At 42.8% G+C, this 72089-nt stretch overlaps 2 protein-coding genes across 2 annotated transcripts in view; one reads left to right on the forward strand and one right to left on the reverse strand.

Annotated features, from left to right (window-relative positions):
• Positions 1-1026: 1026 nt before the first annotated feature.
• On the forward strand, positions 1027-38841 carry LOC109310671 (hepatocyte nuclear factor 4-beta-like). Its single transcript, XM_019535961.1, has 10 exons — positions 1027-1226; positions 9782-9953; positions 12101-12195; positions 25630-25736; positions 26996-27151; positions 28669-28756; positions 30848-31000; positions 34068-34304; positions 35559-35672; positions 37637-38841. The coding sequence occupies exons 1-10, from the start codon at positions 1112-1114 to the stop codon at positions 37771-37773; spliced, it is 1374 nt and encodes a 457-aa protein (XP_019391506.1). The 5' UTR covers positions 1027-1111; the 3' UTR covers positions 37774-38841.
• A 1761-nt stretch (positions 38842-40602) lies between these two features.
• The window catches only part of ZDHHC7 (zinc finger DHHC-type containing 7), a 34742-nt gene continuing 3255 nt past the window's right edge, over positions 40603-72089 (reverse strand). Inside the window, exons 2-8 of the mRNA XM_019535962.1 lie at positions 64818-64899; positions 57365-57687; positions 53674-53798; positions 49113-49209; positions 47380-47461; positions 45275-45405; positions 40603-42914 (exon numbers count right to left, since the gene is read on the reverse strand). Of these exons, the coding sequence (XP_019391507.1) occupies positions 42738-42914; positions 45275-45405; positions 47380-47461; positions 49113-49209; positions 53674-53798; positions 57365-57670 (918 nt within the window). The 5' untranslated portion in view covers positions 57671-57687; positions 64818-64899 and the 3' untranslated portion in view covers positions 40603-42737. The remainder of the gene's footprint in view (positions 42915-45274; positions 45406-47379; positions 47462-49112; positions 49210-53673; positions 53799-57364; positions 57688-64817; positions 64900-72089) is intronic.

The raw sequence follows: 72089 nt of genomic DNA on the forward strand, positions 1-72089 counted from the left end.
CATGAGGCCTGATACAATGGGTGTGCTCTGGGAAAGCCAAAAACCTTGTGTCCCACCAGTGAGAAGGGTAGAAATTTCATAGATTTCATAGACATTAGGGCTGGAAGGGACCTCAGAAGATCATCGAGTCCAGCCCCCCGCCCGAAGGGTAGGAAGTCAGCTGGGGTCATAGGATCCCAGGAAGATAAGCATCCAGTTTGCTCTTGAAGGTGTTCAATGTAGGTGCTTAAACCGCCTCTGATGGCAAACTGTCCCAGACCTTGGGGGCTCGGACAGTAAAGAAATGGCTACTGCCAGGGCTTAGGTATCAGCCTGCTCAGTGGGGTCAGGATTTGGGAGCTCACGAGCTTGTCTAGAAACAGAAATATAGGCCCCTAGGTGACTATATTGTAGAAACATTAGACATCAAGGTGCCTCCAGGGTTATTTGACAAGAGGGCAGGAGTTTGGAAATCTAGATTTCAGACCTTTTAAATGCAAGTTGAGGCATCTTTTCCTATTCTTTTCTTTCAGTGCTCACCTGTCTCTGAAGGCTGGACCCAGTGCTCACTGATCAAAGAAGTGGGAGTCTTTCCAGGAGGTAACTGGGCTTGGTGTTAACGTGTAAGTATTTTCCTTCCATGATACTTTCTGTCCCTGTGGACAACCGATTCATGTTCAGTGGCTCAGATGATATCCCCTGATGTTTTTACAAGGGCCAACGGCACACAGCAGAGACGTAACGTGAAGGTGACAGGAGCACTGCATGCAAAGACACAGTGCTGGAGGAACTGTTCGGTGCATGAATGCCTCGCTGCTGTGCTTTTCAAAATGTTTACACTAGGATACTCATAAACCTCGCTGTATTGAACCAAAGATGCAGTCCAAGGTGTGTTAACCCAGGCCTTATCTGCAACATATCATCATGATCTGATGCATGGGGGAGAGAGAGAAAGGTAAAGCCTCTCCTTCTCTCCAGCCTTCTCTTAAAGTGGGGCGGGGATTGCTTGGGTGCTAGGTAATGATTTGTCATTTCAAGGGCTTGGGGTTGTCTCTCTCGCTGCAGATGAAACCTTGGCCGTGATTGACAGCAAGGCTGTTTCGGCCTGTTCTATTGCCGTTGACAAGTAATAATGAAGCTGTGTCAGTCCCTAATGGACATGGATATGCCCGACTATGTCGAGTCCCTGGACTCCTCTTACACCATGCTGGAGTTTGAAAACCTGAGAGTGCTTCCCAATAACACGGGTGAGATCTCTGTTCACTTCCTCCTAAATAACCGCTGTTACCCTTGGGAAAAAAAGTTGGACTCTTAGAAAAGATAGATAGGACACAAGGGGCAAAGGGTGGACGGTGTAATATTTAAGCAGATGAACTGTCAGTCTTCGTTGTGCCTGTTGTTACGGTTAGGCTGAAGATGCAAGCTCCACGTAATGGCTGAACTGCATGGTACCTTTCTAAATGCTCTACTGTGCAAGCCACGATACAAAGGATGGGCCGTTCCTGCCCTGGAGAACACGCAGTCTCTTTTGGGCTATTTGTTGGGCTCCGTAATATGTCTTCTGCTTGCTTTCTTAAAAGCAATTCAACTACTTCATAAAAAGCTGCTGTGTTCTGTCTATGTGACTTAGACACAAATGTGTCATGACTTTTGAGGGGGGGAAAAAAGACATAGTTTGAGTCATTTCATTCTTAAAAAGCTATTGCCTACATCGTTCTTCACACAATAAACCATGTGTTGGACGGAACATACTCAAACATATTTACATGATGTAGCAATACTAAACCTTGGGCTCGACCAGTAGCATTGCTGCTTATTTTTCACCTATTGAGCTTAACTGAACGTCTTTTCAAGACACAAAGAAGAGGATTGTTCTGTGTGTTTTTTCACCAAAAAGTCTGTGCCCTGTTCCAGGAAAGCAATTTAGTGTGACATTTGGGAGTGCGGCACTCAGAATTTTGTTTTCAGGCATTTTAATAGTAGCCCGTCTTTCCAACACACGAATCAGTCATTGCCTCAAATGCAAGGCAAGGCAGCTGTCGTAAATGATGTAGCGTAGGGCTAACATCACAAATAAATTGGATTAAAATGAAAACGTTGGAAACTGCCCGCTTGGATAGTCTAAGCAATATTTATTCTGAGCTGTCAAAAGTGTGTTTTTTTCTGTTTAAGATTGATTTCTCACTGCCTCACTCACTTACACTTGCTCATGAGTGTCCTGGACTATCAGTTCTTCAAAATATCTTTTGCTGCCATGTTCTGCCATTATGCAAAGTTTATGCACCGCAGGGAGGCTTAAACATCAGACCAATGGAAATTCAGAAATGTAGCCTGGCCTCGAGAGGAGTTGTATGACTAGCCCTTGGAAGAGGATTTTCAAACATCTGGGTTTTAATTTGCCACGCATCCTATGGTTTGTCACATCTATTTGAATAACGAGGTAGACCTTTTTGGTTTTTTTGTAAACCAGGCTGCAGATTTCCCCCAAATCCGATAACTTCAACAGAACTGTTCCAATTTTTGCGTGACCTCACATAGTAGAAATGACAGGCTCAGGTTTGGTTTTTTTTTAAGTTTGTAGAGTTTATCTAGGTTAGCATTGGGCTATTTGTTTTATCTTTAATAAGTAACTGGCTCTCTCAGGAGCCAGTCATTTTGACATTACCTTGTTTGTCTTGGGTAAGTCTCTTCTACAATTTGTAAAACGAGCTCTTAAAAAGAGACAAGAAAATGCCATGCATGGAAATGTATCACAAGCCATCAGAATTCAAGCCACTCAGTTCTCCCAGACGAGGCCACAGGTTTAGCCATAGTTTTACAAAGTTGGGAAATGGAGAAAGCGGAAAAAACCCCCCCCCAAAACTTCTTTATTTCCCAACTTTTGATGGCATTTCTGGAGACATAGGATCCTAAATACACTGCAAAGAGATTTAGTTTGAACCTATTCTCTATGTTTCCCCATTAAAAAAACAGGTCAACGTTGTCCTATATTGGAGTGGGGGCACTATCAGGACCTCAGTATGTATCCAACTCCGTTACGGCCTAGCTCTGGGATTTCAAACATCTGATTCTGAGCTTAAAAGAGTCTCATCATCCTTGCCCTGGTAGACCTCCACTGACTTTAGAGGGAAGAGGACAAACCATACAATTTAGGAGTAACTCCACTAATTTGTATATTATTTCCTGTAGTTGAATGACTGCAAATTTAAAATGGATCATTTATAGTTAACCTATGGCATTTATTAGCACAAGATAGTTTTAAACCAATAGTTTTTTTTCCAAGTATTAGACAGTAAAGCATATTTAAAAATAATAATGTAGTTACCTTCATCTAAAAATAAAGCTAAGGGCTCTCCTATCTCATCAAATGATCATGCGCTGAAGACAAAAACCTAGTGCCTTCCTGGAGTATAGTAATGCATTATATTCAGGTGGAGGACACACACTTATTAGTCACTCTAAGAGAGAGGGAATACCAGGCTAGCTTGAACATTAATCTCATCAGTGGGCCTTTGATGGAAGCCGTTAGTCTAATTGTTTCCTTAAGGTTTCAAATCATTATTGTTTTATCAGTATTATTATGGCAGCTGTTGATAATAGAAGATCAGTGCAGCTATCAGGTTTGCTGAGTTTAACTGTGGAATTTAATGTGTGCCAAATCCTCTAGTAATGTAAAATTTGCAAAGAACATGAGACCTGGCTTTCTCCCCGAAATAGCTACTTATGTTAATTAATTTACGAAAGATGTATTGCAGTCAAGCAGCGAGTTAACCAGAGCTTGTTAACAAATCAGTGCATAGTATGTACCATGAGAAAACACAAAGAAAACTGAAAACATTTTTTTTTGGTTTGAAATTTCATGTGATTTTTATGAAAAGTCGGGTTTTTTGAAAAATTGGAACATTTTCAAAACACTTATTAACTTTTGTGGGACAAAATCCCATATGCTTCCTTTTCCTTTTCTTCCTTACAGAAAATATGGGGGGACAGAGAGGTAAAAAAATAGTGAAAGCTTTCCCCCCAGCAAAATAAAATAAAATGTGGGTTAAAAAAATGGGATCAACGTAATCAAAACGTTCTATGTATCATTGTGTGAAACACCATTTCTCCCAGACTGGTTTTCATCACTCATTTGACCAACTTAAAGGTTAACCCTTCTTTCTTTGCTATTATGATTAAACCACCCATATTGCTTTGGCAATCGTTTTTAATTTCTTAATAGTCTGTGCATGAATAATGGGCTAATGCGGTTTAGGTAACTCAGAGAACAGTCCAAAAAGCAAAGCAAGAAATCCATTTTGACAGTGGAAGTGGGCACTTAAAACTTTGTTGCATTTAGATGAAAATAATGGTAAATAAGGAATAATTGCTGTTAATCTTCTTCACCAAAGGAGTGTTCTGGTGACAAAACTGTTCCCTCTTGGGACAATCTTATTTATTTTACCATGGATAGAATTACATCTTCATTCTTACATCATGTTAATACTGGTGTCATCACCCATTGCATCAGAGTTATTCCTTTGCCAGCGAGAGCGTAAACAATATTCGCTTTAATAGCGTTATTCCTTTCTTCACTCTTCTGTTCAACCACCAACGTGACTCTTAAGAGTTCATCATGACCCTTTTTCAAACGTCACTCTTGGGCCAGATGCAAGTTGACCCTGGTTTAGTCATAATTAAGGCCAAAGCAGTAAGAGATGTTTTGCCAGTTAAGAGTGTGAATGTCTGAATATGCCACAAGTTATAAATTTGCTTGCAGGACACTTCACCCTTTCTGGCTGGAGACTGTGGAGTTTGAGAACAGTTAGCTAAGTCGTTCTTTGTTTTGGAGCAAAAGACGCAGGTTTTGGAACACAGACAGCTGATGTATCATGCGATTGAATTGCATAGGACCAGACTTTCAAGATGGGGCCCACTCCACCCACATTTTGGCAGCTGTAGATGTGTATAGTTCTTGTGTTGTGTCAAGCTGAGATTCGTAAGTGCAACCCACAAAGCAGGCACCTGGATGCAGTGTGGTGCGGTACAGAATTGGCAACCAGAAGGCATGCACCCAGGACTGACTTTTGGCATTTAGTTTTGGATGCATAAATTCAAAGGCAAGAATTGAAAATGCGAGTTGCTGCGTCTGCAGAAATCTCTGTCACGAGTAGGGTGCAGATGAAACATTTTATCATCCCCTTAGAGCAGTTATGCCCAATCTTTTGGCCTCATGGGCCAGATGAGTAGTGCAGGGCTGGTCCCAGCCCCTGTGCTGTCTATGCCCAGCTCTGCACTCCCAGATTAGGCCCCGTGTAGTGGGATCACACCCTGGGGCTCTGCACTGCTCCCACCCGACCCTGTGTGCTGGGATAGGGCCCTGCCCCACCGCTGCCCAGCCCCCAACTCTGGGGTCAGGATCTGCATGCCAGGATCAGGCCCTGGGGTCCTGCACCACCTTTGCCCAACCCCACACACTGGGATCAGACCCTGTGCCATCCTGTGTGGCTGAAGGGCCACACTCTCTGGCTTACAGGGCTCTACGTAGGTCTGGAAATTCGGCAGCAGGGGAGCAGCAATTAAGGCTCCCACCATAAATTTTAGGACCTATGGAGAGCCCCATGGGCCAGATGACACAGCACTGGGGGCTGCGTCTGGAGGTAGAGCCCCTGTCTTAGAGCATCCGTCTCATTGCCAGAAGTGGATTTGACCCATCAAAATTAAATATGAATTGGATTTTGCATCCCAATCTATAAAGTGGGATTCAGATCTGGGGTTTGATTATGGAGCTTGTTTCTACCTATTGAATGTCTTACAGTAAATCCAGGACCTCATGCAAGGTCAGAGCCCTGTTCCTGTAGGCACTGTCCAGACTGATAAATATCTATGGTTTAAAGGAGAGGGTGGCGAAGTTCTTTGCAAGTCAATAGTCAAGCTGCAGATTGGCCCCAGGTATCAAAAGTCTTAACTACAAGACCACCCTTAATCTCATTTCTTATCAGTTCATTCACGTCTTCCTTGCACATGTTAGGACATCATCTTGTATCAAGTCTATAGTATGCACTAAAGACCACACTGATCTAGAACTGAACTTCCCCAGGGTTTGACAGGATGGTTTATATAATTTTGTAGCCTAGAGGCTAGCTGTAAATGCCCAGATTGCACACTGATGAAGCAGCTCTGCTGAAACTCATGCAAGTCGTGGATTCAGACATCAGAGATTTCTGGCAGACAATTTTGGCAATGATTCTCTCTTTTAGTGATACTCCCAGCGCAGAGACAGATGCCTGCACTGCAATGACCACTCTGCTCAGAAGCTGTCTAGGACTGAGATGACCTTTAGAGATTGCTTCTAATTATTGATTTTTCTTTAAAAAAGTTTCCATCAGGTGTTTCCTTCTACCAGAAATCCTGTAGATGTGTCACTGGAAAACTTTCTGAAACATTTCATTGAAAGATAATCCTTTTGCATTATGAAGCTGGGCAATTCTATCCATTACACATCATTGTGCTCCTGTGTTGGAAAAAGTAGGCGTCCTTCCAGAGACTGTGTTTCCCTTTCTCTCTCAACAGAGGCCCTTCCAAAAAAAAAACCCCTAGCCAAAACATCACAAAGTGTTGTGCGAGGCTTGAAATTCAATTCCAGATCCAAAATTTGCATCTGAATTGTTACGATTTACGTGCTCCTTTGTCTCACTCTTCCTCTGTTGGAGTCTGCCATTAATTTGGGAAAGGAGTACAAAATAGTGATGGACCTGGCAGTATACAGCTGGTCAGCCAATGTGGCTACGTCAAACTACTATCGACTCGTGAAAAGGAAACATCATCGTGGACTCTGGACTGAACTTTGCCGTGGTCGTCGCTCCTCAGGTCTACTCTAATTTATAGCCGTACAACTTCCCTGACCTCAGAGGTGTTTACATGGTTTTGTAGGTGTAATTGTGAGAAAGAAATTAGCCCCTTAACTTGAAAGCAATAATATCATATCATTCATAAGGTGCACTGAGGTTATTCACCCACAAGGAGTGATGTCAGGGGCATCATGGGAGACAAAGTCTGGCCAGAAACAGGGGTCATGGAGGAGAATGGGGACATGAGGGCCCCAGAGTTACAGGTTTCTCCAGGCATTGCAAAAATTCAGGCAGGCCGTGGAGTCAAAGTTGGTACGAAACAAAGCAACGCGTTTCATTTGGATTTTTTTGACTGGAAAATTCTACCGATGCCAAACTTTTCTCCCAGCCAATTTTGATTTTCTTGAAGCCTCTTCCTCTGGTGAGAAAAGGTTTTATTCAACTTGATTGTCCAGAATGTGGGTGCTGATAGTTACAGTACGAGAGCAGGGCTCTGTTACACTTGCTTGCATAGAGTAGTGTCTGACTGGACTGTTAGCACCACTAAAAATGGATTCACTTTGCCTGGCGTGAGCGCACGTGTTACGTCAAAAAAAGGACACGTCAACGTGAGACGCGTACTGTGCATTGGCCTAATAACGCTGCACTCAATAGCTTGTCATGGCAAAAACGCTGCTAATAGCCTACTGCGTAATGTTATTAGGCTCATGCACATTAAATGTTACTAAAAAAAGGGGTGCTGGTGCTACTGCGCAGTAACTTTAGGTACTGTGCATTTAGTTAGCGCTTTATTAAGGAAGCACTAAACTAAATGCTCAGTATCTAAGGTGCTCGTGGGCCTTACTCAAGAAAAGTCCTACCAAGTGAGGGTCAGACTATGAGCACTTTATTCACATTAGTGACAAGTGTAACCCTCATTGACCTCACTCACCAGAATGGTTTTATTAAGTGCTCTCAAGCTGGATCTAGGCTTTCATAGTCTAGTCTTGTGTTGGATGGATGGCCTGAGGACGAACTGGGTTTCTTTTGAATAACGAAAAACCCCCTGCATCTTTGAATTCTGTGCTGGCCATCTGGGCCCAGCTGCACTGGACTGAATGGGGTTGCCTGGGTGTAAAGAAGAACTGGCCCCCTTTCATCTCTATGTTTATTGTGCAATTGAAAAAAACATTGGAATCAAATGAACCCTGAGGAGCGGTTTATTATAGCCAGTCTGACCACTTGCTTGTTCAGAAAAGACTTGGATGAAGCCAGAAGACATTCAAATATCGAGCTGATACGGACAAAATACAGCACTCTGGAGATACCCTTTCCGTTTCAGTCAATTCAGTTTTGCTGTCACCACTGGAAGGCTAGCAAGATCAATGTGAGCTTCAGTGATCTGCCACATAAGAGTCTTATCTGCTAAGACATCGAGCATTTTTTCCCAGGGCTGAGCACACAACGTTCAGTAACCTTAATGAGATCTGGGGACCATCTCCACGTTGGGAGGTGGAGAGTAGTAATTCCTGCCCGTATTGTCTACAAAATACTCACATGCCATTTTGTTATCTTGTTGTTCTTATTCCTCAGTATGGCCTACTTCCCTCCCCCCCATCCATCTGTTAGAGGTTTTCATTTAGTTTACAAGGTTTGTCAGTCAGTGCAGCAGTGATAAGCTTATTATGTTTGTACAGCACCGTGCAGAATGGAACTGTGCCCTTTTTGCCCGCTGGGCACCAAGGCAATATAAATGTTAAATAAAGTTAGTCTGATCTACCGACGACTGAAGTCACTGGGAGTTGGTTCAGGGCCAGTGGCAGTGGTTAGATACCTATGTCAGCCATCACAGTGATGTGTCTTAGGATGTTTCTTAGACATTATTCTTCCCACATGTTAAATGTGCAGGAGCAGCTGCATGTTAAGGCAGGAAAAGATGAGCTACACCTGCATGGGATAGATCACACTTACACCTCTTCAAGTGAGGAATCTTTTTGACTGGTGCTCATCATGAGGTTAAATCAATTTGGTCCACGGGGCCAATATGAGCAATTTGTGCTCCTCCAGTATCCCAGGATGCACTGCTTCCAGCCTCTCCCCCCCCCCCAGAGGAAAATTTATCCTCCCAAACTCTGGATGAGACCCGGAGAGGCAGGCAGCCCTAGGAGAACTAGAGAGAGCTGGGAAGAGCTGAAGAGCCGCAGGGTAAGCTGGGCAGCTGCCAGCCCCAACCCTGCTGACCAGCCCCCCCACCTCTCCAGTGTCCCCCAGTTGCCCAGCTCCTTGGCTTTCCCTTGCTCTCCTTCTATCCAGGGCAGTACAGAGAATACAGAGAGCAGGGGACATGTCCAGTAACACTCACAGCACGTTCTAACTTTAATATCACCTAACATTTAGCACACCCACATTGCAATGTGTAACAACACCCTCACATACAGGTGTGGGCTCCCTGCATGTAGGAAGAAATTTAGAAGCCATTTTCAACCAAATGGTCCTGGGATGCTTCTTTATTAGCATCCTGAGGTTATTTGAATTGAATTGATGGGAGTGTCTCTGTTGGTATAGGGAATGGAAGCATTGAATAGAAAACAAACCCAAGGGGGGCTGTGCTCAGTGTGACAGCCTTCAAATGGCCATGCTTTCCACTCTCTGTCACACAGAGATAGGCACGCAAGGTTCTTAGAGTAGCTGTGACATCTTTTGTTGGAGCAGCTGAGTACTTGGAAAAAAGTGCTTAAAAAGTTCTTAGCAAGTTCTTTCCAACTAATCAGTTTGAGTAGATGTGACAACTTTTATTGGACCAAGAACCTTGCCTGCCTATGTCCTTAGACCAACACGGCTACAACCAAAAACCCCATTTCCCAGAGATAGCACAAGCGGGTTTGGAGGAAGGGCAGATGTGCAGCTGGAGACCAGATAGGTAGAGCCCATGCTATCATGTTGATCTGGCTCCTTGGGGAAAAGACCTAATTGAGTGTCTGCTCCATCTGCAGAACCGATAGCTGCAGAGTCATCCAATGCCACACTGCTTGCCAGCGGCATCAGCTCCGTTTGCTCCATCTGTGGGGACCACGCCACCGGGAAGCATTATGGAGCCTCTAGCTGCGATGGCTGCAAAGGGTTCTTCAGAAGAAGCGTCCGCAAGAACCACGTCTACTCGTGCAGGTAAACTGCTCTGCTGGGTTTCAGCGCTGGGAGCTGGTTGGGGCAGGGATTGTCTATTATTTGGCCTACAGGGCCTCACACAATGGGACCTCAGTCTCAGCTTGAACCGATGATGATGGTGATGATGGTGATGTAACCTACTTTCTTGAGCATAAGACTTGGAAACTAGGGACTTCTGACTTCTAATTTCACCTGGGTCTTTGAGCAATCCCTTTCCTGGTTGCATGTCTCCGTGCCCTCACATGTAAAACAGAGGCAAGTTCTAGCATTGAGGACTCATTTCTATATGTCAAGTGCTAATTACTTTTACTGGGTGTGGAGTGACCCTGAGAACTCATCGAGTCCTCCCAAGGGAATGCCGCGATGGCAGGGAGCCAAAGTACTTGGGACTGATTTTCGAACACGGGCTCTCTTGCTTTGTCTAACCATTAATGGAAATGCAATCTGCAAACCTGCTTCTCTCCCCGCAGCAGCTGTCTCTTTTTGCCTTGCTGGTCATGTTGGATTTTAAGACACACAAATCATACCTCTTGCCGCTATCAACTGCTTTACAGTCAGCCTGTGAAGCAAAAAGAACCGGCTCCGATTGTCTCCACCTTGGCATGCAGGGATATATTCGTGAGGCTTATTTACCAGAAGGAAGCCATAAATTATACAGCAGCTATCTCGGTTGACCTAAGAAAGATGATGTTTACTTAAAAAAAAAGCCCCAAAAAACCCCCACACTAGAGGATTAATTCATATCTGACTGGAACCTGGGAGTTTTCATTGTGCTGCAGGGGTGATTCCTTTTCCAAGAAGGTCCCAGACTAATAAAAGATGCATCTCCCTGTTTGTTTTAGATGAAGCTGAATAGGAGGTACTAATAGTGCTGTTCACAGAAGGCCAGGCATTCGATCAATGGCCTACCCTCGCCAGCCCAACCCCTTTCCTGGTTTAATTCCAGCAACCAAAGGGAAAATCTATTCTCACGTCCCAGCCTGAGTTGCTCTCGTCCTCCGGGAGTTCGCGTGAAGCAGCCGTTTCATTGCGTGATCCCCCGGGAATCCTTGAATCGCAGTGATGCTTAGCAGGTCAGGGAAGACCTTCTCGTTCAAATCCAAACCTATGCCAAGAGCTCTGCTGGCGCTCTGTAAATACTTATTTGGTGAGCCACCCCGCAGCGAGTTTAAGGACCGGGCCGCACTGTTTATAATGGATCTGTGTCCCTTGCAGACTTCTTCGTTTGTTAAGTGGGGTCTGTTCTGCTCGCTGAAACCACCGCAGAGAAAATGTCTATGCAGCACAGTCAGAGAGCATCATTAAACTGTAGAAGCTGAGGGAGATTCACCTCCCTTCTTTGCCCCTTTAAAATCTACTTAGGGACCTAAATGCCAACAAGAGCCTGGCTCTAAGTCTCCTAGACATGAATGGGAGAAAATATCCAGCCGAAAAATTTCATTCGCCTCTACGTAAAATAAAAGGGAGTTCCCAACAGAAGCAGGGGTGTTATCACTAGGATTTAACATTAGATATAAAGGAGAGGAAACAGACTGATTGCTGTTCCCTGTCTGTCCTCTTCTATACTCCCAGGTAGATGATGACATGTGAGTAAATGAATTCAGGACCCTGTTCACTTCTGAAAGACAGTGTCTTGTGGAGGATGCATCAGTAGCAGCCTTAAAGGAGGGCAAACCAGGCGACCCCCCGGGGCCCCACACTATATAAAATGTTATAGCCTAGAGGCTAGCTGTAAGTGCACAGTAAATGCCCACACTATATAAAAATAAAAATGAGTTATACTGAATATTTGTATGGTCAATATTGTATTAAGACACTTTCATTGCAGTTTCATGGATAGGGCAACGTGAAACTGAACTTGAAATTGTTTGACTTTCTTATAGGTCATCAAAATTAAGAGGCCCCAAATGACACTCTTGCCCAGGGCGCCAGCAACCACCACACACATTAGCTAGTAAGGGGGGAGACATGGCTTCCCCAACACGTGGGCAGGGTGACGCCACCGGTCAGTCTGTTTCCTCTCCTGTTTCTCTGAACGGGGTCCCAGCGTACAGTGCAATCAGCTTCTGGTCTGGCTTGGGCTTGTCAGATGCCGGAGGGATCCCGAGAGCCTTTATAATCTCAAAGTTGGTCCTGTCTCCTTTCAGGTTCAACAGGCAGTGTGTGATCGATAAAGATAAGAGGAATCAGTGCAGGTACTGCAGACTGAAGAAGTGTTTCAGGGCAGGGATGAAGAAAGAAGGTAGGTGGTAAAAGAGGATGCACCCTTTGCACGTAGCTTGGAAGGAACAACCTCTCAGCCGGTCCCACAACCCCGCTGCAGGAAACTCGACTGCACAGTTTTGTGGCAATGGGGGACTGTGATCACGCTTCCCCCATGGCTTGCTCCCCAAGTCCATGGCTGGCATCCTCTGTGTAAGCCCAAAGCCTGGAGCGGTTTGGATGCTCTCTGTCCCACTTGATCTTAGCCAAAAGCGTGAGGAGCATCTGCAGCCCAAGACTGAGCAGTCTGGGAGGGAGGATAGTTGCCTGGATGGCAGCGCCGCAGGCACAGACATGAATGATTGAGCTCTGCTCAGTCTCAATTAAAACACTGCAAGGTAGCAGTACGGGAAATGCCCGAACGTGGGATATGTGGACGCTCATCTGGACGTGGCCTTTGCATCTATTTGGGGAGGTCCATTTAACTCCATTTCAGTCTCTCAAATGTTAGCGGAGGCTCTTTGACACATTTCCTGTTGGCTCCTATATTGTGGAATACCTAAGCATCTCTTGTCAGGGAAGTAAGTCCCTTGTTCCAAGTTGCTATCCTAGATGAAATAGTTTCAGTTAGGAGGTTGCTGGAAACACCACCGCTCTCAGTAACACCATGAAAACCGCGCTTTGCTCTTTGCCGATGAGGAAGGATTTATCAGGTGCCAGAGATACCACAGCAATCTCTTGCAGCTGAGGATGATTTTCTTCCATGATTGCCTTATCTGTGGGTCTGATGAATTATTACCAGTGTGGTGGGATATAGGGAGTTAATGGACTTGGACTGGATGCTCGGTTTGTGCAGTACCTTGTACAGTCGGATTTTTGGCCAAGCTTGTGGCTCCTAAGAGTTACAGCAATAGAAACAGGACACAACAGTACCACAGACCTCATTCCTTGCCTTCGATGGTATCTCATTGCATAATGTCTGTTTGAAGAAAAAAGATGCTTTTGTGGTTTATAAAGCAAACAAGCAAGTACAAACCTTTGTCCTACTTATTTGCTGCGCCCTTGGAAGATTGCAGAGGTTTTTAATGAAATAGCTTATCAGGGGGATGGCAAAACAGTTCCAGATTGTTGAACTAAACAGATCAACATTTTTTTAAAAACTTAGAAAATGCAGGGGGATTAGATCAGCGCCTACACTCCAGCCCCTTTAGATGGCAGGGCAAAGGAGCTGGTTTTCTGAGCAACTCAGCAATTTTCTGCCCGACCCTCCCAGCAAACTAGACATAGTTAACAGCAGCTTTGCCACTGCTTTAGCTAGAGCTATACACTAACCCTGTCTTAGCTGACTGGGGGATCAGGGAACCAGGAAGATGGTGTAAAACAGGGGTGGGCAAAATGTGGCCCACGGGCCGCATGCGGCCCACCAGGTCATTCTATCTGGCCCGCGGAGCCCCTAAAAAGTTTAGAAAATTAATATTTATCTGCCCCTGGCTGCCTGTCATGTGGCTTTCCATGGCTTGCCAAAGCTCAGTAAGTGGCTCTCCACCTGAAATAACTGTCCGCCCCGGTGTAAAATCATCTTTGGCCTGTTGGAAGCCCATCAGTCCTGAGCTGGTTACAGTTCAACCAGGGCCAGGGGGCAGGAGGACAAAATTTTGGTTGCTTTCACTCTCATTTTGACTGGATTTTCTATCTGTCTGTAGTGCTGTGGTACTCAACCTTTGGCCCCCACGGCCTGGATGAGCCGTGGGCTGGATCCCAAGCCCTGCACAGCTGGATCAGGCCCTGAAGAGCCAATCCAACATGCAGGGCCAAGTTATCCAGCCTGTGGGGCTCCCCATGGGTCTAGACATTTAGCAGCAAGGAAGCAGCAGTTAATGATGCCACAATCCCCTGCAGCCAAAGTTTCAGACCCCTGGGGAGCCTGGTGGGCTGGATGACACCTCTGTGGGCTAGTTCTGGCTCATGGGTCGGGGGGTTGAGCACCCCCGAATTAATGTGTTCAGCTGGGAGCTGATGGCACAAGCCAGCACCCCCCCCCCGAAATCTGAAGAGTGAATAATCTACAGAGCTAAAAAACAGTGGGGTAATAATGACTCCATGGACATAATGAGCTTATGCCAACTTGGCACAGGAATAATTTTGTGATAGGAAGCAGCAAAATATCAACCGGTTTCTTCTGAGAAGAGACAAGTAAATACAAAAATTGTGGGGAAAAAAAAATGTTAGCCTATCCGGGATGAGGCACCTACTAAATCAGGTTTAAGCAGCCTCGAAATATGGAACTCTATTTGATCAGCAATTTGACTTGATCTGAAACCTCATTTTTTTATAGGTTTACCAGTAACGGTTGTAAAACATTGGCTCTCTCACTCAATATCGATTGCACCTGGACGGGCAGATGACTCATTGTGGGTTCCACCCAGGCAAACTCTTTGAAGCTCCATTTATGAGTGCAAAGCCTGTGACTGATGTTGCAAACAACTAAGGCCTCGTCTATGAAATCTTTTAAACACCCTGTGCTGTGTCTTAACTGAAATTGCTTCACTGTCAACAGCTTTGCATGCAAAAAAAATATATATATATGCCTAACTACGTGCAGGATCTTCTTGAACACTTGCCTGCATGAACATTAAAATCCAGTTTTTAGCTCTGAATTATATATTCATCTGCAGGCATGGGCAGATGAAATGGTAACGCTGGGTGAAGAGTGGGGAGGATTATCGTAGCATAGGCGAATCTTGTGTAACTGTCCTTGGCTTCACTCTTAATTTCTAGCAAATGAGACTAAACCACAATAATTTGGCCCTGAAGGAAATTGTCTCTTCTGGCCACTTCTAGCTAACAATAAGTGGACAGATGAAACAGTGATAGAGCATAAGCTGAGGCACACCCCCTGAGTTGTGAGATCTATCCGTTAGCATGGTGTAATTGTACATCTGTCCAGGCCCGACATGAAACAACTTACCAGAAGACAAGCTTTTCGAATGCTAATAGCTATGCATTCTTTGGCCTTGTGCATCTATGACCAGGGACCATATCATCACGACACACACAGTTGGTTCTAATTGTCTTAGTATAAGCACAAAGTAATGTTGGCGCCGGCGTCTTCACTCTGTTCTTTGCAGGCCTATTTATAATAGCAATCAGATTGTTCAGGGTGTGACAATAACAGTGTCTACCCACATTGCACGGCAGCGATTGGAAGCCATTCATTCTTCAGGCTTGTGCTTCAAACCACATTTCGGGTGTGATGGCATGTGGCAGCATCTCTATCGCCGCAGCCTGTGATCACTGCCACCGCACCCTGGTGTGTGACCCATGGCTGAAATGCGGTGATGTGCAATTTTGGGAAACATTCTGTTCCCAGCGTGTTCACTTCTTAGTTAAGCAAACACATGAGTTGGGATGTTGAGCTGGGGCGTATTTTCTAATCTTTCTTTGTCAGCTGCAATGTGATTTTCTGTAAGAGAAGAGGCAAATCCTTGAAAAAGCTAGTGGGATTTAGGGTTGTTATTATCCAAACTGGAATGTGTCTGTCTACTTAGGGTGCTTGACTAGTAAGAAACTTCTGGCTTCAAACGTATGCTCCCCAGAGACTCAGGTCATGGGGTGTGGTGCCAGACATGTAGAAGGCCCCTATCCTGGAGAAGTGAATGCTGTGTAATTTAGAGAGAGGCAAAGATTTCTTAGGGGGATAGCTTTTGCTGGATCAACTATGTAGTCGGGCTAAAGTTAGATATGTTTTTGGTCAGGTCTCTAGTCCCAGGGAACCAGGCACAGCATAGTGGAAAACAGCAGAGGGGAATGATAGATACATAATTAGCAGAAGAAAAGAAGCTGGTTCCTGGGAGATGGAGGTCTATCAAAAGTGGGCTCCTGTTGATGTGATTATGTCTCCATCCTCAGCCTGACGAAGGGCGTTTGTACCTGAAAGCTTGCAAAGAAGAATTTTCCCAACTATTTCAGTGGGTCTAATAAATGAGATCAGATTTGCCCAAATAATCTTGTCTGCCTATCTCCATTCTTCATTTTTTTTTTCTCGGAGAGTTCCTTCTGGCATATAGCTGCTGTGTCATTTCACCCACGTAATTGCCGCTTGGTGCTTTGGATCAGGTATATCCCATTTTGGGAAAGGTGCATGTAGAAACCACGGATTCTGATGCAATTCACATCCAAGCTAACTTTAAACTAGCTATCTTGGGTACCGGTAGTCTAATCCGACGGCACAAAGCTCAGCATGGGGTCATTTACCCTGCTTCTCAGGTACAGAGAGGCTTCTGGGGCTCCGGTGTAGACACATGCTGAGTCAGACCCAATGCTACCACTTACAGTTGATTTGGGGTCCATTCCTGCGATGCATCTTTCAGATGACATGTCAAAACCCAGGACCCAACCACATGTCACTTCTTACAATTAGAAGTCCCAAGTGAAGCATTTGTTGTGGGGTTTCTAAAGTGCTCTAAGGGTAAAAGCCCCGTTGACTTCAGCGTTGAGAGCGTCTGCAAATTTTATCCATGGAGTGCTTTGACAATAGGCCACTGCTTTAAAAACATTGCCAGGTCAGAGTGTATTTTCAAGAAAACACCTTAATTTCCAAAGAATAAGCAACCGGCGGAACGGTGAAGTAAAGGCACACCTCGCTTTTCTGTCATTTCTATTCCTTCTCTGAAGGCTAGCCTTTTTCTTTCCTTCTTTCTTGTTTCCTAAACTGACACTTGTTAAACTGTCACGGTCTCTGCTTTATTTATCTATTTAATATAGTCTGCTTGCCCTTTTAAGTTGTTCTGCTTCCCTTGCCGTAAGCCACCAAGAGCCTTTGTTGGGAAGAGTGGCATAGGAACCAACAGGTGCATAACCGAAAACTCCCTTAGCATTGAACCACCAACTATCCAATGGTAGCTATTCTTGGAAAGGTCCTGTTTGGTGTTGCTGTTTTCTAAATGGTCTTGATGAACCAACTGAGCAGTGAAGGGTTAAAAGGCCATTTAAATTCATCTCCATTTGGTCTCCGGTGGGTCAGGTCTGTGAACATGTTCCTGAGTGGAAGGCTATGTAAGGGATACAGGTGGTTCGTTTCAGGTCTTGGGTGGGTAGGATGTGAAAGAAAACGATGTCTAGTCTCAAGTCATTGGTTGAACTCAAGCAGGTTATCTACATCCTTAAGTTACCTGTTGAAATAAGTGGATGGTTGCTTGAAATACATTGGACATGCTTAGATGCATCCGGCAGGAGGTAACATAGCACGTCTCCTCAGGATGCTGCCAGAATGAGTGGAGAAGGATGGAGTATGCTGAAATTGTCTCGCAGTGGTGCTTACGCTGGTTGTAGATTGATATTACTCTCAGGTTGCTGACACGTGGGAAGCGTTCCCAGCTTGTGAGGTCACTGGTGGGACTGGGATGCCATGGTGGGTAATGTGATCAGCTGAGTCCATGCCACCGTGTTTCTCATATTCCAATTCCTAATTGTATAGCTTTTTATAGATTCTTGCAGAATATGACTGTAGACTTGTTCTCCTTGTCCAGACATTACCCAGCACTGAAGGCAGAAATGTGGCTAATGCTTAAAGCAGGGGTGAGGAAAAAACCCGGATATTGTTTTTAGCTTCTTAAAGCTTTGTGTGACATGCGGTAAATTACTTGAGCCCCTGGCTCTCTTTTGAAAATCCCAGGCTAAGTCCCACCAGCTTTCAGAAAAAGCTGGGACTCTTGACTCCATATACCTGCTTGAAGAGCCCAGCCCTAAACTTACTGGGCATATCTACATGAGATGCTGTGAGTGCAGCAGACTAATTCTACTGTGCATTAGCGCAGTGGGGGAAACAGGTGCTCGTGTGCAGTAGCGCTGATTATGTCACATAATTACAGGTAATTACAGGTCCTACCTTAATGCACTGCAATTATGGCACATTAATGAATGTGTAGATGCGCCACTGTGACTTAGTTTGCCAGTCAGCACCACAGGTTCATATTTTGCCTCTTGACCCCTTTAAGATAATATATTAATGTTTGTGATGTTTCTCTTGGGTTTCTCTGAAGACAAGCACCTGCAGAAATAGAAAGGATTATAATATTATAGTTCATTTCCATCATTTTAGTGGCAGGATTATAGGTTATTTTAAACCACTTTATAATTTTTTTTTTGCCAGGCAGGTTTCCAGGGCTTTTTTGCTTAGTGTTTCACATAATTGATAGCTTGGTTCATCTCTACAATGGTCACATCTCCTCTCTGCCTGATTTTGAAACCATAGAGTCAGATTCTGTGGATGTAATTTAACTTTTGCAAGTCATTTTTATGCTTATGCAAGCAGAGAGGAGAACATTAATCTGTCTCCCCTACCTGCATGTCCTCATAAATCAGGCCGTTATATGTGTAAGCCTTACGTGTGTGAGTGTTTGCTGTTTAGTCACAGGGAGCAAAACTGCACATGAGACACTAGAGGTTGGACTGAGGTCCTTTAAAAAAAAAAATCAGATCTTCTTCTCAGTGAATGTAACAGAAAGGGCAAATTGGGACTGTGGATTAAAGCACTGGGGAAGCTTTGTGCTCATCAGATGTCACTGCAGTCTCAAGCCAGATTCATTATTGTGCAACACGTCACTGCCTATCATCTCTCTCCACACATGCACATGCACACCCCCCACTTCACTGCTCAGTTGGTTCATCAAGACCGTTCAGAAAACAGCAACACCAAACAGGACCTCTCCTAGAACAGCTAACCCTTGGATAGTTGGTGGTTCAACCGTCTAAGGGAGTTTTCAGTTATGGAAAGTTACTGGTTGAGTTGGCAGGCATGTTTACTCTTTCATCCCTAGGGTTTTATGCTGATGCATTGTCATGTGCTCTGTTCCCAGTCCTCCCCGGTGTGGCAATGCCACAAGGACAAAAAAATGTTTGGGAAATAAGGTCTGTTTGTCGTCTGCTGAGTGAACGGTAACAAACACAGCACTATTTGCCCAAGGGTCCCAGCACGGGCGGCACTTCACAGTCTTCCAGGAATCCGATTGGCTGGCACGTCTGATAGACATTTGATGCATAAAAGACACCAGGCCAGCACCAATGATTAAACTTTCCACTTTGTTCATCTGCGTCTCTGTTTGCCCAGGGTCGCGGCGTGTTGTTCAGAACAACAGCTGGGTCCCCGTCTCTGTCCACCACTGTCCCTGTGAGGCCCTAACAAGAATGAGGGACTCATGGGAATGGCTCAAATTGGTGGCAAGTGCTGGTCTTACACCTCCAGCATATGGGATGGCTGAGATAATGATGATCCTGCCTTGAGCAGACTAGGCTTGATGGGACCTTCGGAGGTCCCTTCCAGGCCCATTTGTCTATGGTTCTGTTTTTCCTTTCATCACCCAACAGTGATTATCTTCTTTTTCTGTTGTGCCTCCAAAAGAGATTGCCATTATTGTGCTACTCTATCTGGAAGGGAAATGTTCAGCATCCCTCAGTGTCTTCTGACGGGCTACAAAGCTCTTTTGGGGGAGTACAGAAGCCCGAGGAAATCCCAGGGAGATGGTAGTTTTGTCTATGGTTTAAGGGGTGCCTAGCAAAATGCAACCACCGTTAGCCACCCTCCATTCACTAGTTCTGGAGGAAGAGTTGTCTGCTCCACCCTGGTGCTTCACTTACATTTTGTGTTGGGCTAATAACCAATGGAAAGAGATTAATGAGGGAGTCTACAACCAAAAACCCAATAATAACCCCTATTAGTTGATCTAATAAAAGATATCACATCTACTCCAAGAACCTTGCCTACCTATGACCTTACACCAACACAGACGAGTAATTTGAAACAAGTTTTTAGCAAGCTTTTGGGTGCAATCACCCTTCTTCCGATGTAGGGAGTCTCTGCTGTATTCTGTGGGGGTTATGGCATTGGGTTATGGCATTATGGTTATAATAGGGGTTATGGCAGTGAGAACGCTCATGACCATGAGCATTTTCACATGAATACCACACATTGCCAAGGCCTTGCTTCATACCCAGCAGCTGGAGTCAGCCTAGGTTGGTCTGCTCTGGTTGAAATAGGCCTGCCACAGATTGCTCTGCCCTCAATCATTTAACCAGCAGTAAAGTGACAGACTTTTTATCCAAAAAAAATGGGGTTTTCCCAACAACTAAAGCCCCTCAGGAAACCGGTGGCAGAACCAGAAACAGAATCCCTCTCTCTTCACTCATGTGAATTTGCTCTTTTAAGCTGTCATCAGCATATCACAGCATTGATCATACAAAGAAATATCACGTACAGAGATGGCTGAGAGCTACTGGGAAATCTTGGCACATGTAGGTTGTTAATATCCCAACCCCGCCAATCCTGGAAATTTGGAAAAGGCATGTTCAGGGTGGGATATGGTATTGATTGGATTTAGCCCTCATTCCAAGGTTGCCTGCCTCTACGGGGTTCCTCAGCAAATGCAAACCTCCAAGCAACATGATTTGTATGGATGGCCTCCTCCACTTTTCCAAGTGCAGTTCTTCGAGATCACACAACTGCCTACACCCTGGTAGATGCCACAAGAGGAATGACTATTTTTACAGGCGTAATAAATATTGCAGTAAAATTACCCCTCCCCTAGTAACAGATTGATTTCAAATCAGGTAAAACATTAACTCCATTAGATATGTTATTCCATGGCTGCTTAGGTACTTTCAGTGATAACATCAACATCACCTTGAGAAAGTCATTCTGTACCATCCGCTTGCACTTGAAGATTGGCTTTATCGGTATGTGAGGGGAGCATTAAATCAGGTACCATAAAAACCATTAAAAAAAAAGCTTGTGTGAGATCCATGGAACAACTGAGTTCTTTTTAAATGATCGGATCATCATGAGAATATTAATAGGTCTGTGTAATCTCAGAAGGCCTAATATAGGCAAGGTTAGGTTATGGCGCCCAATCCTGAAACCTTACTTCACGTAAGGAGGTTTTAATCACTTGAGACTGCTCACACAAATAGCTCTGTCGTGTTGAACGGGCTAACAGAAATAGGCAAGGGCCTTTGAGAAGACAGAAGACTTTTGACTTTATGATGTACTTACTTTCTGACATTGGATGGTGACATTTCTCCACTGATGCCACTGTTATTTTTCCTTATGTACCTATCAGGGGGTGGTGTACTCTGAATACTAACCTAGTTTCCTGTGTGCACCACAAGAATAAAATTAGGGCTGTTCATTCCCATCACCCAAACCCAAACTACCCCTAGTTCCTCCCAGGGCCTAAATTTAGCACCCAGTACTGCAAATCCTCTTTCCTTTAAGAGGTGTGGTAAAAGGATCAGATCTGAACTGGATTCACGATGTTGAAAGCTGCTGTACTGGCTTCCTAGAAGAGGAAAACAGGGACTGTAGTCTTTCTATACTTGTCCAACATCTAGTGAAATCATGTCCTGATCGGAGCTTGGTACTGCCTGGAATTCCCAAATACAGCTCATAGGAAAACCATAATCTCGAGAACTACCCTTCTCAAATTTTCCAGTAGATAAGAGCAGCTCAGGATCCTACAGAGATGGCTCCAAGCTCATAGAGCGGCTGACTTCAGCCCATTATTAAAAGATAAGATGCTTCCTGTGTCTCTGACAGTCCCAGATCTTGGAAGGCACACGTACATCCAGTACCTAGTGATTGCATATTATTCCTGTGAATCATTTATGCAAGAATCCCACAAAGTTTCCTGGGTACAGAAGAAGGGAAGATTTATACAGCCCATGCAGCGACAGCATCTGAATATAGCACCATGGGACTCAGCACAGAACCTGATGGATAAGAGCCGTGCTAAACCCAGCTCCCCTGAAACCAACTATTGCATTTCTGATGAGAGGAGATAACACCCGGTATTTACCTTGTGAGTGGCTGACTGTTGCATGCCCTTTCACCTTGTTGGCACTCAATATATCAGCTGCGAAGGACAGGCACGTGGTTCCAGCTAGTCTAGGTTAATACCCAGCCTCCATATCACCATTAGAAATGTTGCATGGACTCAAGCTATGACTTGGCTAAGTTGTTTGTAACTTCTGTTTTCAAGAGAAAGCATACAGACGCTACAGGTTGCTGTTAAGAGGCTTTCAGGGTCTTTATCTGTCATCCAGAACAGTTGCGGAAGGATTCTGGAGAGAGATAAAAAATATATATTTTCCCTTAACATGGCTTTAAATGTAAAAAGGCACTATCACCACTAAAATGACTCCTATTGGCAAATCTGGAATCTGAAACCTTCTCCACAGCAGAGGCACACTCTGTTCAGTGGGAGCTTCTCTCAAGAGTTGGGAGACCGCATTTATCATTACAAAACTGTCTTGGACAATAAGTGAGTTAGAGCACATTCAAGTAAGAATTCAGCGTTGCTGTTTCTCATCTGGAAACAAAAAGGAAATTTCCAAATGTTTCACATCATCGAAACAAAGTATTGCAATTGTTTTAGACCCTTGTGGGTTTCTATTTTTTAAAGAAAATTAATGAAATGCTTTGCTCCACCCCAAAACTCAAACCAGTTTTTTTCCGGGATGATTGGCATGCTGGAGCATCTGTTATTTTGGGGTGAGAGGGGTAGAAATGAGTAAATAACTAAAGAAAAAAGCTTCCCGGGAGTGATTTGAACCTGGCTTTCCTGTACCCTGGCCCAACACGATAACTGGTGAATAGATGGATCATGGTGGGGCACCAACTCCTCTGGCCATCTTTTCCAAGAAAGGGCTAGCTTCAGCATCTAGCACCCATCTCCTAGGGTGGGAGTGTAAGCCTCATCTCTCCACATCAGCATTTCCTCCTAGCTTTGGGATGGCTCCCAGCTCAGAATGAGGGATTTTTGTGGAGCAGAACAACTCCCATGCCTTGTATAAGGTGCCTGCATGCTTAACTGGGCCAGGATAGATAACGAAGCCCCTAAAAGTCACTAGCCCTAGGTGCTTTGTGTCTCCTTCCCCCAGCCTGACAGTAGAGTAATCTTACTATCAGCTGCTCCTGAAAGGTCTGGTATTTTGCCACGAGTGGCTCAGAAGCAGTCACTTTTGACATTGCAAACAAAAAGGGAATACAAGTCTCACCTAGACCGAGGAAGATTTTTTCACATGCTGTTCTTTTGATTCAGGTGTCATCCAATGAAGCAAAATAAGACTGGTATTTCTCAAACATCCAGCTAAATGCAAACTTAGGGGTCATTCATGGGTGCCAGTTGTCTATATTAGTGTAGCTCTGAGATGAAGTGTCCTATCATGCTAAGCACTGTACATAGACATGGCAAAAAAGGTCCTTTTCCAAAGACTTCATGGCAGTGGTTTTCAACCTTTTTTTTCCTAAAACATTTCAAATGGAAGTGTGGACCCCTGTGAGTGATACATGTGGATATTCACATGCGTTTGATTGATCCTAGTCATCCTTTGTGGACCCCTTAGACAAAGTCTGTGGACCCCCAGGACCACCGGTTAAAAACCACTGGTTTACAGTATGCCGCTGCAGATGCCAAAGTATCAGTCTAAGAACTGCACAAGAGAAAGAAGTCTTGCTTTCCACAGTGAAGTCTGGTCTGCCTGTCTCAGTCATCCCGATAAACATATGCCAAAGCAGGCTTGATTTAAAGCACATATGTAGGAGGAAGTATTGATTCACTGTATTATCATCACATGCTAAATCTTTCTGCTTCCTGGGCTTCAAGAAGACAGGGCTTGACTTGCTGAACTGTACATTGCCAAAAATGGATGAGCCGTCAGGGAAATGTGGAGTCTGTGTTCAAGAGCCTTCCTTCAGTCTAATCATTGATCATTCAGGGTAGTGCTGGGGGTCTCCGTGTGAGAACAGGGATCTGGGGGAGAGAATTTGGTGCAGAAATTAGACATCACTCTCATTTCAACTGCTCTCTTGCAAAGCTGCGTCTTACTCAACTATTATTTTACCTGCTTTCTGTGGTCCAGAGAGAATAGCACTTTTTTTCCCACTGAAGTAGTTTGTTGCAAAGAAAAAGACTTTTGTTCACGCACCGTGTTGTCACGCAATACTTAATTCTTATATAATCAGCGTGTTTTAGTTTGCAAAGCTGCCTACAAACATATTGCCTCCCATGGTGCTAAGCACAGTCCAATAGCAAGTAGAAGCTAGAACCAGCTGAACAAGGAGAAGCAATGTGGAGTCCCTCCTTGCTGGCTCCGTAAAGGATCAAAAAATAAGAAAGCAAAGGAAAAAAGGGCAAATAATTTCTGGCAAGTTCCAGATCCGGACATGGATGGGGAGGGCTCAGCCTCTTATCTGCACTCAAAACTCTCCTCTCTTGCTTCTTATGTGGTTGCAGGATTTAATAAGCTAAGTGTTCGTCAAGCAAGAGCCAGGGGATGGTGTAGTGATCTCAGTACTATTCCTTCCTGTTGTCTGGCGGCTGTCACTGAAGACAGGATTACTAGGCACCAAATAGTTGTAGACTGTGAGGATCCCCAAAAGCCCCATCAAGACCTCCTGTGATGTTTTTATCAGTTTTTCTTATCAGTTATTTTCTTAGCCTAGCTATCATTTTCTTTTGCATCCGTTTGCATGGAAGGTCCCACAGCTGAAATGTCAGCACCCTCTTCCGCAGCTATAAGCAAGGTGTGATTACCAAGCAAATCCCAATAGACAAGCTAGCGTGTCAGCTGCTGTTGTCTTAGCAAGTCATTGAGTGCCTGACCATTTATGATGTGGGACCTGGTTTCCCTTGTTTACTAGGCAAGTTTATGTGGCCAAAGGCAGGTTACATGACTATCGTGCATGGTAAGCTTTGCAGTGATTTTGCAGCAATGTGTGTATTTAAATAAATAGATCTTTTGTTTACTCCCTCCGTTCGCCACCAGCATCATGTTTTGAGTTGACAGCTCAATGACTTGGATGATCAGTGTTAGAGGTAGGCCTGATGAGGTGCACTGAGGGCCTACAGATTATGCACCATCCCCGTTTCAGGTTTCTTTGATGGAGATAAGGATCATTCTTTCTCTTCCTGAGTCCTACTGTCATACCTGGGAAATTGTTTCTTGACATTGGGGTATCCTGCTATAAAGTACAGTTGCTCTGGGTTCTTCTGAAGTGGAGCCTCTAAGCAGATATAGTGAATTTTCCAGTGTTAGGTGAACATGGCCCAGCAAATACTCCTGCACATGAGCACATCAAGCAAAGTCCTCCCCAGCAGTACCAATAATACTATCCAGGGGTGGGCAGCATCTTCTAATGGTAGAAGTAGGATTCAAAGCTGCAGGGACTATGATGAGAATGCTTTCCTACCAGTAGGGCATTAGCAAATCTAGCATTGCCAGTACTATTTCTCCTTGTCTGTATTTTCAGGAAATTGTTACCAGTATCAAACTGTGACTGTTAATAATATGATGTGTTTTGCTGCTGCATAAAATGATTAGCAAGTTGCCAGGCTCTTTAGGAGAGTAAATAGCAGCTATCGCTTATGGTGGGAAATGCCAGGATTGGACTAATCTAACTGGTTATTCTTCCTCTTTTAAGCCGTACAGAATGAACGGGACAGGATTAGCATTCGCAGGAGTAGCTATGAGGATAATGGGTCACTGTCAATCACTGTCCTGACTCAGGCGGAGGCTATGGCACAACAGGTATGAAACACATGGGTTGTCATTATGATAGGCTGGTGTGGCTTTCGGCTGGACTGCCATAGGACTACCCAGGGCTGGGCCTACTCCACCGTTGTCTGGCACATGCATCAAACAACGGGTTGCTGCAGGAAGCTGTCTTCCCCCTCTGTTCAACGGTGATTGTGATCTGCCCAGGGAAGTGTTAACAGGCTTGTGAGATTAACTTCCTAAAGATATCAGGATATTCCGTTTTTCAAGATCCCATTGCAGCTTTTGCAGGGGTTAGACAAGTAGGCCTGCATTACAGTCCGATCGATAATACTGCACCCACTGCAGACTGCCTACCTGTAACCTTTTTCCCCATATGCAAAGCAAGCCTGTCTAACCTAGCAACCCTTGATTGTGCCTCCAAAACACCATCCAGGAAGATGGCATCTGGGAGGCACCATCTAGCTCTTAACAGGGCCACCAAGGTGAGATGGGCTATGATAGATCGATCTACAGCTGTTGTGGCAGCAGCTCTGGTAGCAGCCTCCACTTCCTGACTTAGACCATTAATGGACTGGCTATCCACTTCACACGCCTTCTCCCTTCTTCTCTGCCCCATGGCCCAATCTAAAATGCAGTTGGATTTAAGAAACTACACAGAAACCCTTTTTAATTTCCAATACCAAACATCTTTTTCTTCCCAGCAACATAGAGGGAAAGCATTTTTAAAGGGAACGTGAAAATCTGTCCCATCAGGGATGATGATGTTTTTAATGTGCGCAAAAGATGACCAAGGCAGACCCTTTATTCCCATCTGGTCTTTAAAGATAAGCAGGGGGGTAGAGGTACCAGCTGATGTACAAGAGAGTATTTTATGAGACCCTATTGCTTGGGGGAAGGGATGACGTGCATCTTGATATGTAGGGTGCAGTGCTCACATTCTGTACTTTTGATTATTCCCAAGAAGGCAATGAAAAATCAGAGCCTGTTCACCCCCATCTGACAAATCGGTTGTAAAACGGTCTGCCGAAGTCACAGCCGCTCTGTTGTGACGCAGCTCCACCCGGTGGAGACTGCCAACATTTCAGAGCTGCTTCTGAGCCGACCAGATTCTGCAAATCGTTGCAAAGTAATTTTGAAGGAGGCATATTTTTAATCCAACATCATGCAAATAAGCCCATTGTATGTATTTATATAGGAAATACACATTATTTTGTGTACTTAGGTAGGCCTATTTGCGAGACACAGAAAACCGAGTGCAGACCGCAGATACACGATAGTTTTTCTTTCAGTACTCAGCGCCGAGCCCAGTGCACAGTGCTGATATCGCAATGAAGAAGGTGGCCACAATCAATGATGTGTGTGAGTCTATGAAACAGCAGCTTCTAGTCCTCGTGGAATGGGCCAAATATATCCCAGCTTTCTGTGAGCTTCCGCTGGATGACCAGGTAAAATACGGCTCTTTCCACTCGCTTCAATTTGTTGTCTTTCAAATAAGGTCGCTGTCCTTGGCCTGTAGCACAGAACTTGGTGTAACTGCATTCATTTCAGTAGGCAAGGCAGGAACATCCTTGCAGGAAAGGAGGGATTCTAAAGAACTAGGATTTGATTGTACAAAGTGATGCCACATGCTGGAATCAAGAAAAAAATACCATATTTTCCTGCATACATGTCCCTTTCCCCCCAGAAAACAGTCCCCTGAAATCGGGGTGTGTGTATACAGTGGAGAGGCTGATTTTCTGCCCGGGATAGAAGCAGCCTGCTTTGAATCCTGCTCCACAGTGCAGCATCTGTTGCATTACGAACACAAAGGAAGATCAAACTAACACAAGGAAGTTTCGGATTTTTTTTTTTTTTTTACACGGCATGTGATTCAATGTGGTGTAAGCCGACAGTTTAGCTGGATTCAAAAAGGGATTGGACAAGTTCTTGGAGGAAAGGGGCATCAGTAGTATGGGAGTTAGGGACACAGTCTCTGAAGTGCATCTACACGAGAGGCTTAATGCGCAGTAGCCTAATAACACTGGACAGCAGCACGACACTGCACGGACAGTGCTAATACACTAATGTGCAGGATTATTAGGTTCCTGCACATTAAAAAGACATTCGCTGGTGCTGCTGTGCAGGAACTCTAGTATTTGCTGAATGAAGTACTAACTAAATGTGCAATAACTAAATTAAATGCACAGTAACTACTGCACATTAACGAACGTGCAGACGTGCCCCTTATACCTTAAATATTGGAGGCTGCAGGTGAGGGAGGAACAGTGGAAAGAAACCCTGGTCAGAACCCAGTTCACCCTCCCTTTCAGCATCTGCTCTCTGCCCGCTGTGTGACACAGGGGACTGAGGAAGATGGACCTATGGTCTGATCCAGCAAACGGCAATTCATATCTTCTTATGTACTATTTAGTCTGCCCCTGGTGCATGCAGCCATAACTCTGGAAAAATATTTTTTCCTTCGTTCTGCCTTTCAAAAACACAGTGTCTATTATTATTGTATTATCCCACCTAAAGCACGCAGCAGAATATATTCCATCAGCTGACGGCACAGGCAATGAAGTTAAAAAAAGAAAAGAAAAAAAGGACATAGGTTTTCTTGCCCTTCCTTTTTTAGGCTGGTGAAATATAAAAGCCTCTTATATCCAGGGCAGGAAAAAAATGTCCTCCTCTGTTCTTGTTGTGGGGTTTTGGCTTCAACTAATGGCGGACTTGGGAAGAGTAGAGATCACCTTGCTGTTATACAGCACTTTTCATCATTAGATCTCAAAGCACAATTTGTTGATGTCAGCATCTGTTCTCAGTTACCCCGGCTGATTCAGGATTATTGTTGAGTTCAGCATTGCTACACCGCCTTCCTACCGGCGTAAGCAGGAGCAGAATTTGGCTCCTGCAGTACAATGCCTGCCTGCTCCTTGGTTTGCTCTGGAAATGTAACAGCTTCTTTCTCCTGTTTGATCTGCAGGTTGCCTTGCTCAGAGCCCACGCAGGGGAACACCTGCTCCTGGGAGTTGCTAAGCGGTCGATACCATATACAGATTTCCTATTATTAGGTAAAATAATATAATTAATTATTGCTTTGTAGCTTGCCCAGAGTTACCTGCTGGGTAATGACTATACCTCCTACTTCCCTTAAATTTGCCCTGCATTCAGCCAGCGAAGGTATATTTTACCGCTTACGCAGTCAAATTGCTAACACACATTTCCCTAGAGATGGCCTCACTGCTGCAGTGGACAAAATGGATGCAGACTGTGCGTCTGTTTGTAAACCAAAGTGCTTGGGGAGCTTTCTGGATGAAAGACGAGATAAATAAGCAGAAGCGTCGTCTTTTAGCTGACAAGTTGCTCTATTACTAATTCAGGATCCGAGGGAAAATCGGTCTTTTTTTTACCACTGAGAAAACATATTCAAATGCAAAGAGAAAGCCCTGTGTTTTGTAAGCCAAGTTACCAGGGTTATCCTGGCCCCGAGAGACCTTTGAGCATCTGGGCTCCAATTATCAGTCCCAAGAACATGGAGAGATGCGGTTCCCATCCCCCCCGTGGCTACAGCTTCCGCCCTGCGTCTAAATGAGCCACGTAATTAGCTGCAGAGCAGCACGTCCTTGGCACGCTCTTCTGAGAGCATGGTGGGAGGAAGAAACCTGCAAGCTATGCTTGAAATTATGCTCCTTTTCCAAGCTTAGGATACTTTCCATCCCCCTCCCCCCCCCCCGAGACTGGATGTAGGGAAGATAATCTCCCTGAACTTCTCTTTGAGGATGTTCCTGCTGAAGGGTCTTTTAAAGAAGACAAACAGGCGCATGCGTGTGGTTCCCAGTGAGCCCCCGTGTCTGACCAGATACAAAACAGCCAGAGGCCAGGGCTCTTCTTCTCTGGCATCCCGCCTGTGTTGCCTCGCAGCCGCTCTCAAGAGGCTTTTAATGGCCATGGAGATTGGCTCACCCTGGGAAGACAGTGCAGTGATAACGTGCATGCTGTTGGCTCTGCAAAACTCCCTGAATGGATCCAGGCTGGGATACATCTATAATCTCAAGTTGCAGCAAGGGAAGTTGAGGTTGGATATTAGGATAAACTCTCTCACTAGGAGGGTAGTAAAGCACTGGGGCAGGTTACCCAGAGAGGCGGTGGAGTCTCCATCCTTGGAGGTTTTTAAGACCCGGTTAGACAGAGCCTTGGCTGGGATGATTTAATTGGGGCTGGTCCTGCTTTTAGCAGGGGGCTAGACTAGATGTGACCTCTTGAGGTCCTTTCCAAGCTTATCTTTCTGGCATCTTTCATACAATCATAGAAAATGGACTGATCCTAACTTATGCCTCACATGCCTGGATCCTGCGGGCTCTCAGTTGAGTTTCACTGAATCTGTGCAGTGCCTTGAAGCTGAAGACGCAGCGATGTTTCCCGAGGAGCCAGCCCCTGGTCACCAATATTAATCCACCCTGCAGACTGAGCATTGAGAAAATGAGCTTTTCCATCCTTGTGCTTTGAAAGCAAGGTGATGGGCCCTTTAGAAATACTAAAGAGTTAGATAAAACATAGTGTATTCTCCAATTCTCCTTTTGAAGCTTCCCCCCTGACTACCTGGTAGGATAAACTATACAGGGCCAGGAGGGATGGTGGCTCATTGCAGTTGGTGAGTGGTGGTGGGGAGTTTGCTGATGTCTCATACTTTTGGATCAACAGTTCAATATTTAAAGCTGAGACTATTTTTCCTATGTGCAAGATGAAATGCCAAGGAAATATCTGACATGTGGTATTTTCCTCTAAGTAATGCCAAGCCTGGGGGGCTCGGTAGCTTATGCCCTTTTCTAGGGAGTGTGAAATGCAGGTTCAAGTCCCTGCTTTTATAATTGTTTTGGTACATGAACACTCAAAGGGTAAAAATGTATGTAAATCAACACATATTAACTAGGCGGGCATATTCTAAGCTCAGTGGGTAACAAAGGACACAGATGCATGTGCTACCACATAATTATAATATATATACTGTATAATTATAATTATGAAATTATACATTAAAATGAGGCAAATGGAGATGTGCTGCGTCCTGAAAACAGAGCTCTGGCCAGCTAAAGAAGCAGGGGTTTGATAACTCGCGGTATCTGCTGTAATCGGCTGATACAGATGTTCTCTCATCTGCGCAGGGAATGACTTCATCATCCCGATGCACTGCCCAGAGATGGAAATTGCTCGTGTAGCTATGAGGATCCTGGATGAGCTGGTGAAACCCCTACGGGAGATTCAGATCGATGATAATGAGTATGCTTGCCTCAAAGCCATCATCTTCTTTGACCCAGGTAAGATTTACTGAGGCATCACCATGACAGTATTGTGTAAAGTTCAAAGGGAAATTAAAGGGGATGGGAGTGGGTGCAATGAAGCATGAAAAGGCATCGATTCCAGGCTGATAAGGAGTCAGATTTTATTCTGCCTTCACCTTAGGCATCCAAATGTTTCTTGAAAGTGTCCAATCTTGCTGGGATCCTTTGACCCTAGCTGACTTCCTGCCCCTTGGGCAGGGGGACTGGAAACGATGATCTTGCGAGGTCCCTTCCAGCCCTAATGTCTATGAAATCAGCAATTAGTAGCTGCATAATGGCAGTTTTCGGCACTTAAGATTTGAGTTTGACAAAACTAGGACTTGTGCTGGTCTACTGAGCATGCTCAGTAGGCTGCAGTCTGACTGTGCACCTAATTCAGAAACTTTAGCTGCCAAAAAAACACAGGTGGGGGGAGAGGAGGACTCTCCCCATCCTTTAGCCCAATAGCCTCGTGCTTCAAACCCATTACTCAATGAGTTTTGAACCTGTATCTTTGGCTTCTCAGCACAGTGCTGTACTCGCTGGGCTGCGTGGAGCATCTGACAGCTTGGCTTACTGGATAACCAGGGCGTGATGATATTTGAGGCTCAGAGCTGGCGTCTGGCCGGCTTGATGAGGGTGGAGGTTCAGGACCTGAATGAGGCAGAAGGTTTGCCTCCGCTGCCGCTCCTCTTGTAGCTGGCTTACCGGGCACCCCAAAAGGCAAGTTATGCAGGGCCAGGAACCCCTGGTGCAGCAAGCAGAGAGGGTGACTCAGTGAGATGGCTGTTGCTCTGGCGGGGTGAGGTTTCTGGCCCTGCGTGAGGCAGAAGCCAACCTACTGGGTTTTTTTTCTCCAGAGCATTTATTAGTGCACCTCTTGAAACGGATACACCAGGCAACCAGGAGGGACGTATTGAAACACAGAGGATGTGCAGGGAGACGGTTGCAAGAAAGCAGCACTCTGAGTTCCAGGTTGGGCACGTACCCCGCCGAAACCATCCTGTTTATGCATTTGATTTCACATCTAGCAAATGCAGTTAGCTGTGGGGCGGCTTCAGGAGGAAGGCTGAAGAGAGCAATATCGGGTGTCCAGGTCGCTTGGTGCTTCTCAAGATAAAATGCCCCTGCATAGCTGTGCCGGCCTAGCTGCCTATTCCCCCAGCGTACACCTATCTGCGTGACTCACCTGATCTGTCACGGTAGCATCTGAGCCCTTCCCATTGTACTGAATCTCATTGTACCTGCATGAACACAGAGCTGCAAAGAGATAACCAACCCCGAACCGGTTGCTTAGGGCTCTTTCAGTCCAAATGTCCCTCTAGGCCAGACCGCATGTGGTGGTCATGGAACATTTCCTCTTTGTTCAAGGAGAATTAACACTTATTTGCGCTTTTTTAAAGAGCAAAACATAAATGTCACCTTACTGATTAAACTGGAGGTGTGTTTCTAATTAGAAAGGAGACATGAAGACATTCTCCCCGACTTTTGGCGACCGTTGCTGACCTGAGTTGAAGATGCAGGTGTTTTTACTGGCTGTAACCAGTGCCATTTGTGTGTAACAGTGACATAATGTGAATATACACCCAGCTGTGACATCAACTGCAGACTGTACACCAGCGAGAGCAGCAGGCTGAATTTAGAGAGAGAGCTGAGACCCAAAACGGGTGCTGCAGCCTCAGGTTTTGGCACCACTGCAGGAAAGGAAAAGATTTCGGTGTCGGAAGGTCCCTGCTTGCTCCTGCTTATGGAGAAAGCTAGAGAAGGACACCAGGTGAACCAGGCCTCCTTTCTTTGCCTTATCCTCTTGGGGATGGCTGATTTATCAAGGGGCCCTGGGACTCGATCACAGCTGGATACCTATTGCTATCATAGATTGAGGAACTGTGAGGCAAAGCCCTGATCTATCTAGCTGGGGAAGCACTACGTCCATTTTACAGCTAGGAAGACAAGCGAGAGATGTATTTTTCTATGGACACTTACCTGTCACCATATGGTCCTTGTATTACATGATGGTCCCTTTAGCCATTTCTTCTGTCTGGAGGAACACAGACATGAAGCAACGCCCCTCAGGGTGGCTCCTTACTCCATCACTTATTCTGCTAGAGATACCGATCATCTAAGTGCCAGGCTCCTCACCCTACAAGTCCAGCAGTGTTTGTAAGCTGCTCAGTTTTTTGGGAATGTCTCAGCAACTCACTCTCCAGGCCACTACAAGAGGACAAGGTTATTAAGGAGTCATGGAGAATTGCAATGCACGTAAAGGTTGCATAAACATCATGCTCTGCAAAAAAGAAGGCAGATACCACAAGGTCCCTTGAGCTGTTGGCACAGCAGAATGCCTCCGTCCCACTCCAGGTTGCCCTGCGGTTGGGAAGTGCCTCTGCTCCAAGATTATTCATTGCCTCCTCTCTGCCCGGGACATGGTGGCCTCACAGAAGCAACCTCTGAACCACCCAACTTTACCTACAACACTTTGGTGAGACAGTTCAGGAACCCACATTCTCTGAGTGATTTGAGAGACACCGCCATCCTGATGAACACCAATCACTAAAAATCACAGCCAAGGTGTTTGAAAGGCAAGACAGGCTCCTGAATCCTTAAGTTTCAAAAGAAATGGCCTGCTTTTCTGAAGTGCTAAGCATGCCTTGCCTTCAGTGGGTTCAGCTGGGTGCTCAACCCTTCTGGGAAATCAGGCCATTTATTAAGAAGCAGACAAAAAATAATCAGAAGCTCCCATTAAAAAAACCCCAAAACTCTCCTCGCCTTTTGAGTGTTAATGGTTTCAGCCAGACATACCCACCTGACTCGAGCTTGTATTTTCCTACCACTCTTTCTTGACATTTTTTATCTTAATCAGATGTGAACTACTGACAGGTTACCAGTGAGCTGTCATATTACCTTGGAGGCGTCGCAACATGCAGTCTAAAAGATAGATGTTAAAAAAAGGTCACCTGTGTATAATCTTCTTTCCTCTACAGAGCCTGAATGATTCACAAGAGTTGTTCCAGCTTTGTCTCCGAATTGGATATAAATAGTTTATTGCCGTTCTTCTTTCTCCCAGATTGCAAAGGCCTGAGTGAGGCCAGGAAGGTGAAGAACATGCGATTCCAGGTACAGGTCAACCTGGAGGATTACATCAACGACCGGCAGTATGACTCACGAGGAAGGTTCAGCGACATCCTTCTCCTCCTGCCGCCGCTGCAGAGCATCACTTGGCAGATGATTGAACAGGTCCAGTTTGTGAAACTCTTTGGCGTGACACGGATTGACAGCTTGCTGCAGGAGATGCTTCTGGGAGGTAAGAGCCCCAGACTGAGCTGGGATCAAGCAAGCAACCATTTTGATAGCAATGGATGGGGTTGCCACTGCTCTACAAGGGAGAGCACACTTATACATAGAGAAAATGGAAGAGTGGGGATTTTGGTAGTGATGTGGGGAGCAAAAGACCGAGGTTCAAGTCCCTGGCTCCAAAAAAGGGAGAGGAGCAACTTGTTCCTCGGTCTTTTGCATCTCGAATGGCCCAACCTGAGAGAGAGGGAGCTAGCAGTGTTAGTCCAAAGTCAAGCAGAAGGCAGGGCAGGATGGTTAGTCACGATACCACCCTGTGCTGGCTTCCAACCAACTTCAGGCTGTGGCACATGGTCTAAAACCTTCCCAGGGAAAGTTTTGTAGAAATAGGTCAACTGAAAGGATGCCATCACTGCCTCGGCAAAAAAACATTTTGGTGTTGGCAAAAGCTGCAGATTTAAGCATGTTCTGACTGGCTCAGCTGTTTCCCATGTGCCTTGACAAGGGCACATTTCAAAAGCTATTAACACTAGCACTAGCTCCAGAACTGTTTTAGGAGAGGCTCAGGAAACTCTTCAGACTTACGCCTAGTATCAAAGACCCCTCAAGGCCTTGTCACCATCAGGTATACATGTGCATAGCTCTGTTGATGTGGCTTGAACTCCGGTGATTCACGCCAGCTGAGCACCTGCCCTTGCATCATAAACTGAGATCACTTGCAGGGAACTATTCATGCAAAGAGTTGTAACCTCGCGGGAGCATCCTACGCCGAGCCGATGCCGACGTAGCTGCCAACGGTGACTCGTTTGCAACCAAACCAGTGGGAATACACAGTTCAGCTCTTCGGTTAGACTGGGTGTACCTACACCACCGCCAGATGGTTGCTGGGGAGTGACACGACGAAGCATGGCATGCCTGCTCCGTGCACGTAGAGGCTGCTGGCTTGGTGTAGCACTGGATACATGCCTTGGAGCTGTAGCTGCACTCATTTCCGGGCCTTGCATCTGCAGTGAGGGCACACTGTGCATCACGGCAGCACTCCAAGGCTTTGTCTGGATGGGTTGGAGATAAAGCCTAGGTGAACAGTCCCAGCTACTTGCCATGAGAGCAGGGAGCACTAGGCAAGGGCAAAAACAACTAAGTAAGTGTGTCCAACCCACAAGCAGCTCTTCCACGTCAAAAATAGGCAAGACTCGTCATTGCAATGCTGCTGCTGGCTTCCCATTCAGTAACTGAGGGACTTCTCTTCCCTTCTCCTCTGCAGGGACCACTATTGATGTCCAGTACCAATCGGGACCTCCCAGCCTCTGCCTGGAGCCTCTTCCCGGACACGTCCTGCCAGGCAGCATGAGCTCTGTGATTCACGCACCTCCACACCGTAGGTGTCCACCTTCACGTTGGCTGTGGTGGGTGCAGAGGAGCGACCAGGCGGGATGCTCTTTGCCCTATTTAATTTTGTTAATTGAAATAGCACGGTTGGAGTGTGGGGGTAAAATGGAGTCGGTTAAATGTCAGATCCAACCGGAAATGACAAAACAGGATTGCAGGTCTTTAGTGCCACTACTGAATTAAACCACCCCCCTGCTGCCAGCGGCCGTCTTGCCAAACTGAGACTTCAGACACAGGCCCGAGGCACAGCAGCATGACATCCTAACAGCATCAGCCTCCTCCTTCACTCTTCTCATTTTTTGTTTAAAATGAACATTCAAAACCAACTTCAAGCGATCAAATTTTTCATCATTTCCCCCCAGTGCATTTTTTTTCCAAGCTGTATGTTTTGGGCTCTTTTTTACTGCTTTGGATCTCTGGGATTCAGTTTCCTGGCTGCAGTGACAAGGGCTAGAAAGCTATTTTTTAAAATGAAAGATGAGCTGTCATGTAACCTGACTCCAGGAGTTGAAACTTTAAGATGACTGCTAAAATTTTGGGCTTCTTGGAATCTCGTTTATATGGGTAAAGGTTGAATAAGGAAAGGCCACAAAGTAGTGCCTGTAGTTAGTACAGTGTCTGTGTTGAACGTGAAATAGCTAATTTATTGTCAACAGAAGAAAAAAAGAGCGCAGCCTCCATCCCTTCCTAATGGGCATGGGCTTTGCAAAGCTCCTAGCAAACTTTTGTCCTCCCTTTTTAGCTTCTCACTGCTAGATAACTGATTTTCATATTCCTTTTGTGGTTGCTTAAGGCAGCTATTCATTATGCTGATGGACAACACTAATACAGCAGCAGTTAACATTTTCCATAGCGCAGACTTCAAATTTAATTGGATTTGGGGAGCTGCCCTCCCTGGTCTCACAAGCTTAATCCCCACCCTCCATCACAGTGATCAAATCACTCCTGTAGCACACCAGAGTAATATTTTAGTGTAGTTTTAGCTCTTTTTCATGGTGCTTAGCAGCTGAGTGAGCCAGCACCATGAGAAGTCTACGTTCTGGAGACCACCCAGGGTCGGGCACTTTAATTAGCGATCAGCACTTGGTGAAAATGTTTTTCCTTTGTCAAAACGCTGCGCATGTGAAAGGCAGCGTAGTACATTGCTGGGGAAAAAGTCTGAATTGTCCACACCTTTCACCGGGCCCAGAAATGGTAAATGAACCCCTGCATTTGGAAGGGAATCTGGCCCCGTCGCTCCATGTAGCGGGCAAGTCAATCCTTCTGGATTATGGTGCATGTGTGAAAGGTTTATATGGCCAGAGGGTGGAAGGCCTGAGCAGCCTCCATACTCTTGCCTAATCATGCGTGTCCAAGGTCTCTCCCTCCTACAGCCCTTCTTTTCTATTCTTATTTTTTTTAAGACTAATTCCAGGGAAGTGCCGGGTTCACTTCCTTTCTCTGGTACAGGCATATGCAGCTTCGTCTGTCTGTGCCCCAGTTCCCCCTTTGTGCAATAAAGATAATGACAGCAGTCTTCTCTGCAAAAGGCTGCAAGAGCTACTGTTAGAAAGCAGTAGGTATTATTAAAATGGGGATAATAGCATTTTCCTACTTCACAGAGGTAGCATGAGGATAGAGCTGTAAAAAGCAGCGATGTTCAGACACTGCAGGAATCAGTGCAATATAAGATGAGTCACTCCATTCAGGAGTGCTTCAGGCAAGATATGATATAGGGCAGCGAGTAGTGGGTTGTGCATTACCCAGTAAAAATACTAAGGCTATTTTAGACATAAAACCAACAAAGCCAATTGAGGATAGCTAGGAAAACCTGAGCTGACCCACTGAATTTGGTGCTCTTTGCAAACTCGCATCCTGATTCTCGTGACTCGCCTCTGGGGTCTGTAATCAGCTGCCGTCTAGTCACTTCAGCGTACGTTTTAATTCTGCATTTGCTTCTTTTCTCCCCTGCAGCATCTCCTGAAACTTCCCTCCCTTCTCCTTCTACCAGCACAGGAAGCGAGGATTACAAGCTAGGCCCAGGCGCCGTGCCTGAGGCCGTAGTGCAGCTGCTGCCGCAGACAGTGATACCAAAGCAGGAGATCTTATAAAAGGGGCAGGAAGATGCCAAGAAAAATACCAAGGCCCCCCATGGAGACAGAGACCAACCACTGCTTTCTGCAGTGCAATTGCCTGCTTTTAACAAGATTGCGTAACACTGCACCTCACCAGTCACCCTCTTTACAGAAGCAGCTCAGACATGAATCTGTTATTCATTTTAGTGGAACCAGGACCGGAAAGCTTCTTGATGCAGACTTTTCACTTCACCTAGCGCCGTAGGGCCATCACCTCATGGGGCCTTTATGCACTTCTGTAATAAAAATATATATAACTTGCTGGTCGCCCTCAAATTGGCAGTATGAAGTCTGTTTATTAAAAATAGTACACTCCCATCTCCCCTGCTGCAGGTCGAGCTAAATGAAGAAGCCTGGCTGTAGTGCTCTTCAAATGCATAGGAGGAATCAAACCTTCCTTATCCCACGGACCTGGTATTGTAGCAGTTTTTATGCTGCGGTTTACTAACGTATAATGCTAGTGAATTATTATTCATAAACCTTACTTTGATGCGATTCGGAATGCCATGGTCTCAACAATGCAGTCATTTGTTCCATATAGTAATGAGCAGAGTCTATATTTAGTCTTTAAAAACATCCAGGGGAAGGGTAAAAAGTGTGCTTTATTTTGATCCTGAATCAAGCCTACTGCGCTCTATGGAAGGAAAGACGAGTTTCTCTCTCTAGAATCAAACTAACTGCATTTCCGCACTTGCAATGCTGCTTTTACCTATGCAACATGCTGTCGAGACTGTTAAGCAGGACTTCTGTGCATCAAAGTATCGTAGGTACTACTTCAATTACGCAGGGGTGAGTAAGCTTATGGAACCACCTTTGAAAGGCAGGTTGACAGAGATTTGGCATATTATTCTCTGGTATGCTCTCTTTTTCAGACCAACTCAACAGAGTTTATTAACTGTATTATGTTAAACAATATTCATTGCAACATAGTAGCACAAAGCCTAGCATGCTAAGTGTGGAGAAATTCTATTAGCCAAAGGATTTAACAAAACACTTGGGTTCACCACGATGCAACTACTTCCAGCCTTCCAAGTATTTAATTTTTCTTTTAAAAAAAAAAAAAACAACACAGCTCTAGACTACCTTATTTGCCTGCTTCAATTGCCTGGTACTACAGTAGGGCTGAGGACAGAAGTTACACATAAAGCCGTTTAAGTGACCAGAAACCAGTTTAAACCTGGAACAGAAGTTCAGTGTGCATAAACCAGTTTCAAAATGGCTGAAATTAGTTTAAAATAAACCTGATTGAATGTACTTCTGATTTAGGTCTTACTGGTTTATGCAAGTCCTGCCCCAGACCCAGCCACAATGGGTTTATTTTTGTTAAGGTCGATGAATTCATTGACCTTGACTGAAGGAGCTGCGCTAGGCTTTTAGTTACAATACAAGAGCAGCTAAGAGGATTCTTTCCTGCTCTGTGACCTTGGATAACTCTTTAAAGCCTCGTCTCTTTTCTCCCAAAATGCAAGAGGGATAAACGACCACAGCCACGAGTGGTAGTTCATGTACGCTCAGAAAGCCCTTCAGGCTCCTAGGATGGAGGACATAAAGTCTGTCAATCAATGAGACTGCATTTCCTCTCTGGTTGAAGCTTCAGCAAAACATCTCTTGTCAAGTGCATGACAAATGCCCATTGTTACAGCAGTTACTGGGATGGTTTAAAGAACATTGCCTACCATTGGAAAGAATGTCGTTTCTCCTGTTTTCACGCATGGTTTTCAGGTCTTCCCTAGCGCTTCAGAATAAGGGTATTGAAGGATTAAATGTCAACCATGTTCAAAAGTTGCAGCATGTGCATTTTACTTGTTGGTCAAAATGGGGCTAAAACTATAAGGTGACAGATAACTGATTTAAAACATATGCATTTGGAAAAAAAATCCTGCAGCAACATTTTTTTCATAGTGGGGGGGAAAAGGCGTCATCTTGTATCAACATAGCAATTTTCCCCATGTATGTTCTTTGATTTAAGGAAAATGAGTGCACTGAAATAAATATGCTGTACCTAAATATAAACCTATAGCATTAATCATGCCATTTTAAAAAGCTGTGCCATATTACTGAATTAAAGCTCAAATGGACAGGGTATGAGTTCAGATTGGTTTCATTTGTTTTGGTGACTCACATTAGTATCAAGCTGTTCAAGTGGCCACACCAAATACAGTGTGATCATTCACCTCCAACTGCCCATAGCTCCACTTGGGTTTTGCTTGCATTTAGCTAAATATTGGCGGTAGTGCATCATGCCAACTACAATGAGGAGCTCCAAAACCCGTGGCCATGAAAGATGTATTTCATGAAGAAAATAGATTACGATGGAAATATCATCCCATTTCACCTGAATACATAACACCAAAGCATGTGAAGTTTTACAGAATTCAGCAAGAATGATCTGATTCTAGAGAAGATTAAGGCTGCAGGAGTTCAACACGACAGCACCTGATGCATATACAATATAGACGACTATTAGCTATATATTAGCACTCCAGTACACCCAGATACAGCAGCTTCTCCCTTGGCCAACACTGGGTAGCTATGAAGCTGAACACATTAGTACAGTCTGCTTACACACTCTTAAAGTGAGTAATGTTCTTAATTTGACACATGTCGATCATTATTTAATGCGTGTGCTTCACTGCACAATCTCTTAGGGAATTTAATAAATACCTATTGAGTTTCAACAGCCAGAAACACAGCCCTTGCCTGGATGATCTTGTAAACCTAAACAAGCAGATAAGAAAAAAAAAAAAAAAGAAAAGAAAAAAAAGATGACAGATAACAAAGATAGGGAGTGGAGATTAATCCATGTTAAGACTTCCAATTCATTACTTTATTTTTACATTAAAAAATTACAATGTAACACAGGCTTGAAGACCCAAGTGAACTTGATTTCATACACGCATACGCACACACACGCACACACTTGCTAAGTCACAGAAGTTCAACGGCTTGAAGTGATAGGTTCATTTCTTCATCAGTTTATTTCATTAAAGACTATACACGCTAAAAGCCTCATGACAAAGCCAGATACAACATTTTTTTCCCCAATCTTTATGGAAGGTGTGCAACTGCATATGCAAAGATTCTTGTGGAATGCCCAACTTTCCCCTCATTTACATGATACATGTAACCGTGTTCCTCTGGCTGCAGTTTTGTTGGCTATGTCAGTCTGGAAATTTTCTGGTTTTATGCATTTACTTATACATATTCTGAAGTATTGCAGTTTTGTTCATTGAGCCATGATACACTAAACGGATCCCTTAAGTCAATTCACCTGCACCATGGCATAAGACCTGGTGGTAGAGTCAGTACGACTTTATTTCCGTGCACCTTCAGATGGCATTTAAATTAAGAAATAAATCACCAGGTAAAGAAAGAGTATTTGTGGTCTGAATGCAACATTACTAATGAAAGATCGTTGAGCATGTCATACTGCCTGAGGTGGGACACGATTGCTGATGCTCCTGGCAGAGCAAAAACAAAAGCTGGACAAGTTTAAGGCAAGTCCCAGAACAGGGAGCTCGTTACTCTCCAGGCACCGATTCAAGCTATGCATCAAGGCTCCTGTTTTATCCTTTGTGCTGTGGATAATTAAAAGTAACCATATAAAAATTCTTCTATACATAGTGTTTTGCTAACTCCCTTTCAGCTGAGTTTCATCACTTGCAGGTTGCATTTTGACACTTGCAGATTTACAAACACATCTTAGCACTACTAGTATTTGTCAGGCCCACAAAAAGCAGTTATGTTTCTACATTGCTCGTTCCTTTTGTTCAGCAGCAGTTTGGGTTGGAAAATATGGTTCAATGTAAAATTTTAGCTTGTGCCATGGATTGCTCTTTACGCTTGGCTTTCTTGCCCTTGTGCCAAAGGAGGGCTGGGGATTACACTCCTTTGCTCTGAAGGAAGCCTCCCTCCTCTCAGTGACTGGCATATTGTCTATCAGCTTCTGCTCCCGTGACAAAATTTGTACAATAAAAATAAAGAGGGCAAAGCAGGACCTTAACAAGAATGATTGTTCTTTGGATCAAGTTCCTTCCATCTGCAATACATTCATTTTAATCCCACAGGAGGATGTAGCTGGTCCCTCTTTTCCCTGCACATAGGACGAGATACCATCCTCACATACCCATGAGTTCCTTTAGAGTCGATGCGCTGAGAACTGGAGATGCATATCTGAGGGCAGAAGTTTGCCCACAGGTTAAGTTAAAAAAAAAAAAAAAAAAATCTGATTACTGCACATTTAGAACTTACCTAAATGCATCTAAGATTAATACTGCCAAATACGAGACATGCTATTGAGAGTCTGGGAAGACATTTGGCAGAACACTGAGGAGAGCATCTGACATGGTTATGTTGCCAGTGCGTAAGTCTCTAATAATTAGCATACATGGAGCATACACTTGAAGAGGGACATGAGAAGAGCTTTGTCTATTAGGAGACATAGAAATGTAAAAGAAAGTTTCGTAAACCATTGTTCCCTGAAAAAACTCCTGGATTTAGAAGGCTTCGTCTCATGTGAGATTGGCTTCCACCATAAATACTTGATCTCATGATTGATAAGTGCGCCCCCGGTCCATAATTTTATAAAACGCATAGGTAATTCCCCAAACATTTGTCAAATAAAAAGTGTTTGAACAAAGAAAAAAAAAAAGCATAATTAATTCCATAAAATAATAAGTTACAGTAGTATGACAACATTTTGGCTTCTTTAGTGTGGTCGCACGCCTTTCGTTTGTCATCTTGCTGAAAGACCACTACAGCATCCAGTTTACGTTTCTAAAAGTTAATGAGATGTCTGTGACTATAAATGTATAAAACTCTGCTTGCTACAAGCAAATGTCCCGTTTCAGTTGGTCACAGATTATATGCAGACAGCCTTTTTGGGCCCCAAAATAAATATTAGAGAGCATTCTTGCACGTTCCAGCATGAATAGGCAAACTCAGACAGAAAACTCCGGTCCTCCTTTCTTTGCTCTCAGGAGAAGTCGCCTGATTCGAAACCCTGCAAAAGGATTGATCCACAGGAGCGATGGCTGACCGCCAAAGACAGACTTCATCCCTTCCCATCGTAGCCTCCGCTCCCAGGTTGGCTTTTCACTCTTCAGCCTTTCAATCTCCTACACACAAATAAAAATGCAGTTACCTACTGAAAGTCTGCTGCTGCACTTCACTTCTTTCCAGCTCCTGAAACTGGATGCTATTTTGAAATCGGCTGGGGAGGGGAAGGTCCTACAGCCTTAGACTACATATCAAAGATCACAGCAGCAGCAAAACTAGCTAAGTAGGTGCAATGCTCTGAAAAACTTTCCATATTTTTACAACAGATTCACTTTAAAAAGACTTGTATGACAGGAGTACAATATTATGACAGTGAGATTACAGCCAGCATGAAAAGATAATTCATCCTGACAAAGCACAAGATTTATGTCGCTCATCTCAGTTCTGGATAAAGGGACTCCATTCTTCAACACAAGTAAACAGAAAGGAGTTATTTCAGCTCAGTCCCACGACTATGTTCACGTCAGCTTCCCTCCCCCAAAACTGCCAGTCCTGGCTTTGGAGAAGCCCACGTTCAAAGCCACAGAGATTTTGCAGAGTGAGAACTAAAATGCAACTACTAAGCTGTGTAGTTGTTAGGCATATCTGAGTGCCACGTGCCTTGCTCTAGCTAGGACAAGTTTTTGAATGCTGAATTTTACTTTTAGTTACCCCACCTCCCAATCACACACAAAAAGAATTTAAAAACAAATAAAATAGTTTATTAGGCCTGAAATTCCAGAACAATGAAATAATAAATCTATTTGCTCAAAATGGGGAAAAACAAGTGGGCTTTCTACTCTTTGAACAAATTATCTTGTACAACTGAGACTATGAAGATGATAAATGTGATATACAGTGTACACCTACTCCTCGCTTAACGTCGTAGTTATGTTCTTGAACAATACAACTAAGCGAAACGATGTTAAGCGAATGCAGTTACATCACAGTAGTTACCTTCTAGCAGGTGGCGGCCCAACAACATTTTAACCGAACATTGCACGACTTTAAACGAGTATGTTCTCTAATACGTCAGCGAGAATAACAAAATAACATTAACCAGGATGATATCAAGTGAGGAGTACCTGTATATGTAATTACCCATCCACCTATTCACACACACAATGCATGTACGCTATCCTAGCTATGTAAGAGTAAGAAGGGTTTAGCTGAAGTGCATAGCAAGGTGTGATACATCAGGTTATGCAGGGTTTTGGATGAAGAGGGGCTTTGTTATGGTACTAGCAGCAGATTCACACCAGGGAGCTTAATTGGTGGTGGTAGCCCACAGGATCCCTCCTACCCCCTTTTCCCTCTCGCACTTTGCTCCAAAAGCAGCTGGCTAACACATTACTTTATATGCAACGCAGCCAGATGCATATGAATATATATGGAAACTAATTAGTGATACTGCCTTGATTAGGAAGAAATAGGATCATCTCTTACTGAGCGGGGATGGAGCACAGCACACTTCAGTATTTATAACTTGTTGAATATACTGCATAGTTATAAAATGCTGTTGCAAACAAAGGTGTAACGGCAAACCAAGCAACAGGTACCAGAAAAAAAATGTCAAGTCCGACCTAGATGCACAACATGCAAGAAATCTGTGCTTATTGCTAATTTGTTAATGAATCTAGGCAAAAAAGAGATAGGCATTCCAGGAAGAACCTTTACTGCAGCTACTCAAACTGCAGCTTCACTTGCAAATGTTTTACTTCAATAATTTATGCACTCGTTTCCCATTAAAGGGTACTGTTTACCTTTTTGTTTCTTTTGGTAGAGCACAGAGCTATTCAATATTTAAGTATGTTACCACAGCAGCAGCAACCAAGGAAGTTCAGAACACTAAATTGGATTCCCTGTATTTCAGTGGATTCACACTGGAAGACATTTCTCTCAAAAGTTAAAAATGCATTGCTAATCTGAGTTTAGCACACTATTTCCTCATTGTACTGGATTTACATTTTTTTTTTTTTTACACGCATTTTTTTAAACTGTTGAGAGAATATCTAAATCCAGTACAACAAGGAAAATACAGTGCTAATCTCAGGTTAGCTGTGCTACTTGTACCTCTATGGAAAGTCACCTTGTGGTGACATGCTAAGGTGTACAGGCAAGTTTTCAAGAGTGTTACAGATTTAAGGAGCACAAACCACAAAAAGTCAGATCAATGAACTTGTATAGCTTGTATTCCACAACAGCTCCGAGGTTCCCAACCATTTCAACTGAGAGCAGTATGCAGGAAAAGTAGATTGCGAAAGAAGCTTACACACCTGGTAATAAGCACACACTTTTTCCAATTAATGGGGTCATGAGGAATGAGACAGAAACCTTTAAATGTTTTTCAGCCTGAAAGGTCCCCCATCAGACACTAATAAAGCTGAATCAAGACTTCTAATAAAGTTATTATGTCAAACAAGGGAAGTAAAAGTTTTACCGTTTCGTCATTGCATATTGAATGGATTTGGGTGCCAAACATAACTGCAGTGAAAGTGAGAAACAGAAAACCCTCAAGGCACAAGAAGATCATCAGGATCACAGTTACAGGCGGGGAGAAGTCACTGCATTCTGTGAAGACAGTAAACTCAGTTATAAAGAAGTCATAGCAAACGCATGTGAACGTAGCAACCCAAAACAGTAGTCCCCTCCACCCCTCTTCAGATCAGTGATAAAAACCACAGATCAGCTTCTGTTGAGATTACACCAACTTTTTCCTCTCTCTGGAGGTACAGGCACAGACAATTATATTTACTATTCGAAGAGATAACATTTTAAAAATGTATTATAAAATGACTGCACTTCTGCACTGTCAGAAAGCACGCTGCACTGCATCACTCTGTGCTTGCCTTAGTATAACCCAAAGTCTTAGCAAGCTGAAAGCAAAAAAGTGTCTGCGTGCATGACCTACTGTCAACCATTAGTCAAGGCTATATACACAGTACTGGATACAGAGTGGAAGTGAAGGAGAGCTCAACGCAAATTCAGTACATGACGGGAGCTACAGAAACACAAACACCACCTGTCTAATGTATATAGATCAGGCTGTTCCACTTGCTCCTACATTTTGCTTGCCCGGTCTGGTACTGAAAATAAGCTGACTTAAATCAGAAACTGTTCCAAGTCTCACACTTCAACTGGCTATTTGGTTCTGTCAGTCAGATGAGGAAGGATTTGGATGACATATGTAAGAGGCTGGGATTTTAAGGGGAAACATGTCTATAGTGTGAAGAATCTTGCCTTCCTGCGGGAAAAATGGTGGGAGACCATCAATGGATTCAACCTGATCCTATTCAGTAAACTGCAGTTGTAACATTACAAAAAATATATATATCTTCCATACTCCTGTTGAGGAGCTAAAAATATAATAATTTGATTTGGGAGTGAAGAACAGAAAGGAAACTGTTCATGAATTTCTGAGGCCAGAAGAGACTATTATAACCATCTAGATCACCAGCCTACATAACACAGACCATACTAGGGTCAGTAATTCCTGCATCAATCCTTCAAAACCTGGTTAAGCTATAGCATAATTTGACACGCCTTATTTTCTAGGCTGGCTTTGAGCATCTTCAGCTTCTAACTACTGAGTCCTGTGTTTTCAATCTGTTGGTTTAAAGAGCCCTCTATCACAAGTCTCCTCCCCAGACAGGCATTTGTAACACCATCATGCTTATTCTTGACTTTGAATGGAAAATAATAATGAACTATACAGAAACATTTCAAACAGTTTTCTCATGCTGTGTAGAAAGAGATTGACGGCAAAGACTGGAGTTTAAATTCTCATGAATTTCAGGCATTTGCTTGTCTGGAATTTATTAACAGACCCCCCCCGCCATGATTTCATCACTGAGAAAACTGCTAAAAGTAACAATTTATTCACAGCGTGCGTGAAAACACTGGCGATAACACAGCAGCTTGCACAGGTTTCCCTGGAGATGTGCCAAGAACATTTCCAGTTGTTTAATATATGCAAATAAAAACAGATGAGAAACAAAATTTATGCGTGCAAGGCTGAAGACAGACATAGGTCTGAACGCCCACTCCCCTGGGCTCAGTGGGTTAGCCCCCAAGACCTCCCCATTACTAGGATCCACATTAAAGGGCTATCGCTAGAGCAGGGGTGAAGCAAAGTGATTACTCAGCAGAACTTGAAAAACCATCCTGCCACCACTATGGTTCCTGATATTTGGGCAATGACCCTTCCAGCAGATCTTGAAATGTCAGCATCTTGACATTCCCTCAGGTATCCGACCCTCCAAAAACCACAACTTCTTGGTGCACTAGAGCATTATAATGGAGAACAAGGAAGAGCAGGCAAATTCCAACTAAGACCCTGCTTCACAAGATATAAACTGGCTACCACGTATCAGCAAGAGAGACTTGAAAATAGTCAAAATATGTTATACTGCATGGTTGGAAAAAACTCAGAATATTTCACAGTTAGGGCTGAATGCAAATAACGTGCAGTTTTTCTATTTATTTTTTTTTATATATATTTCAAATGTTACTTGATTATAGCAGTACAAGTAAATACATGCTTACCAATCCACTGTCCTCTGACACAAGAGAAAAACTGAAACCCACACAGTATGAGTGCATGAGCTGATATTAGGGCTATATACATCTGAAAATAAGGAAGAAGGGTTAGTTTTGACAGTTGTCATAGGAATCCAGATATTCCAGACTATCTTTCGTCCCCAGGAGGGTCCATACTTGGACATAGTCTGAGTTTTAAAGGGAGCAAAATGAAGTTGCATCAATCCTAGTGCTATTAAAATTAAACTTATGTATGCTGCGACAAAGTGAAATCCGTTGGACTTCCAACCCACCACTCAGAGCAGGACCAGCCCCAACTAGATCATCCCAGCCAAGGCTTTGTCTAGTCGGGTCTTCAAAACCTCCAAGGATGGAGAGTTCACCGCCTCTCTGGGTAACCTGTTCCAGTGTTTTACTACCCTCCTGGTGAGAAAATTCTTCCTAATATCTAACCTCAACTCCCCTTGCTGCAGCTGGAGCCCACTGCTCCTTATTCTGCCATCTGGCCCCATTGAGAACAGTCCAGCTCCATCCTCTTTGGAGCCACCCATCAGGTGGTTGAAGACTGCTATTAAATCCCTTCTCAGTCTTCTCTTCTCCAAACTAAATAAGCCCAGTTCCCTCAGCCTCTCCTCATAAGTCACATGCCCCAGTCCCCTTATCATTTCTGTTGTCCTCTGCGGGACTCTCTCCAATTTGCCCACATCCTTCTTAACTTCAAACACTTCATGCAAACACAGGTGAAAAATATCCATGACCAGTAGCATCTCCCAGACAATGAAACTGGCAGGGGAAGGGATGGGAGATTAGTCAGCTGATGTATTGTCACTAAATACATTATACAGATGCTCAACACAGATGTGTCTGAGCTCTGCTGGGCTCAGACCCCTATTCCCTGAGGTTCGCATTTCCTATGGGATTTCTCCTCAACTGCAGGGGGGTGGTGGAGGAGAAGAGCGGTGGCCTTTCCCAAATGCCACCTACCTGCAGCACCCAAGCGAGATGCCAATCACCGTAACTCTGCGGAGCTGTCACCCAGCTCCTCTCTTGCTGAGGGCTGAAATAGTTAATGGCACTGCAATTATCGCTAGGCAGTCAAGTCAAAATCGTGTGAGAGCGGTTGCTCCAGTCTCACTGCAGATCTCTGTTGCTTTGGATTTGTCGAGTTCTTTGCATCCATTAACAGCCAGAGATTTTGCCCAAAGAGGATTGTTAAGCTATCATCTTCTGCAGAAAGGCGCCATCATGCTGTACCAATCTCTCAAGCCCTGCTCCCAGGCATAATTATAGTGTAAACTCTCCAAAACAGCCCTCCCCCCTCAACAATCCCCCAAAAGCTAGTAAACTATACTGTGCAGTACACCGCTACACCACAAAGAAGAATGCTATAATTCTGTACATCCCAAATAGGCAAGACAACAAGCAGATTTAACTCTGCAACTTGTAAGCATAAAATTAGTATAGTGTGGTATTTCTCAAACTGCAGGCTAGCAGTGAACTTTCAACAGGGTATGTGAGAAAGCACTAGGAAAGAATATGTGAAAGGGGAAATAAGGAACTGTTCTTCTTTTTCTTTTTAAGTCCTTCGGCTGTTGGAGAGACTACAGAATGGTCGTAGTGACAGAAGTGCCCCTTTTTTTTCTTTTATTATTCATAATAGGTATATGAAAGTGGCATAAAAGGGTAGCATTGAGACAAAGTAATGTCATGTTTAGAACCAGTTAATAGTTTTTACTCACCGTAAATAGCACAAAAAATCTCTGGTTTTTCTCTCCCACACAGTTATTCACCCATGGGCAGTGATGATCCATCTTTCGAATACATCGCTTGCAAATACTGAAGGGAAGAAATGTGCCCTTTTAATAAAAAAGTATTTCAAATTTCACTGTAAGGAACATCAAACTGTACATCTGAACAGCCAAAAAAAGATGTGGAGAACTCAATCAAAGCTGAAGAAAAGTAAAGCACTTGACTGGTTTTATCAATTGTGATGGTAATACATCAAATACTGTATTTTCTCCAGAAAAAGTTTTAGTCATTTAACTTCTGACTTTCAATCTGATCACATAGATAAGATATGTTTCCTGCACTAAAATGACTACTAGCATGTTCCAGAAATAGATAGAAATATATGCTGCAATGTGAAATGTCCCACAGTATTAAAAAAAAAAAAAGATTTTTTTCATGAAAGTTGTGTAAGCAGAGCTTCAATCCTTTCCAGATTCAAGGTAAAAAGACAGCCAAAAACATTTGGCAGAAGGTTACTTGGTTAATTGGCACACGTTCATGCTAAAAATCCAGTTTATAATAGAGCAAAGCTGACCTATTATCTGCAAGTGGGGAGCCATGTTCAATCTCTCCAAACAGGTTTCACAGCTCTTTTAACTATCCATACAGCTCAGCAAATGCACAGACCATGGGTGCAGTCAAAATGTTTCATAAAGGACAGAGTCTATGCTTCCCCTGTCAGTTGTTGGGGGGGAGGGAGGGTTATATTCCCCAGAAAATAAGCAATGACATTATGTCATAAAATAATCCAGCCAGAACGAGCTTGTGATTTATCACGTGTTCACAGGCAGTGTCTTTGCGGGTGCTGGATCGGCACTGTTAGGATATTTTATCGTTTTTGGCAGATGCACCAACAGCTCAGTTTCTTTAGGGTTGTGTCTATAGCCGTTTGCATCTTCTCCAACTCCTCTCCACACCTGCTGGCTGGCCATTTGGTGCTATATGGTTTATCAACCAACAGTTCTCTTAAAATCGAGTCCATCTGCAGCCTTTTCCAGCCAACCAAAAACTAAACTTCCCTACAAAACTGTTGCAAGATATGGCTAAGCTCCCCCAGACCAACTGTTTAATGTTTCTTTCATCTTCCTTCAGCAAATGTGAAGTAAGCCATATGGGCACAGTATAGCTTTTCCTGTGGAAGATTAAAAAAAAAAAGTGAGTCTTTCGATTTTGGAAGGAAACAGCTTCTGGTCATAAATAAATGTATTCAAGCACTCAAAAATTCTTTTTAGTATTTCTATACCATCCTCCAAAGGGGTGAGAAATTAAAGATACTTTACAAACCAGGCGGCAAGATAGTCTAAACTGCCACCAGAGCTGGACAAAATTGAAAAAGCACCCACTCCCCCTTCTACACCTAAGACAAGTCATCTACAAAGGAAGAGGGAGGAAAAACTGGAACAAAAGCTAAAAACAACTAAACCAACCCAAAACTGGTCCTACAAGAACACCACAGATTTAGCTTGGTTTGTCTGGGAGAAAGAAAATCAGAATATTTCAGAGGTAAGTACTCAAAAAGAATGAGCTACTGTACTGTCCCTGAAAATATCTGACCCAGCTTATCTATATACAGCTATAGATAAGTAGATAGATGTAGATATATCTGTGTATATATAGATATAGATGTATAGCTATGCACACACGTATATATGTTTGTTAAAAAGCAACACTAATTTCACACACACACAGAAATATTTAGTGATTCTGCTTTTTTTGACAAAGACGCATCATAATTGCAAAATGCCCCCAAAAAAACTTTACAGGACATGGTAGTAGGCTGATGAGACCACAAAGTCTGTAAGATGGAAAGGAGTGATGAGGTCCATGGAGACTTTGCCAACTTTTACAAGTGCTTCTACCTCCCAAGACTCAGACACAGAAGAACCTGAAGAGCTTACAAGTCCTGAGAGCAGCAGGTTGGGGAAAAGAGTGTTTGACAATCCGCTCTTGGTTCACTGGTAATAAGCAAACCTTCTTCACCTTAAGGAGTAAGGAAGGGCACTTTGGTTGGAAACTAGAGCTTAATAATGTTTGCTGGGGACACAGTGAGCTAAATAGTTACAGGTTTTGGAAGGCAAGGAATTTGGGACTGAATTCCCATTAAATCCTCATTTGCAAGTCAATTCAACCTTCCTTGAATGTTGCGACTTCCTGGGGTGATACCAGATGTCCCGACTTCCTGGAGTGATACGATTCATTGAACCAACTGACTTTTTGGGCTAAATACTGTATTCCTATAAGTATTCTTACTCTGAAATTGGGATTTTTTGTTCAGACAAATGGTTTGTACAAGACAGGACTTCAAATTCTGTACTGATGTAATTGAGGCAAGCGATAAGAAACAAGTGTTTAAGACTGAGTTGAATGAGGTAGATTTCCCTTTGTTCAAGGCTGTGTACAAGTGCAATCAAAGCTCTGAGCAAATTTTCTGTTACTGAAAACCCGCTCTTCCACTTATAACCTGAGGCTTTTGAGAATTTTATTTTTAACTGTTGAATGCCAGGGATAATATTTCAGGCAACCCTAGTTTTTGATTTTAAGTACAGTAGACCCTTGCCAATTTGAACCCCCCTGTAACAAAGCATCTATAATATTAAACATATAAAACCCCATATACAGGGAGTCCAGGAACATTACTTCCAAACCTAGGATACAACTTATACATACATTAGGATATGGTGGAGGTTTTTTTTGGTGACCAGGCTGGAAGTCCATATACAAGTCCATATAAGTGTTCATATAAATGTAGGTCTACTGTCATGCAGATAACTTCACAGGAAAATAGACTGTTTAGAAGATGGTAAGAACCAAGAAGGCTGCAATGTGTTCTTTCCATTTGAAAACTAGCATTCAAGCTTTCCAAAATCCGAGTCCCTTTTTCCCCATCAATGAAAAAACAGTTTTAGGAGGAGCTTCCTCCTTAGCAGCGTAAGCCTGAAAATATGAATTTATCTTAAGATATCACAACTACAGCCTAAGGGAAATGCATTAAGTGGCGTCTCAGCTGAAGGATTTTTCTTCCGTTTTGGGCAATTATGAAACTCTTTCTTCCACAAATAACTCCACTGTATAATAACCTTTCATAACTGCAATAACAGAAAAGGCACTTGCCTCAATGTCCTAAATCAAATTTACATTGTGGCAATGAAATGAAGCCTTTCGCAACAAAACTGGCTTCTTGAGAATTTACAGAGTCTCTTCTAGCAGGCTGTTTTAGACAATAATACCTTTCATTTTTTTCCTTCAAAGGATTATGAAAACCCATGAATGTTGACAGCATATTTAAATATCTACTTCTGTTATGTGGGACAGGTTTTTGTATAATGCTATCCCTGGAATATTGAGGCAGAAGTTAGAGGTATGATCTGGTAGCTTGTTTCTAGCTTGCCGGCCTGTCGATGTGAAATGTAATCTCCACATACAGAACAAACCCAATATTTAAAATGGTTAGTAGGGAGCAAGTAAAAAAAAATACAAAATCAGTAATTTTACTCCAAAGCATGGGTTTAACAGCACCTACATACTAAATATGAGGTATGAACAACTGTAGCTTGCAAAGCCGGTTTTAAGACAATGCTGCTGGCCAGCAAATGCTAAACTTCTGGGATTCAAACAGTATACCACTACACATCCATAAACTTTATAAAAAAGTGCATTATAAATATACACACATGCAGTTGTGTACAAAAAGCCATATACATAGTATGAATTTTTTTCACTGTCTCTTAGAAACACAAGGACAGATGCATTTAAATTAAATTTCCTGGGGGGTTGAACATTACAGGTGCTTCTAAGATGACTGCAACCTAACCAGGCCAGCAGAGAGAATTAAAAATAGATTTACTATACTTTATACAACATCCTAATCCAGGATTACTATAATCACTTCTTTCATTACTCAGAGCAGTCTCAAGTGACCTGAAGAACATTTCACTGCTTTAACAAAAAGTTTATGCATGCTGCATAGGAGAAAGCTGCTGATTCACATGCAATACCGATACAGGATCCTTTCAGGAGTGTCAGAAATAAAAAAAACACAAAAAACAAACACATGCTAAAGCAACCAAATTAAATGTACTTGGTATTTTTTGTCCACAGTAGATGATAAATTAAAATGACTCCTGCAACCCAAGGGAAGTCTGGATACTAAATCTAAGGTTAAAACTGATTTATAAAAGATTCCTTATGACTTTTTACTTTAGCAGGAGTAGTAAAGAGTCACAGAACAGAACACAGAAGATAAAACCTTCTGGCTCAGCAACAAAATATGTTAAATCGTAATGAGATCCTTAAAAAAAAAAAAATCCGTAGGCTTTTCTTTCTTTCCCTATGCCGCTGTAAATTTCAGTTGGATATCTGATTTACAACTGTTGCGCGTTGTATAATCTGTAAACCAGCGGATCCACTTCCAGACACTTGACAGGGCCTGTTCATTAGCTATTTTGCAAAAAATAAAAATAAGGATTTCCAAGCAAAATCCTTCAAATGTGCATAACGAAGACAATGGCATACCTGCAATGGTGTGCACGTTCTGGTTTGATACTACAGCACTTGGGACATTTGTAGATGACTTCGCCTGGCTTCAGTTGCAAACTCTCCATGTATTCTTTAGTGGCATTCCCCTTGGGTACAGCCCCCTAAAATTAATGAAAGTGGGAGAAGAGAACATATTTTAAATTGGAAAAAAGAGAGCAGACTTTGCAGATCTGTCTCTTCAACAATTAATGAAGACATTAAATGCAATTTTTTTTCTTCTTTTGATTTATATGCCGCCCCCTTCCCAACAAAGGCGCGAGGGTGGGTTACAATAAGAAACCAAAGTAGTAATTTGTAAGAGTGGAGAACAAACAAGACCACTAAACAACCGTAAAGACAACCAGAATATCAGCATGAAACAGAAACCATGAAACAATATCCCAGTCTAGCTTTGTTTGCTAAATGCCTGCCCAAATAGGAAGAACCTCTTACAGTGCTTCTGAAAGATATCCAGGCTTGGGCTCTGACAGGCTTTAATATTTTGTGAATTAATCCCATTGGAGCATGAACTTTATTTTTCTATTATGGAAACATACCAGCCATCTCTACAGATAGACTGTTTTCAAAAGAAGGTGGAATCTGTCAGACCAATATCCACATTCAGCTGTGCTTAAAGCAAAAGCTCTTTTGCAAATAAATATAAATCACACATCTCTAGTAAGGTTTTCCAACAGCTACATATGTAAAAAGAAGGCAGGGACAAGAAGTCAAAAGGGAATGCATTTCGTTACTTGCAAAAGCAAGCATTGCAGTCAGAATTCTTGCTTAAGGGTAAAATGATTTAAGTGAAAAACTTGGAAAAAGGGCAGGCCTCCTTTTAGCTACATATAACAGGTTAACAGCCATGAGGCTCCATAATGGGGGCCAGTCAGTTTTAAGAGCTAACAGGATACTATTATAGGTTGTAGACTGGTTTGAAAAAGTTTTTAAATGTTTTTGCCCTCAAGGATTAATCGAACTGCTAACGATGGTATCAGAAGGATTTGTATGATTTTAATCAAGCAGGAGATGGCATCTATTTGTAAAAAGGGGTGGGTCACATGGTAGTCGCAACTCTGTCTGCCCAGTTTTCCAAAAGTGTAGGGGATTTTGTTAAACTTTGAAATCCACTGCATCAGAGCATGCTAAAACTGTGTTTTATAGAATCCAACAGGTCATCAGGGGTGTCACAAAGACCGGAGGCAATGGTAGAGTGGGCTGGGAGGTGATGCACTGCCAGCTTGGGTCTCACCTGACTCCATGTCAGTCTTTAGGACAGGGGCAGGGGCTTTGCAGCATAAGTGATATGAAACGGCTCCATGACTTTAGTTAAGTTTGAAAACTACCACTCTAGTGTAGTGATGATTTCCTGGATGGTGCAGAAAGAACGAGAGAAAGGATATTCCTTCAGGAGCCTTCACTTTCAACACTGGCAGACATTTTGATGCACATCCCTAAAATTAAGGACTAGTCTACATGGAGATGGCCTTGTGAAATATTTTAGGATATGAATTTATTCCATGCTATTTCTCTGTGTGGATATTTATTTCAGAGCATCTTTTTACAGCATAGCCCTGAATTGCCAGAAGCGTTTAAGCTATCTTCCTATGTAGACAAGTCCCTAGCAATATGGTGGTATTATTCGGGAAATTTAAAGAAACTCTTCTGGACAGAAAACAGCTCTGCCAGATCTGAAGTAGGCACTTCAGCTGTTAGGAAGAATGTTTCCCTAACACACATCCATTTGCAAGTGTTTCATATTCTTAAAGCTTGTGTAAAACTCAAGCACTGTTCCAATCAACTGCAGAGCGCATGCAAAAAATCTCAAGTTTCAGTTAAGTGGTGCTTCAAGCAGACCCATCAATGGGCACAGGCTGAAACAAGTTCTAATTACGCAATCATTCTGTGCTTCTCAAGTGTTTTTTGGGGTTTTTCTTGCAGAAGACTGCTCTTGTTCAAACTAGACTAGCTGGAGAGGAATTAGAAGTGCAGATCACTTGAGCAGAGACTACAGTAAAGTTAAGCCTTACAAAGTCATTGAGTTGTTTCTGGAAGAAACATTTACTATTTCATTAATTAATTAATTCAGAAGCTTAAGTATAAAAAATACTGGTGTCCTGGCCAACTGGCAGAATAGGAAACCCAAATGAATACGAATAAGGTCTATTCCAGTTATACACAACTTGAGATTGTGTTTACAATTTTATTCTGTAGAGAGCTTTTAAAGAAATTCTAGCAGACAAATAAAACTACTCATATATAATAAATGGAGCAGTGAATACCTGTTAAAATGGATGGTAAAAAGCTGTAAACACTGCTCATGACGTTGCAACTCCAGTATGCTTCAATCCAGACTTGAGATAATGGCCAACTCACCTTTAAGATGTTGATGTTATTTGAGAAGCCTCAATAAACTTCTTACTAAGGATGACATTTTAAAAAGGAAGCTAACTAGGCTCTAATTATCATACAAGAACTAATGTAGGAGTGGAATTTAATTTTTGACTGCTAATGATGAGCACAATAGCTAAGAGGCCCTGTTATTAGTATGGAAAGATAAGACCAGATCACCCAGATGGCCCCAAAACTACAGCTCTTAAATGTATTTACATTTCATTCAAACTTTTATGGTAGTGAAACAGTAGCACTGAGCTTCTACAGGGTGAACCTATTTTACAGAACAAAGAACAAATATAAGTAAACCCCACTTAACATCAGACATTCACAATGGTAATGTCTAAATCAGAATTTGATTTATTTAATAGTTAAGATTGCCAAAGCAATTTTAGATTTCCTCTATACATTCCATTATACACCAGTAGCTATATATAAGCTTTTACAAGTTAATGTTAAGCAATGATACTGTGATAAAATTTTGTTTAAAAGTAAATCTATTTTCGCAGATTTGTAGAAAGCAAAAGCCATTCCTTTCCCCCACTCCCCATCCCAACTCCGGCTTCTTGTTTCTTCACAAAGTGCTATAAAACATCAATAGTTTAATTTTTATGCTTGTGTCTAATTAAAAATACGCTAACAAAAAGTCATCTTATATGTATGGGAGAAAACCCACGAGTAATCCCAAGAGAACCCTTGGCCTACTTAAATTTCTGCTTTAAGAGCTTACTGACAAGAAAATGAAATACAGGCTCAAATTCTGGTATTTTTAAAGTTTTTTTTTACCAACAAGTCTTAGCAGCAGACAACATTTTGAAACATGCCTCGAGTCCACAGGTCTGAAAACCTTAACTTGTTCTGGTCTTTTACAAAAATATCTGGTGATGTGATAAGACAGAAACTTTTTATAAAGCTTCCTACCTATATTTACAAAAGTAGGCAACAAGGAAGAAGAGACACAAGACAGAATAACAGGGACTTAAATGATCTTCTGGACAGAGCCAGAATGGCTAATCAATGAAACTCCACTTCTCAATTGCCTTTTCCCTTGACCTGCAGTTTGCCTGTTAGCTCCCAATTGCTTTCCCCACAATTTATGACTTGTTTATGGTGCCATAAAAGAACAGAAAACAGAACAGAGTAAGGGTCTGTCCCCATTAATTGGGGACTTTTTTAGTTGTAAATTGTTTAAACAGCAGGAAATAGACCCTCCGCTCAAAAAGAGTCCATCACTTTATTCTCTGCATCTAACTAAATGATTAAGTTTAATGTCAAGGAATAATCACACACTTACTGGATCAGTTAGCATGGTTCTCAGATGAGATGACAGAGCGAGCACTGCCAAGCAGTTAAAGAGAACACCATTGATCACAGAGTACCAAAAGTCTTTGGAAGGCAGCAACATGACAAAAGTCACTACGAAGTCTGCGTAGACTACCAGAAGCCATGTCATGATAGCGCAGACCATGCCACAGCCGTCGCGGATAAACCAAACCCTATCTGCCATGTCAGCCTCCGATGAAGATGAATCGTAGCTGTCATTTTCAGTGAGGAGAGGGTGGTGCTCAACATCACGGAATCTGTGCCCTGATGACTGCATGGTTTTCTGGACTTGCCCTGGAGGAAGATGGAAAGATCGGTTATACACAAGTAACCGTGAACACTGCATGCTGCCATCTTTATAACATGAAAGACAAAGTCAAACGAGATTTGCAAGGCTGTGCGTGGGGGGCTGGGTGGGGAAGGTTCACACTTTATGACTTCTGTAACAAAGGATTTGCCTTTTAAAGTCTGTATCCACAATTTTGTAAGCAATGTGTATTGAAAACTGACTGTACGATGGAATGGTTTTGTACAGTTGTGGTCTATGCTTAGTTATATACATAATTTACAAAAGAATAAGGAAGTTTACACACTTGAGAGGCATGTGCACTACATGTTTTTAAATGAAGCCTCCCTGAGTTTTTCTATGTTGTAGGAAGGCCAAAAGCTTGAATATTCTTCTTATTCTTTTTGGTTTGTATTCCATATGATCAGAACAATACAGGGTTGATGGGGGACCTCTGAAAGTTATCTAATCCAACCGCTGCTCAAGGCAGAAATATCCCTGTTTCAAAAAACCCCAACAAAGGTAAGTCTAATCTGTACTTCAACACTTCCATTAATAGAGATCTCACAGCCACTCGGGGTGATATGTTCCAGTAGTTAAGTTTTTTTCAATTTTTAAAGTAAAAATTCTTTATTGTAATATATGTCAATTATGTCTAGTCCTGTCTGCTGTAGGCACTAGGACCAACTGATTGGCTCTTCACAACCCCCCTTTTTCATTTGGAAGACTTAGTCCAAAAAAGACTGACAGAGGATTTGATAAGTGCTAAATCTTCCAACCTTTCTTGATGACATGCTTTCTAGACCTCTAAGAAGTTTTGTCATTGTCCTCTTCTTATGTGGTACCCAAACTGGACCCAGTACTCTAGGTGAGACCATGCAAGTGTTAAGTACTTTCAAAGACTTGCACACAACACTTTTTTTCAAACCCATTCTAGCATGTAATTAGTTTGTTTTGTTTTTTTTAACAACAGTCCATTAACTCCTAATTCATCTTGTGACTCACTATAAACCCCAGATTTTTTGCAGTACTGAAACCTGACCAGTTGGCTCCATATTTTATATTTGCCAATTAAATCATTCCTTTTCAGGTACAGCACAGAGCACTCGTCCTTACTGAATTTCATCCTATTTTTTTCAGACCATGTTTTCCAATTTAATAAGGTTATTCCAAATCCTATTCTTGCCTCTGAAGTATCTCTTACTCCACCCAGATTGATGTCCTCCAGAAACTTAATAAGTGTATACTTAAGTACACGGCGAAAATCATCCCTATTAATAAATAAGCAAATCAAAAAGAGCCTCTCCCTACCCCCTTCCTCCCATATTTGGTTTCTCCACCACCTGACTAAAAAATTGTTCTCAACACAAATTAAAAACTCCCAGGATTATCTATGTACTGTTGTGATATGTTTCCAGCAGATACAATGGTCATTAAAGAGCCCTCCATTAACAAACAGTGCAGCACTGATTTTTCCCCCACCTCAACTTTCCAGTAATTCCAGACAACTGGAATTAAAATACTGTTAAAAATTTGAAAAGAACCATCTAACTATATTTCTGCAATGTGACACCGTACTTTATGATGACAAACTGCAACCATTTTTTCTTAATCTTAGAAAAGTGGTGGAAGGTTCCTGACTGAAAAAGCCAAGAGCACGCAATTAGGCAGAGAGTAATGCCTGAAATCCTAAAAGAATGTCATTGTCCGTGCACAGCATTAAAGTAAGATACAGGTACCTATATCTAGATGGTATCTGACAATTGAAGTGGCATTACTCTGTACCAATTTTTAATACTCCTCTGTTCCCTGGAAACGAAGTATTGTTAAGCTACCAAATGTTAGAATTAAGAATGAACAATAATTAGTAATACACAGACATCATAACATGTCCTTTTTTCTTCATTCTTCTTAATGCCTAATTCTACCAAAATGCTACATACAGTTGGTTATTCCAAAACTAAATATATTTAAGTGACCTGTAAAGCTTCCTGTGCAGAAAAATATTCTGCACTTTATGGATAAGTAATTCCAAGTTCTGTAGCTGAGATTTAAATCTAAAAAAATACTTAATGATTAAGCTTATACTGTTAAATAATTCACAAAAGTTTCATAGTTTCTCGAGTCGGAAGGGACCTGAGTAGATCATTTAGTGAGACCCCCTGCCATGGCAGGAAAGAGTACTGGGGTCAAACGACCCCAGCAAGGTGTACATCAAAGTGGTATACGGTGCTCCAGAATGATGGTGTTGTAATGCTTTTAAAAATGAGAACAACATTTTAAGATCATAGTTGACACATAATTTACACAGATTTATATTAGGAGCTTGTATACACATAGGAATTGCACAAATTTAAAGGTGTGATGTTACACTGATTTAATTAAAACTAGCAGAACTTTGTGCACAGAGGGAGCTTTGATTTAAAGTGATTAGCTATTTGATTAGAAAAGGGAGGAGCCAAGGGGATTAATTAATTTGATCCAAAATGGCATTCCCAAGCAGGAAGGGGGGATTCTATAGGTTATAAAGCAATCACACATATTTTGCATAGTAAATTTACAAAAAAACCCCAACCCTGGAAAGTCACACCAGCAGTGTTAGAAACACCACTCTAGAGAAGCGTGTCCAGGAGCTGTCTAATAATTTATTATATACAAATCTCTCTTCTATTTAATATTCAGATTCCCTGTTTTTGTTTTCCAATACAGTTCACAGTGCATTTGGGGTCCTTCACACTGCGGACCATGACTGATATCAAACCTTAACTTTTACTGCCTTAACAGTTGTTGGTTTTGTAACAACCTGAAAGTTAAATGTAGATTTTTGTAAATCGGCATGTTTTTCTGTGGTTGATTTGCCATACACCAATTTCTTCCTTGCATTAAGATTTAGCTTCCTTCTCAGACCTGACAAGTACAGCAAAGTCCTCATTACACTACAACTTATGGCACCAACTTTCTGAGTTGTTATACAGCTTCAGCAAAGCAATGGATAATGAGAGAGAAAGAGAAGAACAGGAAACTCTTCAGTACACTGATCTCAATGTGAATTACCAGAGTTGGCTGGAAACTACATAAGCTCACTGGGGGGAAAATGCAATTTCACCAAAACAGATGTATTTGCAAAATACATTTTCATGGTCAACAGGATATGCGCTCAGATTTAGGGTATATTTTCTAGCGGGAGGGATTTGTGACGTGCAGAGATCAAAAAGTAGTTTTATACCATTACAAAATTAGCATATTTCATTTGTCATGAAATGAAAAGTTTTGGAGTGACTTTGCTGTCATTCCAACTTGGAACAAACACAAAAGTTCTAAATCTCAGAAAGATGCCATGAAACTGAACTGTTGTTTTCCACCCAGCTCTAATAGGTAAGTACAATCAAAGAATTAATGAATAAGAGGCAGATAATAGTTTAAACGTAACCTATCAAGAATAGTGTGCAATCCTAGAAGGACACTCAGCCCTAAAACCTTTATTGATTCTGTGCTATTAAAGGCCATGTCTGAGAGAAACTTGAAAGCATTATATCGATTGGTGGCAGCTAAGCAGCTGAGTCTTTTTTTCTACACTAATGGTAGCCTCCGTGTGACTGGTAAGATTTATGGCAGCATTAGGTTATATCCCAAGACCCTGAGTATACTTATTGCTTTACTAAGCCCAAGTGTTATCTAAAATACCTAAATTTACTATTTAATGTATAAGGGGCTCACTTGCGATACCTTTCAAACAAAGTTTAGCAGAAAGTGTACGGAAGTTTATTTTGTTTGCAGGCTTGATAGCTCAAAATCAATTTAGACCGTTAATCTGGTTATCTGGTCCTTTTCTCTAACTCCCAAACCCTACTGGTATATTAAACTCACTCATTTATGACACCAATGGCTCATCCATACTGAAGTTCAAGAGGTACTGAAGCTAGCTTGGGTACCAATAATCTAGACACACTAATGTATAGCATGTGATATGTTACCCAGCCAAAAAACAAGGAAGGTTGGCCAACACTGACCTCTGTGATGTCAGAGCTAGACTGCTACCACTGCCCAAGCAACTTAGCTGTCCCACAACCAGGGTAGATTAAAAAAATGGATGTAAAAAAAATTAAATAGGATTTTAAAAGTTTTTAATTAATCATTTATTAATTTCTTGCATGCAGGAGGAGAAGTAGCAGAATAAGGAGTAGCACATGCAACAGAAAGGACCAATGCTGGGCTCAAGGTAGCGTAGGAAAAGTAACTGCATTCTGTGCGTATCTACGTGAGAAGCTGAATGTGCGGTAGACTAGTTCTGCTGTGCATGAATGTGGGAGGCAAAAACCATGCTAATGTGCAGTAGAATTAGTCTACTGTGCATTAGTGTCACCAAAAAGTGTGCGCTGGCACTACCTGTGCAGTAGTGTGGACTACGGCGCATTAATGAACATGTACACTTGTTAACTGTGGAGCACAGCCTAGTCTTGATTTCAACACCTGGAAACTAAAGGGAAAACTGCCATGATTGCACGTTGCAAAAAAGACCCTATTTGGGAACACTTTCTCTTTTGCTACTGGGAAAAATAGAAATATGCGCCACAGATAAACAGAACAATAAAAAGATGCAAGCTCCTGCAGTTTGAATGAAACATTATGAAAAATACTTCTCAGAAGGCAATGAACTTGAAGACTGTGATGCAGACACATCTGAGCTTTCTGGATCACCTGGTTAGTAAGCTTACTATTTTTTAACCATTCTTAAGGATTGCTTACCATATACTGCAATGCTAGTAAATGATAAATTTAAGACAATAATGCTAGTTATCTTGAGTGGACTACTTCTGAATTTCAAAATGGCCATGTTCAAAATTAATGGATGTGCCAATCTGTGGGAGTATTTGTTGATGATACATTTTTAGTATTCCCCATGCACTTCTGAAATGAGCTTTATTCCTCAGTGTAAGCAAATATATAAGCCCTAGGTAAAGATAGCCTGTGCAAAATAAATTTTAGAAGAAATTTATGAATTTTAAAATAAAGATGTAATTTTTTTCAAGCTGTTTTGTATTCACAATGAAAAGGCTTTACCAAGAAGACAAACTTCATGGTTTATAGAATATTTTTCCCTATAGAACAGTTTTTGGAAAAATTATACGATTTAAACACTGGGTACAAAAACATCTGCTAGTCATTTTAGAAAAATTTCCTGTGCGACCTAAAATAATTGGTTTAATTTACTAACCACAGTTCGTACTTCTAATACTATAAGAGCTAATACCAGTCTCTAATAAATCAGCTATAAACCTGCACCATGTTTTGATTTTTAAAAGTTTCTGTTTCCAAAATATTAAAGTTTTGTTTAATAAGCCTGAAGTGCTGGTTTTGTGTGCTTGATAAAATTCAAGTTGCCACCTTACTGCAATTCAGTACAAATATGAGCAAAAAGCTAATCGTCTAGTTGAACACAGTTTCACCATTTTACACCAGACTAAAATGTAGTATTTCTCATAAGTTAAGCTATATTTAAAAATAGTTCTTAACATATACATATATACACACACACACACATTTTTACTAGGAAACGTATGTACAAAATCTACTGTAAAAAAGGTATTTAGTTGTAAATTGGTGTGGTTTAATTGCTATATCAACCAAACAAAATGCGGCTTTCTTTAAAAAAAAAAAAATGCAGTGGGCAAGTTGATGAAAAACAATTATTTAAATTGGGCCTTTGAAGGAAATCAGTGATTTCAATCCATCAAATATAGTTGTTAGCAGGATGGATTGATTAAAAATCACTATTTCCACACTGTGCAGTAAATACAAGCTGAAGTCATTATATTAATTTAATCTTCATAAGGTCTCCAAAGCAATTCTCCTTAATTCAGGCTAATGGTTAAGCAAGAGGGGTTTTTTTGAACAAGAGTACTTTTTTCTTACTGAAATGCAGTATATAAAAATGCCCCTCTGTAAAATGACTCGAGATATATGCATTCTAGAAAGTGCCTTATAAACCAGCATTGCCTTCTCCATATTCAATCCTAAGCTAATCAGGAAAATAAAGTGCACTGGTCATTCAATATTTAGGCAGGTTCAAGTGAATTCAATTTTGTGCTAATCAAAATGAAATCAGAAGCTTCTGAACGTGTATGCATTAAAATATCCTAGCATCATTCACCTGTACTGACTGGATTCACTGAGCTTTTCATGACAAGCACCTCTCAGGATCAAGTTTTTAATCACAGGGGCACACAAGTACTAAAATTATAGGCAGATGAAATGACTGACAGTTGATATTATATACCACATTAAAATTGGGGAGTTTAGCAACCAAAAATGGCTTCAAGCACCAACAATTTTGGAGCTTGCTCTCAGGGGCAAAATTCCAGTAGCAAAGGAGAATTAAAAAAACTTAAAGGGGTTGTAATCAGAGCTGTCCAGAAATGTTTTGGTTGGAAAACACTTTTCCAGCAGCAAATAATATTGAGAAAAATCAAAATTTTTCAAACTTCATTAAGTGTCTCAAAGCAAAAGTTTCAAGTGACAACTGTTCAACCTTTCTTTCAATTCAAATCATTTCATGATATCTACACTACTGCACAATAAGAGATTAGGCCCTATTATTCACATCATGAGATAAATACCAAGACAAAGAATTCTCAAAACAAAAAAGTTATGATTTCTTTTCCCACAGAGGGAGTTGTCTTAACTTTCTCAGAACTGACAAAATGAAAAAAAAAAATCTGGAAATGCTTAATTCCTCCGAACAGGAGCAAAACCAAAATTTAAACGTTACCAACATTTGCTATATCTCTATCTATCTATCTCAGATGATTTTTTTAATTTAATATAAAGAGATATAGAGATATAGATAGATACAGAAATATATATTTTAAATCAAAGCACACCTCTAGCAGCACAAATCAAGCAAGTTATCATAAACCAAGAGAGATGAGCAGAAGATTTCCAAAACCAACAGGCCTCCCAGCCCCCAGGACCTCCAGACACATGCAAACTTTAGAAAGATTCTTTCAGTAATTTAACTACTTGGGTTTAGACAATGTCATTACTATAGTTGCTATACTGGCTTCATTTAATAATTGTATTAAAAAGACAAATATAGCCTGCGATAAAGATACAGAGCAGTAGGAAAAAACCCCCATACCTTACAAATGCTGTATGTGTTATTTTGACATCGTGCCCTTTCTTCAGGCTTCTAAAATGTACAGAATCATATCTGATATAATCTGAAAAGACATCATCAACGGACTGGTTAGTAATGCAGTGTCACTTCTGTGAAACAGTATAAAATAAAAATAATCTCAAGTGATAGTATTTTGAAAGTATTCTACATAGTTACAGCAAGCAAACCTTTGGTTAAGAAGAGATTTTAGGACTGAACAAATAACCACGAAAACTGACAGACCCTCACAAGGGGAACTGTGAGATCTTCCTTGTGGAGGTACAGAATAAATAGTCTGCAGCTATTCAGATCTGCCATTTTTGTAAACAGGTGCAAACTTGAAACTTTACCGAGCGCCTGAATGACTGCTTCTCTTAATTCACTTGCCAGGTTTTATTGCTGTCCAGTGAAAAGTTAAAATATAGTTTAAGGGCCTAGACATCCAAAGAACAATCATCTTTGCTTAGTGTCCTTAAAGCTCCGGTAAGGTGTTGGTAAGTCTGGTACTGCAAACAAGGTAAGTTGTTGCTTTACGTAACTGTAGTGTAGGCTACTTAGCGTGGCCAACGGTTCTGTTTTGTATCAGGCTGTTCTGTTTTGAAACCTTTGTCCCATCCATTTCTAAATGAGGGCTGGACTGCAAAAAGCTCTGCTTTTCAGTTCATTGGTGGAAATACATATAAATCACTTGTCCTTGCAATTCTATTGGCTGTGCCTCGAGGTAGGGCAGTGCACAGCCCAGAGAAGCAGGTAGCCTTGTGGTGACCCCACCCCTTGCTGCTGATTGGCCAAGGGGCCTGGTGGCTCAACCCCTCACCGCTGACTGGCCAAGGCGGCGGTCCCACCCCTCACCACTGATTGGCTGAGGTGGCCAGTAGTCCACCTCGCCTCTCCAAAGGGATGTCCTGTGTATTGGGGATGCACCAGTGACCACCCTAAGACTACTGGATAAATTTAGAGCTACAGTACTTCCTAATTTAATAATCAGACTCCCATGCGGTTAACTCAAAATAAACCCAGAATACTCTCGTACAAAGACTAAGTTAACAAAGTTCTCTTAACTCAAAGCAATGTCACATGTGTCTTAATACAGTGCACGAGGGGGGAGGGGGGGGGCAACTTTCTAGACAGGCATGCTACAAATTAAGCCCCGGGCCACTCCAATCCCCTTCCCTTTCCGGTGCTGTGCTTTTTGCTCCTAGCCCTGTATTCCCTGTCTGATCTGCTCCTCTGCTTTCTGCACTTTCTGCTGCTGTGCTGCCCGTCCCCTTCCTGATCTGCCACAGGACATCTACAGAGGCAGGTTGGCCACCCCTGATAGCACACGATATGAGCCCTCAAGAGGCCGAGAAGCGAATAAAAAAACTAAATAAATTGGTTTATTAACACCGCCAGAAAATGAGCCAGTGAATGCTGGCATTTATATTTAATTTTATAACCGGAATGTAGCACTGATATCTCGTTTTAAATTGCATTTCCTTCTTTTTCAGAAGATAGTGAGAATAACACCCCAAATACAGGTAGCAATCTGTACAGCTGAAAGTTGTACTTTTCAAAGAAAGATGACGTCAATCTTAGTTAAACTGTTTGGCAGGTTCCAAAGAGGAAAAAAGTTATATTTATGCAACATCTGAGTTTAAAAAAAACAAAACAAAACAAAACAAAACAATCAAGCTTTTCAAATGTTGAGAATTCATGAATTGCCCCGTTTCAAAAACTATCATATTGCACAACAGATAGAGGAAACCATGTAGTAGAGCCTACATTCTCCGAACATTAATGCTGTTATGCAGATCAACAATCCAGTTTAAAACACAGTGACATAGTTTATTACTTCTTATATTAGGTGCCCTAACACAGTGAAACACGGCACAGCGATTTCAAGGAAAAACACCAGGAGCCACCTTACCTCAGCCCCACAGGGTACCAATTACTGCATGCATGATTTGTAGTTAAGCACAAAGTAACTATGAAAGATTAGTCATCTTCTATTTTAAGCCAAACTAACAGTAACAAGAATTCTTAGATTAATGTTTTACTTTGCAAGATACAGGTCCGGAAAAGGTTGTAGTAGTAGCTGGGCTTATTTTCCAGCAGCTTTCTCTGCAAACTCCATTATAATTTCCCTAATGTCATTGTTACATTCTTTAATTTGCTGTCTTGAGAGGCATAAATATTAGTAAGAACTGAACTGGTTGGATTTTTATAAACGTAAGCAACTATTAAGCGATTACTTATTTTTTGTAAAAGGACTCCAAATAGAACTCTGCTTCAATGCAACAATAGCTCCTGTTAACACTTTTCTTGGGTTATGAAATGTAATACATGTTTTCATCCACCGTTTAAGATTATACAAAAAAAAATGAAATCCACAACAAACAAGGAATGCCCTGCCCTCTGACTTAACAAGTCTGTGTCCGCCTTTGCAAGTCTAGGCTTTAACTTTTACTTGCACGTAATATCAAAGTTACTGGATGTTTTATTTTGCTCATACACTTTTTTTCATCTTTCTTAGTTAATTCTTACTACCCATATATTAAGTGGATTAGAGATTACTCTGAATATCAATGATCCGATACTTTGCAATAAGCCAAGGAGATGCTGATAAGAGGAAGAACTTTTGAATAAAAATCTCAAATATTTCCAAAATTACCGAGTAGTGTCTATTCTGAAAAATGCCTGACTTCTACTCTTCATAAATCCAAAAAGATGAGAGATACAAACTTGGAAAGTGAAATGTTAGCACTTTTTAAATTCTAAAATGGTTAAACCTCATTTTAATTCATCCAATCAGCAGTAGCTCTCAAACTTGAGAGACTGTTTTATCAAACTTGCCCATAAACTAAGTCAGTGGTCACCAACTGGTAGATCACAATTGACTGGTTGATTGCGTGTGCTCAGCCTCCCCGAGACTGAGATCCAGAGCTACTGCTGCTCTGGGAGTGTCAGGACGCCATATGTGACCCACGGCTAGGCTGAACCATGCCCCCTGCCACCACCGCCGCCGGAGACAGACCGCCTGAGTGATGATCCCTCGATGCCCCCTGCCACTGGGGGAGCAGGGCCACAGCTGGACTGGGTGGTGGGAGGGTGGGAGCCCAGGTGGCTCATCCAGGCATATGGGGGGCTCTCACTGCTGCATGCACCCTGGCTGAGGCCCAGAGGACACTTGCCCTCCTAATCTGTGTGGGGCAGAGGAGGTTGCCACTGCACACTGAGGTCTGACCCTTCCACCACCCAGCCCGGCTGGGGTCAGGCGTCCAGAGCAGGGTGGTGGGAGAGCAGACTCTGCCACTGCCCTGGATCTGCCTAACTCCTGCCAAGGACACAGGGACAGTGGAGGGCACAGGTCTTGAGCGCCGCCAGCCACAGGCCCAGGGCAGGGAGCTGCTTCCCCACTCTTCCCTCACCAACGCACATGGCCCTCAGTCCTCTGCATCCAGGCTCCTCCAGCCCAGCTTTGAGCTGGTCTCAAGCCGGAGTCACCAAGTGCCCCATGGAGCCTGCGGCCACTGATCCTGGGGAGACACAATGGTTGCCCCTCCCTGCACCAGTGGTGCACCACAATCTCCTCTCCCCCCGTGGCTCTGACAGCACTTGTGGGAGCTGCTGCAGCCTGAAGGGAGGCTCTAGGCAGTGCTGAGCCCTGCCCCAGCCCCAGGCAGAGCTCACACTGCTCAGCTGCTCCTTCGGGAGTGGCAGCTCAACCGAGCACCAGCACGGGGGCTGCAGGGGAGAGCAGTGCATGGGACGGTGGAGCAGGAGGCAGGACTGGCCCTGCCAGGGGCTGCAAGGAAAGCCCATGTGTGCGGGGATTGGGATTTGCTGCTCCAGGTGCCCGGCAGGAAAGCACTGGTGTAGGGAGAGCAGGGAGGGAGGAGCTGGGGGTTCCTGCCAGGGCGCTCTGGGCACCAGGGTCTGGGTCTCATTACTGTCATGCTGCTTTCCGTGCATCTGTCCTGCCTGCTGAGGGGACCAAGCCCTCTGCTTCCAAAGGCCCAGAGAGGCTCCAGGCCATGACCAGGGAACAAATGCACTGAGGCACAGCTGGGACATGCCCCACAGCATAGAGTGGGACATGAACAGAGCCCAGCCTCAGTCTTGCCCGCACCAAGGAGACAAGGCAGAGACTACCCACACACGACACTGCTCCAGGAGCAGCTGCAGTATGGGGGCAGAGAACAGCGGCACTCCCAGGCAAGGTGGGCAGATACAAGGCAGTCAGTGCTTTCCCCTGGCAGCAGGAGGTTTAGCAGCAGTTTTATGTGCTGTTGGGCATAGGGAAGGGCAGAGCAGGTGCAGGTGGATCATAGCTGCTGGGTCCAGGCCAGGGGGTGGGTGGGGGCACCTAATGTCAGGAGACATTTCCCTTGTGGTCCTTAGCGCTCCTGAGGCAGCCCCTTGGCCCTGTGCTCCAGGTGGTGGGAGGGTTGGAGACCAACACGCAGTGGCAGCCGCCTCCGCCCCACACACAGATGGGGGGGGGCATATGCCCCATGGCTACGTGCAGCAGTGGAAGCCCCCTCCCCTGCGTGTCTGGACAAGCCACCTGGGTTTTGAACCTCCCACCACCCAGCCTGGCCTGGGCACCACTCACCCCTGCCTCACTCCCTCCCTCACCTTGCAGGCCTTGATCTGTGCCCCCCCCCCCCCACAGACTGACCTGCTGGGCAGGGGGCGGGTGGGAGGTAGATCCAGGTTGCTCTTTCCTTCAAAAAGTGGTCTTCACCTTAAAAAGGCCAATTACAGTGATGTACTTATGCTATACTTGCACTGTAGCTGTTCTATATTCTGTTCTTTTCAGGAGAAAAAGGGAGTCATGTTATCTCCCCTGCCAATCTATTTTACTGTCCAGTCTTCATCTTTCTTTCTCCCCTGGACGTTCAGTTCCGGTGGGAGAACATGGTTGAAAAGCATTTCATATTTTTAATTGCTAATTAGTCTCATTAGGTTGTCTACAGCCTTGCCACAGACTGCTGATTTTTTCCAGCCCAATGTTTGTTCTACCACTGGAGCAGTTCAGTCCGTCTTCCTTTCACATTTGAAGCACAGATGCCTTAGAGCTGAAATGTGCTGCCTTTAAGCTGTAACAGGCTGAACAACTGCCTTCCACCACGCCTCCAAAACACACATTCTTAAAACCTGTTATTATCTTGTGTTAGAAAATACCAAGATGTATAACCCATTTCATAAAAAAAAAAACTACTTGATCAACTAACAAGTGATTAACCCAGTCATGTGAGAGTCTCACTTGGAACAGACCACCTATCATCTGCTTTGCATACTACTACTTAGTGAAATGCAAACTCAAATCACAGCCATTTTACTGGAGCAATAATGGAATTAAATCACATGACTCTCAGGATGCTTACACGGGGATTACAAGATAAAAACTGCTTTTAAACAGAAAATGATGATGGTTAAGCCGCAATCCAATGGTAAATTTAAGAGTAATCACCACGCGAAGATGGTTGCGTACAAATGACTAATCCTACAGCTTGTAAAATTGTAAATCTTTTAAACTTGAGGCAAGCTCTCCAGTTCCCTTACAAGTGAAGGGTTAAGGGCAAGTTCCTTTACTCACCCACATTACCCCGTGTAACAAAATATACTATATCAGACATGCCTCTCCTCCGAATCTTACTGGAGAAAGGTTTGAGGGTTTGGGGAAGGAAATGAACTAGTGTGTCACAAGCCTTGTGTGTTATTGATTAAAAAGTAATTTAGGGCTAAGTACAATCCCCTGATTTCTTTTTCAAAGAAAAATAGCACCATTCTGGAAAAGTCCACTCACAACACTTTACAGTAAAACACACACACACACACACAAAAAATCAATAAAGATTAAAAATACATCAGCAATCAAAGCTTATTTTCACTCCTTGATTTTGGTTTCCTTTTAAACTATGCAATGGAAACCTTTAAAAGCAAAAATCCCTGTAGCTATAGTGCAGTAAATGAAGCTCCTACTCCCTCATTTCAGCATCATTAACGCTAGAGAAGCCAGGACCCACGGGATCAGAATGTACTACTACCCTGGTGGGCCAACTTGTGAAGCCCACATTTAATGAATTTAAAACCAACTTGGCTCTTAAGAAAAAGCCACTTAAAGTACAGGATTGGTAGAAGCCCCAGACAGCAGAATTCTGCGCTCGCTGAAAACCCAACATGTAATTTACTGGTTTAAAATATATATACCTGTATACATATGCACTTCAGTAACTCAGGTAGCAAAGAACACAGTCCCACATATAATAATTCGATGGGAGGTATGGATAACACCTAGTGAACCTCAGACACACCACAACAGTAGAAACCTGGTCCTCAAACCAGGCAAACAAGGTTCTTTGGGTAAATCTGCTATCTTGTATTAGACCAACTCAAATACTTGGAAAAATTCTTCTTAGCAAGCTTTTGGGTATAAATACCCTTCATCAGGCTGAGAAAGCATCTGCAGTTGGTATGTACTCTTCTCTCTTTTTCATGTTGTATAGATTCCATTTCAAACAGCAAAATTCAATATCTTCCATGTTACAGGGGTATCAGTTATAGCCGTGTTGGTCTAAGGACATAGGCAGACAAGGATTGAAATCAGAACTATACAACATGAAATCTAAGGCACTTCAGAAAAATCTCTGCAGAACAGTTAGACTATCAACACAAAACATTAATCCGCTTTAAAAGATTAAGTAACTTTTCATTACAAATCTGTAGGATGAAGGGAAGCCCTTCAGTAGTAGCTGGCTCTGCTTTTTACTACTACGCTCATCTGCTATTATGTGTGCACTCCAAGTATCCCAGTTCAATATCCTCGCCCTGCTCTGCTTATGCTGAAGCTTGTACCTTAATTTTCACCAAAGTGTGAAGTCAGTCTGTTGCTATGTTCTTTAAGATACAGAAAGTGAAAGAGGTATTTTTTTCTGAGAGAAAAAGAGGTACAAGCTACTATGTTAACATTTAGAGCTACTCCAGTGTCCTTCGCTATGCTGGTCTCTGCTCATTATCCAACACCATGATTTCGTTCTGCAGCAGCTACATGCACTGTGGAAGCTTGTCCGTTCAGCATTAGAAGAAATGCTTCCTCCCACAGGGCGGAAAAGAAGAAAATAGTTAATTCACCCCTTTTAAACACTGCCTGACTACCAGAAATGGCGAGATCATAAAAGTCAAAAGAACACAGAAAGCAGCCCTCACGATTACGTGTGCCTTTATGGTTTCTTCCTAAAAAATGTCATCAAGACATTGCCATGAGAA

This window comes from Crocodylus porosus, unplaced genomic scaffold, assembly GCF_001723895.1.
Source record: "Crocodylus porosus isolate Cpor-Errol unplaced genomic scaffold, CroPor_comp1, whole genome shotgun sequence".
In the NCBI taxonomy this organism is placed as follows: Eukaryota; Metazoa; Chordata; order Crocodylia; family Crocodylidae; genus Crocodylus; species Crocodylus porosus.

What these genes read in the sequence shown, in the direction of transcription:
- LOC109310671 (XM_019535961.1), top strand. Translation starts at nt 1,112, where the DNA reads ATGAAGCTGTGTCAGTCCCTAATGGACATGGATATGCCCGACTATGTC. An exon ending in AGTGCTTCCCAATAACACGG is followed by an intron (nt 1,227 to 9,781) that starts GTGAGATCTCTG and finishes CTCCATCTGCAG; the next exon opens with AACCGATAGCTGCAGAGTCA. An exon ending in GCAGGAGATGCTTCTGGGAG is followed by an intron (nt 34,305 to 35,558) that starts GTAAGAGCCCCA and finishes TCTCCTCTGCAG; the next exon opens with GGACCACTATTGATGTCCAG.